General features: G+C 33.6%; 1 protein-coding gene, 1 long non-coding RNA gene and 2 pseudogenes across 3 annotated transcripts; all 4 read right to left on the bottom strand.

Annotated features, from left to right (window-relative positions):
- Positions 1 to 24,790: 24,790 nt before the first annotated feature.
- On the bottom strand, positions 24,791 to 25,774 carry LOC149551504 (uncharacterized). The gene is made up of 2 exons (XR_016352758.1): positions 25,531 to 25,774; positions 24,791 to 24,921 (listed from the first exon to the last, which is right to left on the bottom strand). It is a non-coding gene; the product is annotated as an uncharacterized LOC149551504 (long non-coding RNA).
- Positions 25,702 to 55,757, bottom strand: LOC149551502 (serine/arginine-rich splicing factor RSZ21-like). 2 transcript variants are annotated; one of them, XM_089786995.1, is made up of 5 exons: positions 55,414 to 55,757; positions 47,256 to 47,344; positions 44,790 to 45,000; positions 26,355 to 26,459; positions 25,702 to 26,207 (listed from the first exon to the last, which is right to left on the bottom strand). In XM_089786995.1, exons 1-5 carry the CDS (start codon positions 55,500 to 55,502, stop codon positions 26,159 to 26,161), a joined length of 543 nt encoding a protein of 180 aa, XP_089643121.1. In that variant the 5' UTR covers positions 55,503 to 55,757; the 3' UTR covers positions 25,702 to 26,158. The 2 variants fall into 2 exon arrangements, with proteins under 2 accessions (XP_089643121.1, XP_089643119.1); XM_089786993.1 differs by having other exon boundaries at positions 26,355 to 26,468; positions 55,414 to 55,674.
- LOC149551503 (uncharacterized) lies at positions 33,637 to 43,042 on the bottom strand (annotated as a pseudogene).
- A 10,333-nt stretch (positions 55,758 to 66,090) lies between the features above and the next one.
- LOC149551501 (uncharacterized) overlaps positions 66,091 to 72,089 on the bottom strand; it is a 14,467-nt pseudogene continuing 8,468 nt past the window's right edge.

The raw sequence follows: 72,089 nt of genomic DNA, 5'->3' as shown, positions 1-72,089 counted from the left end.
GTAAAATATTTCAAACCAAATGATGCATCGACAAAACATGACATTAAATTTGACAATCATATGACCATCGTAGCAAAAAACCAATCTGTCATGTCTAGACCTGTACCATGTTAGATTGGAAGCACTTCAGTTTATGACCTTTTAGTTCATGTTTAGTGTGTTTGCATTGTACACTTGCACTTGGATCACACACTCTTTCTCTCCTTTTCTCTTTCCTAGGTGAACTTTTGGTAGGACCTAAAACATCCTCCTTAACTTCCCTTTTTCTCTCATGCAAAAATTGAGGTGGGATACAATTTCTACACATCCTCCTCTTCTGAGGTCATATTTCCCAATTCTAATCTTGATTTATCAGTCTCTAAAGCAATTATACCTAACCTTTTTTCAATTTTAGGATCCTATGGAATCATCCTATGATTCAAGCATCTTGGGGTATAGGTCAACCAAGTTGACTTGTACTTCTAGGTTTTAAGTTATGGAACCAAGTTCTATTTCAAAATTTAAAGGTTTCCCACTCACTATAGTCAGCTTCTATGGAGGTAATCTCATTAATCCACTACAAAAAGACATAATTGGCCTCATCTGACATGAATAGAAGCAAGGTACAAGTATGTGTGGGCATCTAAATCAAAAATAGAGAAACTGTAAGGTGGAAGCAAAGGGATTGATCTCATTCATTTATTGTCAAAGGTTTTCTTTCATATTCTTCATTTCAAGCATTCAACAAGTGATTCAAGAATGTCGTGGAGTGGCACAGTGATCATGAGGATGTATATAGTACTTTAGCCTTCGAAGCTTGATATTATTTCTATACTATTTTCATATCTTGTCTTTGTCTTTTCATATGTTACACACTTACATATTAGGGTTTGACTCATAGAGTTAGACTCTTAGCATCTCTTGGCTCTTTACATTCTAGATCTACACTTAGGATTCATGAGCATAACACATAGACATACAAAAATATTTATAACAACTATCCATGGACATGAAAATCACCAAAATATGGGGTTAACTAAGGCAAACCCCTACATAGTCACCCACTCACACATTTATGTTATAGATTTGCAAGTTATCAAAATCGTAAATTTTGAATAAAAAACATATTATTGGGAGCTATATGCAGGACTAAGGTCAACTCTACATTTTCCTTTTGAGAACATGGTTTTTTGGTAGAACATACACTGATGTACATTGACCAAGTTGATGTGTCCCTAGATATATGTACTTTTTAGTGTTTTGTAGGGTTTATGTCTTGTTCTCAGATATGTAGTCAGTTTCTGTGTAACAATTTCTAGTTATCAATTTTCTAGGCAAATAGGTGTCTTATGGTATTTCAAGTTGAGTCACTTTCTCTCTCTTCCTCTTGGGTCTAAAGTCTAATTTATCATTTATTTGGATTGTACATGTGTTTGAATCTATTAACCCTAGGTAAGTTAATCAATCTACAAACTCAATCAATCAGTTAAATTAAATTTGATCACATTTACAAATCTAAGGTTAATGAACATTTTATGAAAGATGATTGTCTTGTTTACTTCCTTAGCATGATTGGTTTTTGTATTAGCATCCCTCCATCTTACGTGGGGTTTGCTAATCTAACTTGAGTTTTATTAAGAGTTACACTTGGAAGACTCACTTCCTTGTGTATTGAATGGCTTAGGGTGAAGATGTTTAACCAATGGACATATCTCATCTAGTTTATATTAAAATTTTGATTAATGTCATTTTCCCCCTTTCCAAGATAGTTGGTCGGTCATCAATTTTAAGAGAATGAATGATTAACTATACATTGGCATACACTAACATGTCACTTAATGAGTGCAGGCATAGCAATGATGTGTCATTGACATGGTGATTACATGTGCACTAATGTGGCTGAGATGGTGGTCTATGTGGCACATCAAGGTTGTTGTCTACGTGGATGAGGTAGTTGTCAAAGGTGATGAGGGTGATGTTGTGTTCAAATTTATGGGACTTACATTGCATGTATGAATTGCCCAACAATCTTCTTAATGGCCGATTGATACATGTGGGTTGTTTGTGTGGGCTTGGTGAGGAAGTCTAGTGCCTTTTTAAAAAAGTGTTAGCATTTTTTTCTAATGTCATTGGTCGACCCTTTTACAAAGCAGTTGACAACCTTAAATAGAGGGGTTCATTGCTTTTTGAATTGGGTTGTGCACCTATTAAGGAAAACCAAAGCCTTTAGTATAGGTTAGTCAATACTTTTATTAGTGAACAAAGGCCTTTATAAAAGGGTCACAATTTTATAAAACAAACATGCTACCATTTTATAAATTGTGTGACACTTTTTTAAATAATTTTTTTGATATATTTTTCCCACAAAAATGGTTGCGTTGGTTTGAGTAGTCTTGGAAAAAAATTACCACAAAGGTTGCTAACAATAAAATGGGGAAAATTTTATATCAAACTTCATGGCTTTGGCTATCTGGACATGACGACAAGGTCATTTTGGCTTGAAAATGCTTTGTTTGCATGTTGTGCTCTAGATATGAGCTATAAGCATAAGCTTGTAATTGGAGCAAATGAATTCTAGGTCAAATAAAATGAGAGACAATCTTGACTTTCTTGACCCTCACAAACACAATGGAATCATCAAAATTTCTCTACCAATTGCCACAGTGTTGTAATCACCATATCAAGAAAAATAATATCTATGCAAAAAAAGAGACTAGTGGATCTTCATAAATCTTTGTTGCTCTCCAAATTGTACAAAATGCAAGAGAAAGACAACGAGATTTTTCAAGACCTTTATTAATCTAAACTTTTGAATTGCTTTGTAACCATTTTAGAATCTATTGATAAACATAAATAACTCTGAATCTAATTGTAAGCATTAGATCAAAACTAGAAATAAAATAAACATAATAACAATATTAGACTATCTTGATGTAAATGCTCAAATTCATAACAACATCAAGCCAAATCTCTAATATGCTATGTCATAGCATTTCAATATCTCTGATATGATAAATACATGAGAGGTAGCATGTTTATGTAGGCAAGAGCTAGTAAGAGGCTTAGACAAGGTTGAGACAAGTCTCTCAATCTAGCACAAGCAGAGTCTTGATGGAATCATCCATATATAAGGAGTAGTTGGAGTCAAATTAGTACTCAATGATATGCTCCTAATAATAATATCCAAGATAAATAATTCCTCCTAATAAATAAGTTCGCCCAAGTAAATTTATAGAAGAGTGAAATGGAAAGGAACTATTTACTCTGACATATGGATTTAGTCAAGCACTATCCTTTCAGAACCACAATCATAACATTAGAGAAAATAAAAATTTGAAGACAATAAAGTTAAAATCAAACAATGAAACTAGAATGAAATTATCAAGCATACCTCCAACATATAGTATTTTATCTATTGCTCACTTATGATAATCATAGCCCAATGTTTGACTTGCTTCATCTTCCATGGTGTAAAACTTAGTGATATAACATGTCACTACAAATGATAACAGATAAAAGCTCACATGAATCAAAATATTTCATACAAATTATCAAATATTTAACATAGATAACTTGCTTCTTTATGCATTTAATAGAAATTATGATTGATTTTATTTGTTATAGTTATTCACATTGGGTGATAACAATATACAAAACTAACTAAATGATCACTTGTTCGTAAATTTTAATCTTTAGTAATTGTATAATAAGTATAAAAAATATTATAACATGTGTATTGCATAATCATACATTATGATAATCAATTTTTAAATTTTCAATGTTAAACATATTGGGAAAAAAATTAGAACTATTCATAATTTAGTTTATTATTTTATTTTAAAACAGTAAAAATTTAATATAATTGAGGCCATATTTTGACAAATCAATTTAAATATAGGTCAACATGTTCTATTATATTTCAAGTAGTTTTTAAAATTATGTAAGCCTCTTTAATTAAATGTGTTTTTTAATGATGAGTCATATTATATTAACTTTGATTTAGAATTACTTATTAAGAAAGAAATAATTTTATTGAATGATATAAGTGAAAGATTTACTTTTAGTCATATGTGTCTTAAAATATTAACATAGTCCATATCTATTTTTAACCTCAATCACAAACATAAAAGAGTTACTCTTGTTGTCAACCTTAGGTTTACCCATAAATTTATTATTGTTTGTTACATTTAAGGTCAAAACTATACTTTTTATTTTTATCTGAGGAGAATTCTAATTTACGATTTAATTAGGAATAGGATTCAATTAAATAAGAGTCAAGATTAGAATTAGTGATAGTGTTAAATAAGAGTTATAATGTAAAGAGAAAGGGTTCGATTAGGGTTAATCTTATATTTTAATAAAATTAGAATATAATTAGGGTTTCATTTTATTTAGCATTAGGATTCATTTATAAAAAATATTTGATATCAGGATTTGGCAAACTTGTCACAAATAGAGACGTTTAAAAAAAGTTTTTTTAACCTAAATAAAAATTAAGTGCATTAATATGAGAATAACATTTATTGTATTAACTATTTGGAAGATATATATAAAATACTTTATAGTTATTTTAACATTTATTCTACAGTGCAAATATATATATATATATATATATATATATATATATATATATATATATAAAATATATGAGATCTTAATTTGTAATTATATTAGTTAAATACTAATGAATAGACATGTCTCGTGAAGAGACATGTCTATCCATACTTCATCCTATATTAGAGAGATGACCACTATTTGGAAAGCATATACCATATCAAGCTATGCAAATACATTTGCAGGGATCACTGAAATAACATGGTATCAAAGTCAGGTTACAAATGTAAGAAATTGGAGATGTATGCATACTGGAAGAGGATAATAAGATAATAATATAAGCGTAGAGAATGTCATTTAAATTGCAAAAGGTGAAAATTTAAATTTAGAACAATAATATCACATGTAAAAAAATTGCTGAAATATTAGATTATAATATTATGGTGGCAAACTACACTGACAATGTTGACGGTTCTTGAAGATTAAATGGTTGGCACAGACAACAATGATAAAGCAATACAAATCACAGATTGTGCCCAAGAACAAAAACTTAAGGATATACAAATAACTCCAACTAAGTTAGAAGAATCTCCAAAACCTTCGCCAAACAGTAATGACTATCCTTTAACTATAATTATAAATTAGAAAGTAAACATTTGCAATCTACATTGTGTGCATCAAAGAAAAAGAGTGGATGTATATATGAAGATGAAGCATAAAGAGAAAGTGGGTACCAAAATAAGTATAATGAATATAGCATTTTTTGTCCACCATGTAAAGCCAAACTTGGAAAATCTATCTTGAAAATGACTATCTTGGGCTTAATGAAATCCTAATATTCTCTAATAGGACCGAGCATTTAATTGGATGGACAATGATGTCTTCCTTCCTATTTCCAAATATAAGAGGATATAAGATCTAAAATGTAAGGTTTCTGGTTTCTAATTTGAGGATTAAACCAATCTCATTTGAGAAGAAGTCATGGCATCGTGCGGGAATAAGGAAAACCTCATATTAGCACAACCTAAAAAGAGGATAAGAAATCGGTCAAAAGAGAAGTAGGTCCTATCGACCATAAGAAGCATTGGGTCCCACACATACATATTAAAGGTGGAATGAAGGGATACAACTATAATGAGGTAAAGGATCAAATATTTCAAACTAACCCTTTGTGCTATGAGTATCATGTAGGTTCCATAAGGAAGGAAGGAGGACCCACTGAGAACAAAAGTCTGATATAGTATATGTTTAAAGGGATTTCCCACACCAGCAATGAGGTGGGATTCATAGTAAGTAGAAATGTGTAAAAACAAGTGAGCCTCCAATATTGTTATCAAATAATATTGAATAGATTTGATAAAATTAGTAATCAATAAGAATGTCATCATTATGAATAATTGATTATTCCTAATATTATTTCTATCTTTGGGCTAGACTCTTTAGTATTTATGTACTATAAGAGCTATGTGCCTTGATCTTTTCCTCTAGAGATGTCTTGCAGGAAGAGGGAGATTAATATTAAGAAGGAGACTTGACTCTTCATTAAGGCAACCTTGAAAGAGAGGGAGGAAATAGAGGATATGGTTTAGTTAACCTTTGATGATCTTGGTCGTATTGATTCAGAGGGAGTACACCATGCTGAGATGGATTTGATTCTCTAGTGATCAATCAGTTGTAAAAAGTTAAGAGGAATGTGATTTATTAATATTGTTCATAACTATATGGGCCTATCCCCTATGTACATCATGAGGAAGTGACAACTTCCAAATGATTATTACTTGTATTTGTAGAAGTTATTGTAAGGTGACAATCTTACAATAACTTCATTCAAATGTCAAATGGGTTGACATTCAAGAAACTAGGAAGTCAAATGAGTTGAATTTCAAGGTTCAAATGAGTTGATGTTTTCCAAATGAGTTGACATTCAATTAACTAGGATTGAAATGAGTTGACATTCCAGAAACCTTCTTTTAGTTGAGTTAATATGTTATTCATGTGTATGAATCTTGTTTATTCTCCCTATCTAAGAGGAAGTGTTAATGTTTGGTAGCTTTAATTGGATAAACTATAGTGCAAATATGTGTGTGTGTGTGTGTGTGTGTGTGTGTGTGTGTGTGTGTGTGTGTGAGAGAGAGAGAGAGAGAGAGAGAGAGAGAGAGAGAGAGATAATATATATGAATAAATTAAATATATGAGATATTAATTTGTAATTATATTAATTAAATATTAATGAAGAGACATGTCTATCCATATGTCATCCTATATTAGAGAGATGGCTACTATTTGGAAAGCAGATACCATAATAGGCAATGCAAATACATTTGCAATGAACACTGAAAATAACAATTTTTATTTTTAAAAATGCTTGTTGTTATCTTTGTTATTTTTTTAAAGAAATAGTTAAGAAGTGAAATAATTCTACTTGCTAAATTTTTTTTAAAATGGTATGATGGAATTAAATATTTAAGAATATATGATTTGTGGATAAGATTATATACAAAAATTAACTTCAATTATAAATAATGTGATATTATCAAAAATTTAAACGCTAAGATCAATTTTAACTATAAATTTAAGTATAATTCCAACTCTATCTCTAACCCATATTTTCTCTACTTTTTCCTTAAATATTTATCTACTACTACCCCTACTTTTATTTTTAACACCTAAATCATTTAAACTATATCTCTATCCATAACCCTAGTAACACTTTATCCTCAAAATTAATCATAGCCAACCTTAACCCTATTTATTATTATTTTTTTTTTTAAAAAAAAATTCTACCTAGCCCTAAGAAAAATATAATTCGAAAACTTTCATCTTAATTGTAAATCCTAATCCTAATCATAACCTCCACCATAACCATTATTTTAACCTTATCCCTCATCCTAACCCTAAACTTGACCATAATACTAAACATGATGTACACTTTAATTGTACTATAATCCAAATCCTAAACAAGATCATAACCCAAATCATAAACTACAAACCAAACCAAACGAAAACCTTAGCAATAATTACAACCATGATATAAACCCTAAAATTTACAATAATCTTAGTTCTAAATCATAAAGTTTGATCCTACTACTAAACCCTAATTTTTAGGGTATCACTAGTCATGAAATAATCCTACCTAATCATGATGTCTTGATAATAAAACTAACCCTAATCAAAACATTAACTCTAATACATGACACATACCATAACCCTAAGGATAATCTTTTCCTACAACAAAAAATAATGGTTGCAATTTGATGGAGTAGGAAAGAACCAAATGATGGGTAAGGGTTTTAGAACCCAAAGAAGCGTAATGGATGGTAGCATACAAATTTATTGTTGCATCATAAAGTCAAAGGTTTCAAATGGTGTCCCCCATGTATGATAGAAAATTTAGGCCAATCGTTGGTAGTAGAGAATTTGAATGGTTGGTGAGGAAGTGACATCATGTGTTGCATCAAGACAAGAATAGAGCATCATCTATTTTCAAGATCTCCAAAGGCGCTTGGAATTAGGTGGAGAATAAAATATGGTGGCCAAAAGAGTAAAACCTAGCCATATCAAGGTGCTCTTGTCTTCAACAAAAAATACAGTACTTCAAATGAGGATTAGCGATGATGAATAAAGGTATGAAGTCCAACCCTATAAATACAAGGTTTTTCTCATAAAATGGGGTGGTGAATGGTCAACGTGTTCTAAAATTCAATAATTGTACAATAGAAATTGGACTATAAATTTTTTCCTTTGATCTCTACAAAAAAATTTTATGTGGTGTTTTGTAATTTAATGATGGAGAAGCAATGGATACCAGTCAATGTCCCTTTCATTATAGGGCAAAAATTTTACTTGAAGGAATACCAAAATTCAACTCAACAAAATTAGAGATTCAAGAAGTGTTGATAGGCATTAGAATTTATAATATACCACATGAATACTAGGAAATTGGGATACTTAAAGACCGTAGGAGACAAGCTTGGAAGAGTTATCAAGGTAGACCATAGGAAAGGATGACTACCCCTAAAAGCCAATGTTGATGAAAGGATTCATAAGAAGTTGAACATTAAGTTTGAGTAAGTTCTTAGCCTACAAGGGATACTAGCAAGGGAGGTATGGCCAAAGGTGTTCTTAGTGGTGGGGGAAAACTCTCAAATTAGGTTTTCAAAAACTAGAATTCATATCTAATGAGGACTTGGTAGAGTCTAATCTACCATTGATATCCAAGGAGGAGTACTTGATTGATGCAAACTACTTATCTCTACAAGAACCATTCTACTTGGAGTATGGTGATAATAAAATAGATGTTCTTAAGGACTAAAGTGGCCCTATTAAAGATATAGGAAGAGAGAAAATAGAGTCTTTCTCTACAACCTCCATTTACACATCGAGAAGATATTTTGAGCGAGACAAGGTAGATTCAAAGAGAGACTTCAGTTAAGGAGTAGATGGTGAAGAAAGCATCATGGAGAAACAAACAATATGCTAGAACTAGAAAAGGAGGCTAAAGTGGGGGGAAAAGAAGATGCAACAATATGCTTTTATCCTCTTGGTAGTTACAAGCAATGCAATTGGACAAAGTAAAGTTATAAACAAGAAGGGCTTTACCCCTCTTGAGGTGTCATAAAGTCTATTTCATGTAATGTTAGATCTTGTAATGCCTCTAAAAAGCAATGGTAATCAAGCCTTTCCTTGACGAGGAAAAACTAGATGTGGTTAAACTACAATAAATTGAGTATATTAGAATTTGATATTTCTATTCAGGAATAGAGAAAATGGAAGGATCTTTATGTTGAGGTTGTTGGAAAATTTGGGGCTAGGGCTTCGTGTGTAATCTAGACTTAGGAGATGTTTAACAGAATAGAGCTATCCAAATAGACTACTCATGAAACTTGTTATATTTAAGGATAGGAGGGAAGGTTCCTTCTTCAACATTTATGGTCCTACAAGGATTGGCCACAAAAGGGCTTTATTACACGTTATTGGAGATTGTCTTCCAGAGATTGATCAAGCCCTTATTATTTTAGGGGGTGACTTCAATACCACTCTGTCCTCAGATGAAATTATAGATTAGTACAGTATAGTGGGACTTTTAGGCTCTTGTGGCTAGACACAATTTAGATGATTCTAAAGAATGGTTGGTACACATGATTTAATAGGAGATTTGATTTATCTAATATTGGGGAGAAGCTATATATATTATTCATTGGTGTCAATTAGTCTATTCTCCCTTTTGTCTTTGAGGGACACATTTTATCTTACTCAAGATAGGATCATTTTCTTATATCTCTTGTTTATCAGGAGGACTTAACCCTTATTCTTTCTCCTTTCAAATTTGAGATGATGTGGTTGAAAGAAACACTTTTATTGGGCCCATTGAGGTTTAGTGGAACAACCACTTTCACTATTAAGGAATGGTTTATATTCTTCAAAAAAATATAGTTTTGGAAGGCAATCCTAAAAGATTGGAATAGAACTTGCTTCAAGAATATGTTTAAGGAGAAGGCTATGGTTGAGGGCCAACTTCCACCCCTTAATATGAAGATCATTGAGTGTGGAATGATATATTTAGACTTCATAGAGTAAATAGATTTACTACAACAATTGACACGTATTCAAGCCAAGGAAGAAGTCTTCTATAGGCTGAAATTGTAGGAGAGAACAATGAAGAGGCTTCTCTTACTCATAAGCATGAAATTGATCTTGAAGCAATTTGTTACTTTTATTATATACTAGGAAGCCCTTCTAGGGGTGACATTCTCTATGATTGAGATGATTTTCTATTACTCACGAATAGAAAGAATTCATTTTTTATAAAGTAAGCTTTTTATTACAATAAAAACACATTTTGAAGGGACCTAAAACCCTAAAAAAATGGTCTCGAATGGTGAAACTTCAAAACCCACAATAAAGAACAAGATAAATACCAAAATGATAATTTTACAATAGGCTCCCACAACTTGGAAAAACCACTACGTAAAAACTAGCATGTGACCAAGAATTAAAAAGGGATAGAAAATTCCATCCTAAACATCCACCAACAAAAAAAATTAAGCTGTATTGTTATTCCCACCCTTGTGATAATGAGGGTTCATATCAAGAAAGGGAGAAGTCATTTTGGATTTTTTCTCTTTTGCCATAATCGAACCCTCTTCCACCCTGGTAGTCTCATCCTGTTGAGCCTGTAATGGGCACCCCTGGATGTCCCAAAAAACTAAACCAAATTGCTGAAAGGAATTATGTCAAACAATTTGCATTCAACTTCTTATTTCTCTGTTTAATGTTTTAAACCCCTTATAATTCCGGAAATCAAACATTTATTGTTTGTTGTATTTCGTGCATGGAATTGGTATCATACAACATAAACAAGAAAGCAACTACAATGATATGCAAAGTGGAAATGAACTGCTGCTAATAAAATGTTATTTTCAGAATTCATAAAATCAAATACATAGCAGATTTATCAACTCACTAATTACTTCAGCAATATTGTCATAATACTCCAGCCCATGCTTACGAACTTGCTGCTACAATACTTTGTCCTCCAATCAGTCCACTACCTTCATAATACCATTCCCTCCAAGCGGCATAAGCGTCGGACAAGTAGTGAAGAAGATATGAGCAAAATATCAAATCTGCCTGTAGCCGGAAATGCAACTAAACTGCCTGATACTAAAGCCAATAAGAAAGAATTCCAAAGGCCAAACCCCAAGGGAATGACGTCTAGAATGTTACAAGAGAGGATAGACGTCCTCAAATGCCAAGAACAAAGCTGCAACTCACACACCAATTTCTTCTCATATTCAACCTGTCTAATGAAGCCACAAATGCTTCCTTTTATTCTATTCCCACGGGTCCGCTCAGCTCATATGGGCAATGTGGGATAAAAGATGTGTAATATAAAACATATATTAAAATACCCCTTATGTCTCCCTTGGGTACACATCACCATAAAATGAATATTAAAGTAACACTTTAATATTTTACAATTAAATTAGACGTTATTTTAATAAAACTTCAGGCATTAAAATATATTAGCAATCGAACTTCGAATAATGAGAGTGATAGCTCATCGGAAAGCTCTCACTGAGGAGTATCGAATCCAATCACCAAAATTGACCTGCACTGTGTCCTGCCGGCTTACTAAAAATAGTAAGTATGCCTGAAACTGAGTAAATCAACGTTGTTTTGGCCCAAACTGGAAATGACTTGGCCAAAAAACTCCAAGATCCCATTAAACCCTTCGTTAGCCCTTGGGACCATGTAGAACAAGGCTAACGCACACACACTTGGTCAACTGCTAAAATGGGATCATTACAGAGCCAAAGAATCCTAAACTAGATTACCAATAACTTGAGATGGACAATAATTAATCCCTACTAAAAGACCAAGATAATATTCAACAATAGACCAAGTAACAACCCCATTAGAAAGACGAAAAGGAGAACCAACAAAAGTCTAAGTCAGCTATAGTCGAAGAGATAGCAATAGTACTATCCCTAATAGAAGGTTAACATTGCTAGCATCAACTAGAGAAAGATCCACACAATAGTTTTGAAGAAGTAAAAAAGTTATTTTTGATTTGGGGTGGGGGTACAATTGGGGCCCGAGCCCAGACGTTTTTTTGGTCATCTTCTTTCAAAAAATTTAGGAAATCCTTAAGAATGATGTATGGACAGTCATGGAGGAATATAGAGTTGAGGCTTATATGTGCAAAAACCTTGACAATACAATGACCTTTGACTAATATCTTTTTACAATGTGATCTAAAAGGTTATCTCTAATGTTATTGCTAACAAACTAAAAAAAAACGTTGAACTCCATTGTCTTAGAAGAGAAAAGTGCCTTTGTTCTTGGGAGATTGACCTTTAAAGGTATCATCATTACACATCAGGTTATTCATATTGTAAGGAAAGCAGATGTGGCTAAGATGTTATTGAAATTGGATATTGTTAAGGTCTGTGATCATGTCAATAGAGAATTTCTTCTCCAATTCCTTTCATCTTTTGGTTTTCAGGATAAGTGGATTTTGTGGATTAGAAGTTGAATATACACCCCTTGCTTTTTAGTCATTGTAAGTAATATCTCTCAAGGCTTCTTCAAATTGAGAAAAGCTATTCAATGGGGAGACCATATCTCTCATTTACTCTTTATTATCATGGCTTAATATTTAGGTTGGTTGATTTCCAGTAAATGCAAGGATGGATTATGGAAGGGCATTAAGTTCAGTTTGGGGGTGGAACCGATTTTGCACAAACAATTCACAGATGACACCCTATGTATGGGAGAACCCTTTTTTAGAGAAGCGCGATGGATGAAAGCTACTTTGGATAAAGATTGTCAAGATGGGTAGGCATTCGGAATAGGAGTGTTTCTCATTGCGTGCTTTCGGAATTGCAAGCATATGGGTTCTGCGCACACACCATTCGATCTTAGTGTTCGCGTGTTCTGCTCAACAGTCTCTAGGAAAAAGCTCGATTGACACAAATCTAAAATTATTTTTTCAACACTAAAATGGACAAGTACAAACATATATGAAAATTTTTGAACATTAAGTCTTGGTTATTTATCTATAAGTTTATTAGATATTCATTTATTTGGAGGTGTGAACATATCACATTTGTGGAATAAGCTGGTTGAAAGATGCATTAGTAGAGTGGAAGGTTGGAAAGGTGCGTGGATATACCCACTAGTAGAATTACAATGCTTAACGTTATCATCTTTGTTATACCTATCTAGTCCATGTTTTATCTCAAAATCCTCCATAGAGCTCTTGCATTTTTTTATATCTTGCACTTCATCCTAATGATGGATTTCTAAGTGCAATCCCAAATGTTTTTAATAAGGAAAATAGGTTTTGAAGGGGTCTTGAAACCCTTTGACATTCCCAATACGTCAAAAGATAGACAATAAAACCATTAGATATAATAGGCCTTGCACCAAAGAAGATCCAGCCCATTGACAAGATGACAAAAGAACAGATTTTAGACACGAGACCTACACTCGAAAAACATAAACTGGTAGTAATAAAAAGTGAAACAATCAAGCACGTACCGCCCCTAGATAAGAAACAACATTAACCCTGAGATTTTCCCTTGGATCCCACCTTGTGAGATCTAAGGGACATGTCAAAAGGAAGAGAAGGCTTCCTTGAAAGTTTACTTTTGATAATAAATCGTCCATCTTCAACCTTGGCTTCCTCGGCCTGCCAAGCCAACAAATCTTTAGACCCAAAAGAAGTAGAGAAAGCCCCAACATAAATAACTTTCCCATCACCACTAGAGACAACAATCACTCTATGGGGGCTAGCAACAATTGAGCCCACACAAGAATCCCTAGTAGCAAGAGCAGAGCCAACAAACTGAACTGTAGTGTCTACCAAGAAAATTCCACCCCTCAGCCAGAATCGGGCCATCAAGATCAACAGTAGAAGAGGACACCTTTGGCAAACCCATACCATACTAATAGGGTCATCTAGAAACACAACCAACAACAACAATCTGACCAACATCAACATTCATCAAATGATCATGGGAAGGGTTAGCATCACCTTTGTGACTCTGAACAATAGAAGTAACATTTGGGGGATCTTCCCCTTCTAGTGTAGATTTTTTGACCACCGAAGAGTGTTGCAACAAAGCATGTTGCTGCCATGAAGAAGTTTTCTTGGATTTGGACACCTCACACTTAGCTGCCATATATCCAGTACTCTAACATTTTCTACATTTGAATGGAAGGCCTTCATAATCCAAAGACTAGATCCAAGAACCAAAGGGAGTTTGTAGTTTAATCTTAGCTGGAGGACCATTAGAAGCATCAATATCAACAAGAATCCTTGCATAGGTTGAATGCAAAATATCAGAAGACTCAGAGTCCACCATTAAGAAGTCACCTAACACCTCACTAATAGTCTCAAAAACAAAGTCATGCTAGAAATGAAGAGTAAGGTTGGGGAGACATACCCAAATAGGCATTTTGCAAAAAGATTTAGTAGGGTTGAAGACCTTGTACTCGGGTTTAATCGTCAAAGGGAAACAATTATCCCATGTAGAGAAATGATCGCAAAGAATAGATTTTCTATTATCTGCATTATCATACCTAGCAATAAAAAATCCTTCACCAATGGAAAGATATGGATAGATCTAGTAAGAAATGGTTCCCATTTCTTGACAATCCAAGCATGAAGCTTCTTGAGAAATGGCCAAAAAGCTGCTTTTGCACAATCTCTAAAATTATGTCTTTATCCAAATCAACAGCAATAGATTTCCATGTAGGAAAGGGTTTGGACACTAGTGGCTAAGTACCAAACCCCATACCCCAACCTTTACCAACAACTTGGGCGTAGGAGGGCCCATTAGTACCGCTAGAACCCCCCATAACAACTTCCTTCCAAGCCCCAACTTCACTTAGGATTGCATCATCCACAACGAAAGCCAAAGGAGAAAGACTAGAAGAAGGGATGCCCTTACCAATGCCCTCAGCCGCTGAAAGAGGAAGGACCAGGCGAGAGTCATCAGTCATGGCCCCCTTACAAGCAGACGTAGGCCCACTCAAAACACCATTAGTGATCAAGGAGGCCACAACAATTGAATCCGTTCAGCCAATATCATTCATTAGGTTGCGCAATGAAGTAGTAGAAGCATGCAATGTGCAGGATTTGGCTCGAGCGCACACAAGGGTCTTGGAGATGGTCATGCCTGAGAAGCGACAAGGCAGTGAGATCCAATATGTTGGTCTACCAAACTGACACAATTAAAATCAAAAGTCGATAATTCTATTCTAATAGATTGTGAAAATTTAATTACATTGAATCTTAATCTTATTGAGTGGCATATGTCTAAGTTCTTTTAGAGTAGTAGTAATAAGAAAGAGAAAATTCCCTTATATGTTTAGGAAAAACTATGTTTACCTAAAGAGGCTAGTGGGATCAGGTTGCAGAATTAGAGAATCTTTAATGATGCCCTTAGCGAAAAGTTTCTCTGGCTACTTTATAGAAAATGTGAATAAAAAAAGAGCAAACATTTTGAGTAGCAAAACCTTGGATAATGAGAGGACATGATTCTTAGTATTAGAGATCCCCTGAAGAGCTCTTCTATTTAAATTTTCATAATGGATTGTACTCATGTCATCACTCACCATGTCACTTAAAAATTGGGGCATGGACACAACCAATTTTTGTCATGTCTCCTAGTAGAGTTTACTAGTTGTGTATGCAAACCACTTGGAAAATATCAAGCAAATGACTGTCAGTGCATGGCAATCAAAGGTTGGGGATTTCATCCATATTAAAGGAGATAATTTATCTCCCAGGTGGGAATGAAAGAATTGTGATGAGTTGAATTTGAAAATAGACGAAATTGCTACTTTCGAGCAATTCCTTAAATGAAAATTATTTTGTTGACTAGAGAGTCAAACAAATTCGAAGTGTAGGTCTAAGACAGGAGACTATTTTGTTGAGCTTGAATACAAATTACAAGAGAACGCCCAAAGGGAGGAGGAATGGTCAAATTAGCTAATTTGGAACAAATATTCTCTTCCAAAGGGAAGCTCCTTTGCTCGGTTGGCCTTGAAAAGGAGAATCCTATCTGGTGAGATATTATCGAGACTGGGTCTTAAAGGGCCATCTAATGTGCATTATGCATTGAAGTTAAAGAAATAATTGATCATCCGCTACTCTATTGCAATTTTCCTATTCAATATGGGTACTTTGTTTTGAGTAAATTGGCATTCCATTTCCTTGAGACACATTTATAATTGTTTTGTAGTTGACCAACCAACATGTCTAAAATAATGTTTTTGTCTATATGGGTGATATGCCTTTGTCATGCTCAAAAAAAATAAGGACAAAAACACACAGAATTTTTTTTTTTTGATAATACAAATAGTGTTCTTGAGGTTAACTAAGATTAAGCAAGACAACATGGTCGAAAAGGTTTTTAAAGGGTTAACTAATGGAATTAATCAAGATCAATTGCTACAACCTTAGGGATGATCTATTTAACTAGGACCTTGATACTAAATTGACAACTTAATCATTTGCTCTAGGCTTAACATTAATTAATTAGCTTCTTGCAAATTCATTCTAATTACGTTTTAAATTTTTTATCCAAAACCTAAGCTAACCTAAAATTTTCTCCAACACACTTATAACCATCTAATTAATTTATTTATTTAATACCATTAAAATTGATGACAAGAATAAATTCAACAAATCTATATTTTAATCTTAAACTTTATTTGGACTATTAGAAATTTGAGTCCATATTAAAATCGATCTATAAATTTCGCAATAGTATAAATCTAATTAGTAAAACGGAAAAATCATTCTAATTGAATTGTTTCTAGTTTCACATTTCAAACCTTTAAAATTAAAACTAATTTAATATTTTAACATCTAAATACTTTTTAATAATAATAAGAGAAAAGAACTAATCCTATATTCACAATTATTAACATAACTTTATTAATACTAAATGACCATGAGCACTAACATTAATATTACTACAACACTTAATCACACTATCCTAAAAATTAACATGAATAAAAGAAACTTTGAATATCATATTGCCATTCTTATTTAAAGTTAAGCATAAATCTAATTTCTAACTAACATTACTAATCTGCACATACTAACTAATACATACTAAAACTAATCTAGACTTATTTAAATTAGCTCAACATTAAATTTCTACTAACTCAAATGAAACAAATCTAATTCTAATTTTAATTACCACTTACATTTAAACTATCTTAAATTTTAAATTTTCATACTACTAAGCTAACTGACAATCTATGATCAATACAAACTTACTAATCTTGAACACAAAACTAAAGAAAAATTACAAACTTGCTAACCTAGAAACGTTATCATTAAACTTATATCTATCGCTAACTAATATTAATATGATCTAACTACACAATATAAATTAAGACACTAACCTAACAATCTAATCTACTAACCTGCCCACTAACGTACTAACCATAACATATAACAATTAATATAAATCCAAACTACACTACAACCTAGAACCTAACCCGAACCTACTCCTCCTACCACGCAAGTGGCCCCCTCGTTTTCCTAACCACGCACATGGCCCCCCCGTTCTTCCCCCCCCCCCCCCCCTGCGCACTTCCCTATATCCATGCGCTGCCCGATGTCTACCAGCATGCAGACCTGTCCCCCCCCAAGTCTTGCGTGAGAAGCGTCACGCAAGGGAAAGACCCTGCGATAGGGAAGATCATGGGGACATGGTGTATGACGTCCCATCCCAACTTCAAAACCTTAATTGCCCCCCTCAAGAAGAATCGACCCTCTGTACTTGCAGTACTTACTGACAGGTGGGTGGTAGCTGCATTATACATATATATATATATCCTTTTAAATTTCCTATATGATTCGACTTGCATCATGAGTCCCAAGGAATTAAATGCCAAAAGTTTTATAGTTGGGGTGATGAATTTAAAAGTATTGTATATATATCTTTAGGTGTTATATATATATATATATTCAAATTTACATAAGTCATTTTATTTAATGCATTAACAATGATTTTTTTTGTTTTTTTTTTTTGATTTGCAATTCAAGTGGGGGATATCTCATGGAATATTCTCTGTGACAAGGGAGTGGAATTAAATTTTTGCTCCATACATTTTCCAGAGAGTTCTTTTGAGCCTGGAAATGCAATTTTTTTTTTTGATAACCAAAATGAGTTAAACATTTCTAGTGGCAAAATGGAGTTACATTTCTCTAAAGCAATTTGACACACAAGCATGCAAGGGATTATAATCCCCCTAATCAAAATTAATTCTATTCTTTATGAACCTTAACAAGGGATTATAATTCTATATTCAGAATTCAAAAGGTGATGAAGAATTATTTCAATTTCAATTGCATTACTAATGGAGCATAACAATGAATGTGCTAGCTTGGTGATCACAATGTAGTATTGCTAATTCATCAAATTACTTAACCATATATTGAAACTTCAACATCTCAAATTGCATTGAATAACATAATTGGAAAACTTGGAGATCTATAATTTAGTGTCAATATCCATCAACCTATTTTCTCACAACATATGCAAAATTTGGAACCACATGAGAGCAATGCAAGAAGAATTTCTTATTCTTTTCTTTCTTCTATTATTCATCCTGGTTCAAGGCTCCATCGGGAAAGAACCAGTAAGAAAACCCGATATCTTTACCACTACATCAAATTCTATTACGAATTACATGATATTACAATTCCTTGAGATTTCTTCCAGGATTCCACAAGAGAACTTTTATCAAAAGTCTACATTGCATCAAGGGGAAACATGAAAAATACAAGAAACAACATGGGGATAACATCATAAGGAGACAAGCAAATGAACATACATTCCCACCCGGTTGCACAATAGGTCCAACAATGAACCAATATAGGGGAAAGGTGGATTTTCTTAATAGGAGAAGTCAATCACCATACCTTCACTTAGCCCTTTCGGGGCTTAAAACTCCAAGAATTTCCATTCTTTCTCAAGGCCCTTTTAAGGCTACATCCACAAGGATTTTCATTCTTTACCATATTCAAGAATTCTTAATAACAACAAGGTATGGGATGACAAGTAGGGGCCCATACACCCTACCCTTTCTCCCTCCTCCCTCCATGAGAGGAGACTCTACACTATTAAGGTCCAACTAATGCCCTTTCCCCAAGCATGGCCACTTCTTCCCTACCCAAGGGTGAGTGTTGCCAAATACATCCCCATGAAAATCTCTCAAAAACAATCAACACACCAAGAAGGCATAAGAATAACATCAAAGAAAGCAAGATTAAATCCCTCCCAATACCACCCTCAACACACAAGCAAGGAATGCATATCTACACAATGTCTCCAACATGATTCAACAAGATTTCAAGCATGGACACACACACAAAGAACCATTCATGGAGTAAAGAACTCCTACCTTCATAAAAGAGTTATGGCAATGGTGGTTTGAGAAGAGCTTCCCTTCTTCTTTCTTCAATCTTCAAAGCTTCCTCCAAACTAGAGGATTGGGTGACCAAAAAACTAAAGTTCCCCCAAAAAGGCCTCTAAATATGGTCCTTAACCCCACTAGGGTTCAAGTAACACAAGATGGAGGTTGGTTTTACTAACCCAAGTAAAGGACAACCCATTTTCGAAATCAGCCTATAATAGGGTTTTTAAGAGACCCTAAGAGTCAACCTAGGAGGCTAATGGGTTGGAAAGTACCCCCACCCATACCCTTACCCATAGGGGTACTTAAATTTAATGCTTCTAAGCCTTTAAAGGCTTATTAGGAATAATTAAAAGTTAGTAGAATAGTAAGATCAAATTACAACCTTTAAAGAATTACAATATAAGATTAGCACAAAATTAACAAGAAATTTAACTCCGCTTCTTCCATTGGGTTATCTTGGCTGATTTTCCTGCACACTCATTGCACACATCAGTAGGTCCAAAAATCACGTGCATAATGCGAATAACATGTTAAAGGGAAATATATATAATTTAAAACATCCACTTCTTAATAATAGTTGTTTATCTAATTCTACTCATATTTCTAGCCTTTCGACTTGCATAACCAAATGTGTTAGCTTGCATACATTTTCTTTCATCATTATACATATTTATAAGCATTAAATGGCAAAATCAACTAACTGAAGTAAGCATCACACTTCGCAAAATAGCATAACAATGTTCAGTGTATCCAATAATGTTCTGACATGTCAGCATGAGTATCAAAATAACAATGTATCATAGGTGCTAGGATGGGTCGGGGTGAGGCCTCACAGCCTTATCTCCATCATATAGGAGATGTGAAAGGAACAAAACAAGTGTAAATGTAAGGGGAAGGAGGGTGTGGAAAGGGTTTGTATGAAAATTTAAAATTCTATTTCAGAACTAGTCATAGCACAATCATGAGTCAAAATTTTGTTCATCATCCCTTTTGCTCCACTAACGGTCTAATTCAAAGGATGTGGCATATTTATAAAGTGACACTCATTTATAAGATTTTCAAGTGTTAAACCTAGGAATCCAAAGGGAGGAGGAACACAAATTGGGCAAGTTCTAATACTTCAAATCCATGCACATATTATAAGCAAGCTTGAATTCCTCAAATGCACCTTGAATGCTTGTTTGAATGGATGATGGCTTGAATAGATCTTTCTCTTGATAACATGAATGTGCACAATAATAATGGATTGCTTGCATGTGTAGTTAATTATGGATGCTAATAGATGGCCAAAGGAAGTGAGCCAACCTCATTTTATAATGATTTCAAAATCAAAGGAATTGATTGCATTAACCAAGAAAACAAATCAAGAACCCCAAATTATCCCACAACCCAAGGGAAAACACCTCAGCTAAGGAACGACCTTGGCCCTCACCTCAGGGTTTCTAAGCCTCGAGATGGCCATGGGGAACTTAAGGATAGGAAAATAGTGAAAAATGAGCAAAAACTTGAGGAAAGGCAACAATTTAAGCTTAAATGCATCCAAGGACCTAGGAGATTGCTAAAAGGACTAAAAGGTCTTACAAAGCAAGCATACACTACTTAAGACACGTATATGATCAATGAATTTCAAGGTTTGTTTATATCATGAATATTTCTAGTAAGGTTTGGTTTTACCCAAATTTTGCTATGGAACATATATGATCAATGAATTTGGCAGTGACAATTTAATAATTGACAGATTCTACATTCAACTGACATATTAATAGTTTTGGACCACCTAAATTTTTGGTGAAGTGGTCCACTTCAAGGGATTTTTACACAAGCTTAGTTTAGTTCATTTTCAAACTTTATGTTTTAAACTTTTTGTACTAATTAAATACATACTATAACTAATTCAAAAAACTTGTTTTAATCCCTCAACACTCATACTAAATGTAACACTAATAACTATAATATTAAACCATAGCCCTGACTATAATCCTAAACTTAACCCTAAACCCAACCTTTAAACCCTAACCAAAATCTTGACCTTAATTTTGCTCCTAACCTAAACCTAACTCTAGTAAAAATCACAACTCTAAGCCTGATGTATATCCTAACCTTAGCAATACTCTCATCTAAAACCCTTACAATAATCTTATCCTAAAATATGATCATAAATATAAACCTTAACCCTAATTCTCACCCCAACATTAACAATAATACTAATGACAATCTAGACCCTAAGTATATGCCTAATTGTGCCCTTAACCTTAAAACTAACTCTAGACCTAAACCCCAACCTCACTAATTGTAGTGCAAATTCTAACCTTAACAATAATCCTAGTCCTTCACCCCTAAATTGTAGTACTAATTCTAAACCCAAGCCTAATAATAATCCTAAACATTACCCCTAGTCTAATAGTAATCCTAAACCTTAAACCCTAGCCTTACCAATAATACTAATGACGATGCAGACCCTAATTGTAAACATGATCATATCTATAAACCTAGTCCTAAACCCTAATCCTAACTCTAAACTTGGACCCTAACTTTAACCATAATACTAACTTTAATGTCAACCCTAACCTTAACAATAATCCTAATCCTCCAACCTAAACCCCAATCCCAAAACTAACCATAATATTAACCCTATGTTGATCATAATCCAAACCCTTAATCTTAAAACTATCCTAACGCTTAACTCTAAAAGTAATTAAACCCTAACCATATACTATCTATAACCCAAACTAACCCAAACTAAAATCTTAATTGGAATTCTAGTTGAAAATCTTACCCTAACCATAATTCTAATTCAATATAATTACTCATTAATTTATTTAATATCGTTCATGTTGCACCACAATAACTACTAGCACATATATATAATAACTATAACACAAACTATGATCTTAATTGAAATTCTAGTTGAAAATCTTCCCCTAACCATAATTCTAATTCAATATAATTAGTCACTAACTTATTTAATATCGTTCATGTTGCGCCACGATGACTACTAGATTCGCAAACGCAAAGAGATCTTTATGCAAGCACCAAGGTGTAATTTATATACTTGTTCAAAGCATTACTCAAACTAAATTAAAATAAAAGCATATGCTTGGAATGTTTATATGCAATTCCCATACGTATCTTATTCAAGGTGCCATCCATCTTCCACTAAAAAAAATTAAATAATAAAATGAAAAAAAATGGGGAAAGTTAGTGTATTTTTATTAAAATGACCAACATCTAACAATGATTATACAACAAAGAGTAGGTAAATATTAAAAATATTCTAAAAAACAATTTAGCTCGTAAAATAACGACGTCTAATTCTGCTCATACCATATTCGAAGTCCTTAAAAAATGCCATAATTTCTATGACAACTGGGATTGTATCCATCTCAAATAGAAATTAGGATTTATTTTTCCATGTTTTCTTTATGCAAACTAGTTTAAAAGGCTTAAACGTCTTTGTAGTCCCTTTCTGTTTACATTGGAAGCAAAATGTTGTTTTAAGAAATGCATTACAACTTAAGTTTTTAGTATTACAGCGCATTCATGACCTATCACACTACTAAAGCTTCGAACAAAAGAATATAACCTTTCCCGTGACTGAAAGATTAGAACTAAACGGTTGTTTCTAGATCAGAAGTCAAATCTGTATTTTGTACAAAATCCTATCATGTAGACACAGACTCATGTGTACACCAAAAATCTACAATCGTTCAAGCCAAAAATAGACAGAGAGAGCATCAAACAAAGTATCACGAAAACGAAGTCCACATAAAATTAAGTGACTACCTAATAGGCACATCTGCTCGTTGACTAAAACAATCATTATAGAAGCACTCGCTATGATCACCGCAGAGTAGTTTTGAATAAGCAACTCAATTCAAGCTCTTGGCAATTACCCAAAAAAATATCAATGAGGTACACCACGAATTCTTGAATATTTTAAAATTATTGGAGATGTTTTTCATCAACTGACCATTTTCCACATCAATAATTCGTTCCACCTTCCACATCCCTAATACGAGCCCAATAATATTTTAATAACCTGTTAATTGTATTTCACTGCATGTTTGAAGCTAGTGTTCGTTTCCCATTCAAGAAATTAAACTATCAAAAGCTATTGCAAAAGAATATTTTTTTATTTCAAGTTTGTTTCTTGCACGTGTCAGGAATTGTGATGAAAATTTAATATTCTACCACTGGTAAATACGGAAAATTCTTGGCTGGGTGTGTATTGGCACGTTCAGCTTATGCTTGGTCTACGGTGTATTGTAATGCAGCCTTAAGAGTATATGGCGCACTCAAAAATATATAGGTGTTGTTACTCCGAATGGGTTTCTTGGTCAGCCATTTCGTAATTCAATAATCCTCCAAATACTTTGAACAGGCACGATTCCATAATTTCAGTTCAATAGATTCCTCCTAAAATATTTCTCGAGAAATAAACACATTATATATTATTTCAACAGTTTAAATTATCCATGTTGGGATCTGCCGTCTTATAGATTCTTCTCCAGTCTAATCACAGGTGTCGTTGATAACAATTCTTTCCAATCATGAATTGGCATTCTATCCAGTCCCTGCAATGGGTTTTCCAAAAGGTTGCCATATCGAATTCATCTTTTTTATTACATAGATTTTTATATAAATTCTGATAACTGACACTTGGCCTTTCCTCTAACTGAATGCACCTTTCCTCGACTTCACAGAAAACAGAATAGGATTTGTTTAACATATGTCGTAGATATAGACCAAGCTTATACAAATTAGAAGTGATTTAGTTGTATGGGTTGACAAATTTTGGTGTACAAACCAACAGGAAGCACAGGGTTTTATTCCATCGGGATGATTTAAGGTAACAAACACTATCCAATCTCCATATTTTTAATAAATTTTTATTGGGTATATAAACTAACATGCCTTCGGTTACTTTGTTACTCAGGACCTACAATAATAACTCTTCCTTGACAACAATATATGGCACTTGCTAGATATCTCTGAATCAGAGAAAATCTACATCATAATAACATCAGAGCGTGTTTCTCGGAACATTAAAAATTTTGGTCACAATTACCTCCACAATGATTACAATCTGTGGAAAGTTCAAACGCACTAGCGACACATTACGTATTTTGCCACTTGAAGCTTGTGTTGACCCAATCCACAAAAGTTCCAGCAATCTACTGTTGTGATGCGACCCAAAATTCTATAAAAATTTCAGTGTGCCAAAAGACAGCCTATCCCAGACGAAAGAGTGCCACCATTTATCTGTTGACAATGTTGATGAAAGCATTTCCACTGGTAGATCCACTCAAGAAATGTTCACATAATTGAAATTCTGAAAGCAGGTGACAGGCTGGATGGCCGTGCATAAAATTCCCAACACAACTTTCAAGTGGCAGGTGGGAAAAAGATGAGCATCTGCTTAAAAGCAAGAAATATCTGCGGAGTTCGATAAGTGACAAGGAAGCAGATTAAGCCTGTTGTAGAACCATGTTCCTTTTACTCAAGAAAAAAGAAAGCAAACTTGGTAACATTCTCACTATCTTAACAATCTTGCACACATCTGAAGCCTACTATAAATACTAAAAACTCACTCTAAAATGGCAGCATGATAATTTTTCTAGTCAGGTGTCAGATGCACAGCAGATGCAAATTGGGGTTGAAAGAAGTCCAAGAAGCCCATTACTAGATACATTAATAGAACTACCAGAAGTTTAGTTGAAACGTAGTCCAAGCAGCTCGTTAATATGATGTCCAAACTCACTCTAAAATGGCAGCAGGATGATTTTTCTAGTCAAGTATCGGATGCACAGGAGATGCAAATTGGCATTGCAAGAAGTCCAAGAAGCCCATTACTAGATACATTAATAGAATTACCAGAAGATGTAGTCGAAATGAAGTCCAAGGAGCTCGTTAATAAGAAATCCAAACTCACTCTAAAATGGCAGCAGGATGATTTTTCTAGTCAGGTATCGGATGCACAGGAGATGCAAATTGGGGTGGCAATAAGTCCAAAAAGCCCATTACTAGATACATTAGTAGACTTACCAGAAGATGCAGTTGCAATGAAGTCCAAGCAGCTCAATAATATATGCAGAAGTAGAGTAACAACAGCATGAAGACCAAGAAGCCCATTATTAGAAGTAGTAGAAGAATAACCAGACCATGAAGTTGCAATGAAGACCAAGAAGCCCATTAGTAGAATAACCAGAGCAGCAATGAAGATAATGGAGTTCCACATTTCCCCAGCACTTAATCGAATGAGAACACAGAAAATCTGGGCCTTCGACATTTAACGTCATAAAAATCCAAAATTAAAATGCTTTACGGTCTCAGTTGAGAAGTCCAGTATAAATACTTTGGCATTCAAATTTCTAACTCAACATATCAAAGAACCGAGGACGAAAATTCACGCAGAATCAAGCAGCCTCAGCTTCAGATTAACAGTAAGATCAAGAAGCTAAAATAAACTCGATTCACGATGCACTAAGATGAACATTTCCTCTTGAGTCCACCTTTTAGTAGAATATCATGACCTAATGAGGCTCCCAAAGCCAACGATTGTAAAATGTAAACTCGTTCCTGGTAGTCATCTCTCTAAACCACCAAACTTTACACAGTATGCTGAAAAGTTTCAGAAGACAAATCTATTCACCAGCAAAAGACATCCAGGTTGTCATGGGCTACGACTTCTGTACCGAAGACGATCTCTATAATTCGGACTCCTGCAAAATCAAGAATCAAAGTTAAAATTATCTTGATCATTCCAACTGTCTGACCAAGTAGAAGGTACATCCCTATATTTATTGCTTATTGAATTTTTTATAACCATTCATCCTTAATGTATTCATTCTAACAAGTAGTCCACCAACCCATTTGCAGCTCGAGGTGCTACATAGTCACGAGGAGGCAGTGGAGATCGGACTGGCCCTCGATATGGAGAATAACGGCGTGGCGAGTAGCTCCTGCGCACTGGACTGCAGGCACTAATAAATAGTAGTTTAGACAAAACTTAAACCCAAAAAAACTAATTCTCCAATACCTAACTATACAGAGTATACTCCAAATTCAGTTTGCATGATGGGCACAAGTCTTTATCTCAATTAAGAACAAACATTCATAAATAGAAGTTACAAAAGCTCAGAATTATCTTAGATACATACATAGTCATAAACAAATCTGAAAAAAAAATTAATTGCTAGCAGAATTTCATCAGAAGCCGACGCAGGTCTCAGAGTAAAAATAACCACACCAGATTACCCATTGAATTTTGCTGCATTAAACTTACAGCAAAGAACAGTTTGAGGTTAAATCTTTCTAGCATGAAAATGAAATAAAGCAATTATCACTGGAGAATAGAACATACTATAGTTATGTCAAACCAAACAAATTTTCTTTCATGCTTTTAAATCTACCAAGATTTTGCAGTAACATAATAGTCTTTAACATCGCACATTTTGGTGGTCGTAGTGCAAGTGTTGATGGTAATGGAGGTATTTGTTATAGGTTTCAAACAGAGATTAAAGAAAGCTTAATACTCTTCTTATGCTCATGTGTCATTGGCTATAAATATATAATTGTAAATTGGATGTTTGTTGCAGGATAAATTCCATGTTGCTGTTTCTGAATGCCAACAGAGATATAATATCCCTCCCAAAAGTTCCTGCAAGTTAAGAATGATAAATTAATAAAAAGCTATAATTAAATTTGAAGTTCGAGTTTTAATAAAGGTCAAGGGCATGCAAAATGATGCGTCTATCAAGGAAAGTACAAGGGAGAACAAATGAAAATTCATCTTTTATCATCTGATTATTACTCCTTCAAAGCATGGAACTGCAGTTCAATCCATGCCAACAGTAACATCACTTAAGGTCCGGAATTAGAGGATGGAATCCTTCAGGCTTCCATTACTGAATTAGAGGACAAAAATCCCCAATTGCATGCAAGTTTCATGTGGATAAGAAAAATCAAGGTCAATAACTCATGTAAAGTTTTGGAGATCTTTCAAAGACATTCCAATAAATTATAGTAACTTACTTGCCGCTGCTGAACACAAGTCAGAGAGTTCTTAGACCAGGAAACTACGTGTAATATTTATTATTTAATGAAGAATCACACATATTAACTGAAATTTCTGGGTCAATTTTACCCAGAAGCAATATAAATTAACAGTTTATTTGTAAATTGAGCAAAAACTATTATATAGCAAACTTGGTGCTTCATATGTACAACTTTTTTCCAAATGGGGCATTACAAATGACGTCAGAGTTCGATCTTGCTACCTTGTGAAAGAGAGGACAACCCTACAATGCAAATCGCATAATGAAATTATTGGCCTTAACAACAAAAAATGGCAAGGCTGACTATTTAGCATTTTTGCTCTGGAGATGGCAATCATATTCAACTTGGCACTTTTGGCGTGCAATGCAATTGTAATACAGAGACCAACAGTTCACCAAATTTCTATTATTGAATCAAGTGATAAAGTATGCATTCATATTGCAGAAAAAGATAGCAAGTAAAGTGAAACAATATTCCATTACAATTCAATATCCATACAGATATAAATATTCAAAGCTCATAGGTTAATGTGTTTGGGTTCACTATACATTCTAAATTTAAAAGAAATGAGGACATGCATAATTTAGCTGGCATAAAGGATAATAGTACTTGTGAAGTCATGGTGATCATTTTGAAGAGCAATATCTAGAATCTGAAAATTCAACAAATAAGACTACTAGAACAAACAATGATTAATATGATGGCCACACACAATAGATCCTGAGTTATCCAGTGAAATGAGAAAAGGGTTTGAAGATATTTTTAAAACAATTTAACCAGAATGGTTACGGAATGTAAGAAACTCAAAAGTAGACAAAAATAATACAAAATCATTTCAGAGAAGATCATTGCAGTTAACATCATGTGTGTTGTGCCTTTAATTCTCATCTTAATATATGGAATGCTCATTTTCTTGCTTTGACTGAAGAGATATCCATGAAAGTATTTGAAGGTTGGGCCAACCTAATCAAATCTATGCAAATTAAATTGATGCCAAAAAATTAAACCTCAGCTTGCTGCTTTCTTTAGTGGGTTTAGAACTATGCTATTGCAAGATGTCCTGTTTGTTCTTTCTAAGGTTGAGAGAAATCTTATTATAAATTATGGACCTTGCTGATTTCCAGCTCTTGGTTTTGTTGTAAATGGGAAATCCAAGTATAGAAGCCAGAAGGATATTGGAAAATGAATTGTTCTCATCAAAGCATTGTATCAACCTTATGCCTTTAAAAGATAGCTGAGGCAAGTATAACTGGCACTTGCACCTAAAGGAGGTGCAAGGGATACGCCAATAGGTGTTTCATTTAAAAGCATAAATAAAGATTTACATAACAACAAAAAAATGTCGATCCCCAAACTTGTAGCAGTATATAAGCCATTCTTGTAGATAGTACAATTCATTTTGAAAGAGCTAAAATTATAGTACTGTTATATTGTGCTTTTAGTATGTCCTTAGAAAAAGTAGCATTCAAACGTATGGGAAGGCATAAAAATTTGTTGTATTGGTAACTATAAATCCTCTCTTCTTTCATTTTCTTGATCATTAGGTCTGAACCTAAAGAAAATAAATCGTATAATTGATAAGCAACAAAAAAAATCATGAATTGAAGAAAATGGATAATTTAGTTTGTAGTACTTTGAAAGTGGGTGTAGTAGTAACTTCACATGCATATAATTATTGCAAGATCAAATTGTAAGCAAGCATCTTTTTCCAATCTAATAATGTTGTATGAATTATTTTTCCTTTTGGAGTAGTAATCCAAAGAGAAGACATTCTCTATATGGAGGACTTTTAGGGATTTGACTCTTAAGATTGTTGTAAAGGTGGGGACTTCTCTTTGAGTTTCACCTGTATTAATTGTGATTTTGTCTTTCAGTTTCACCTATATCATTGTGTCTTTATATAGTGTTTGAACTTTTTATTGTGTATAGTTCATTTTTATTACATACATAGTTCACTTTTATGGTTCCTAACTTCACAATGGGGCAATAAACTATTTTATAAATTGGCAGTACCCAAGACTCTTAATTTTTTTCTTAAATTAATTTAATAATTTTAAAAGATGGAAAATTTATATATAAAAAAATCAAACATGCATTTATTTTCATTGAAGACTAAAGAATATAAGAATTCAAAGAGTTTATTACAATGACTAAAGAATATAAGAATTCGAAGAGTTCATTACAATAACTAAAGAATAAGAATTCAATGTCATTTACAACAATGTTTATATTTAGGAGAGATTAAAAAAATCAAAGATTCAAATAATCTAAGTAAACGAAAATAAATCAAGTCAAATATTTTTTTTAATAAAACTAAGAAAATAAAGAGGGCTGATTTGAAGATAAACAATTTTAGTCAAACAGTACTAATGCCTAAAATTAGAATAACAAAAATGCAAAACAACACCATACAATCCATAACTCTATATTTTTTTGGATATTCATGGATATCAATAAATTTTAACATTAGATTATGTTAATTCTTAATTAGAATATAAATATTACTATGCATGTAGAAAAGACTTTAATAGTTTATATTATGAATGGTTGGAATTTATTTTATCAATATATTGTTAATAACTATTATGTATTATTTTTTACGATAGTTAAAAAGGTAATATGTTTTCTAATGTATAATTATTATTTTTTTTCAATAAAAAAAGATGATCCTGAACTAAAATAAGGAAAAAGATGGAATAAATAAAAACAAGTAGCAAATATAGAATTTTCTCTAAAATAAAATATTAGTGCATTTTATAAAAGAAAGGTGGCACAATATGTAAATATCATTACTAGCTAAAACATTTCCCACTAATCATATTCACAAATTAGTAGGAAAAGCAAAAATAAGTAGAAATTTTGAATTGAACTACTATTCAAAACATGTAATAAATTGGGCTATTCCCATGCATTACAGTGACGAACTTGTTAGTATTTTTTCTTTTGCGTTGGAAGTAGATGATCCATGTCACAATTTCAAATTGGGGCTACAACCACAATAATAATAATAATAATACCAATGTAAGCACTCTTTTGCATCTGCAACATCAAACATGTCAAAGCCTTTGAAGATATTTATAATACTCAATATGATCATTATGTAGCTAGAAGAGATCAACTAGAGAAAGGCTTATAATTTTAATATTTAATTATTATCATTACTTTGACACACTTCGATTTGCAAGTGACTTGTAAAGTAAATGCATATCAAAGTAAACAAATAGTGAGCACATAAAATCAGCAAATATCCAACCTTAACATAATAATAATAATAATAAATCATTCTTGAATTCTTGTATTTTCATAAATCCTTTCAAACATAAAAGAAAAAAGTACAACAATTTAATAATTAGTATATAATATTAATTTACAAATAAATGTAAATTATAACTAAGTTTGTTAATCTTGAAAAATATTTCTATTATATAAATTTGTTCATTATTTTGTATAATTTTCATATGTACTTTTTCTTAAGTATCAATATTTTATGTTTTTCTTGTAATTATCATCTAAATAGATTGACTTAAGTATTCATTACAAATCTTTCACTTTTATTTATATTAAATCAAAATAGTAGTATCATCATTAAACTTATATATGAACATAAATTAAAAAAATTAATTACAAAAAATGCTTAAAATCAGAACCACTATAATTTGGACAGCACGACAAACCAGAACCATCACCACGCACTCAATCCCTTTTAGTAATCCAACACGGTCAAGGCAGCTGAGAAGCAGGGCTTTTAGTAAAAAGACCTCAAAATCGCTGAAGGATTCATACTTGCAATTCCGCCTCAGCGCTCAAATCTCACCCGTGGCTCCTGCATACTTGATGCAGGAGCATCTTGCATTGGAAAATTATTGGAAAAAAAAAAAAAAAAAAATTAAAAAGAAAAAAAAGGCAAAAAAAAAAAAAAAAATTCTAGAGGAGAGAGAAAAGTGACGAAAATTAGAGGAGAAATAATAAAAAAGGAAAAAGGAGAAAAAAGAAAAAGAAAGGAGAAATTTCTATTTTCAGAGTGCGTAGGTGGCGTAAATAGAAAAATAAGAAAAATAGTTGTCATTCCATTAATCGAAGTGTGTAGGTGGAAATTCTAGAAAGTTTTGGATAAATCATGTATTTAATATTTGTTGGGTGCTTAGTTGTATTTGGGTGGGAATTTAATATTTATTTAAAAGTAGTTGTATTTACCTTTTATCCCACATTGGTTGTGTTTGTAATGTCTTGGGTTAGAAGTGCCTATTTAAGCAAGGCTTATTATCATTTGTAATCAAGCTCGAGAAGGAGGAGCTTGAGGAGTAGAAGCTCAAGGAGAAGCTCGAGGAGTGGAAGCTCAAGGAGAAGCTTGATATCATCTTGTGGGTGTTGTAAGGATCTTCAAGTATAATAAAATTTCTTGTGAAGCATTTTTTTTATTGGTCTCCATATTGTTGCTTTCTTGATTGTGAGTGGGTAAGGGTGGTGTGGCCCTCTATCAAGTGGTATCAGAGCGTACCTACATTAGTGGTATCAGAGGAGTTCCTGAGTGTACAAGCAGATCGTCGAAGAGTGAGGCAGTTTGTACCAAGACCTTGGTTGGGCAAAGTTTATCAGAGCTTGTGGATTGCAAATCCGTTGTCCAAGACTTGTGATGTGGTTCCTGATTGTTCGTGCGAGGTGGCAGGTTGCGATCTGACTTGCAAACAATTCAAGGTTGTCACAAGGAGCGTGGGAAGGATTTGTTGCAGAGGGTTTACGAAGATCTTGGAAGATGGCTCCAAGAGGATTGGACCCTAAGATGATTGCCAAAATCCATGATATAGTGGAGAGGAATTTTTCTAAGATGATTTCTCGGTTGGATGATAGATTGGCTGATCAAGTTAAGGAGGTTCGTGAGAGAAGATGGCATCACAAGGTTGAGGTGGAAGAGGATGGTTTTGCTGATCAATCTGTGGAGTCTGATGCAAAACCTGAAGAGCAAATAGAGGTTGTTGCTGAGGATATTCCTAACCTTGCTAATGTTGGGATGGAGGTTGGTTTTCATGATCAATTGGTTGAATCTGACATGGAGATTATGGAGCACTTGGAGGTGGATGATCCGGTTGTTGGAGGTGAGTTATGTATTGCAGAGCATCTTGTTGTGAGCAATGAGGTTTCTGGTGTTGAGAGTTTGGCATGTATTGATGGTGATCTACATGTTGGTGCTGATATGGAGTTTGTTGTTGTTGATGCGGGGTTTGTTGCTATGGGTGTGGATTCACTAGTTGTTGATGTGAATGGGAGTTTGCTAATGAAGCATTATGTTCAGTTTGTTCTTGTGCATGAGCTTGTTGATTGGATGATTGAGATTCTAGTGTTTGATAGAGTAATGCAGATGTGGAGGATTTGCATGGTGGTTTTGTTGTTCCTATTGAGGTGGAAACCTTTGGTGAAGATGAAGATGGTTGTAGATTTTCTTTTTGGCGTCCAAGTGTGGGACACACTTTTCTATGTACTGGGGGAGTCTGATGCAGGAGCATCTTGCATTGGAAAATTATTGGAAAAAAAAAAAAAAAAAATTTGAAAAAGAAAAAAAAGACAAAAAAAAAAATTCTAGAGGAGAGAGAAAAGTGACGAAAATTAGAGGAGAAATAATAAAAAAGGAAAAAGGAGAAAAAAGAAAAAGAAAAGGGAAATTTCTATTTTCAAGGTGCGTAGGTGGCGTAAATAGAAAAATAAGAAAAATAGTTGTCATTCCATTAATCGAAGTGTGTAGGTGGAAATTCTAGAAAGTTTTGGATAAATCATGTATTTAATATTTGTTGGGTGCTTAGTTGTATTTGGGTGGGAATTTAATATTTATTTAAAAAGTAGTTGTATTTACCTTTTATCCCACATTGGTTGTGTTTGTAATGTCTTGGGTTAGAAGTGCCTATTTAAGCAAGGCTTATTATCATTTGTAATCAAGCTCGAGAAGGAGGAGCTTGAGGAGTAGAAGCTCAAGGGGGAAGCTTGAGGAGTAGAAGCTCAAGGAGAAGCTCGAGGAGTGGAAGCTCAAGGAGAAGCTTGATATCATCTTGTGGGTGTTGTAAGGATCTTCAAGTATAATAAAATTTCTTGTGAAGCATTTTTTTATTGGTCTCCATATTGTTGCTTTCTTGATTGTGAGTGGGTAAGGGTGGTGTGGCCCTCTATCAATACTACACCTTGCATCGCGCCTTGATCCATCGTCTCGACCTTCGAGCTTGAAGAAACTTCATGTCACCTCGAATGGTGCATGCGAACAAAACTGTAGCTCCGATACAAGTTGGGAGTTAATCCGCAAGGCATGGTGTGATGTACTATTCCATCGGCTTCTTTAGATCTTTGTGCACGCAAACCAAAGAATGCCCCCTCGAATGTGATCACTGCACCTTTTCATTTCCTCTTAGATCCTCAGCCACCGAGCTCTTGTCCACCTCTATAACCCTAACGACTTGAGTAGATTCATAATCAACTGCAACCAAAGATTCATAATTTTTACGATCTACAACAATGGCAACTTCTAGCTTGGGAAAAGATTCAACATTTCCAAATGTAACTCATCCTTCAACGGGGATAAGATCGACTCTACAAACAAGACAAGTAATGTGAGAACACACCCACATGTCGATGCACTCAGGATAAAAAGCATGACTACCTTTCGGAAGCAGCCAGAGCATTTCCTTGTCTTGGAAATCAATTAAACATATGGCGCACTTGAATCCTTTAGCTAGAGCTCTCAATAATGGCTTTATCTAGTCCATGGGTCACTTCTCTGATCAAATCCTCAACATTATTTTGACCTCCACCAAACCCTACTCAGCCCAACCTTCTTGCACCATCCCCGAGAAGCGATGGATGTAGATCAAGAAGTTTTTTGACAACTATTTTCCCGACGTGAGTCAATTTCCAATTGGAGGCAACTCCAAAGGGAAAGCCTATCGGCTAATAACAACTACTCGTCAGGGACATCACTGAAGTAGAGAATTGGACACAACCAAGGCAAGTAGAGAAGCGTATCTTGGTATAGAGATTCCAATATGAATTGTCGATACAGCATATAGGATGCACAAAATATTTCAAAGACACAAATACATACAGCTGATAATATTGATATTTCTCTATGATAGCAAATCATCGAGAAAATAGGTGTCAGAATTGTACCTGAATCAAATCATCTGAAATCAAGTTGCATGTAACCATGGTGATTCTCATTGGGTATGGTGACTTACATGAAGATTCCAGCAGCAACAAAATTTTATCTACATTTTTGTTAACCTTTTTCCTTTCTTGAGCCCTAAATGACCATCCAAAAATATCTTTTAATGCCAACTGCCACTTAAAACAAAAATCCTGCCATGTGCAACAAAGAATATTGAAAATGCAATTTGATTTGTTATAAATGGCGTCATTTCTTATTTGTTCATTTTTTCCTAAATGAGCTCAAAATTCAAATAAACAAACACTACAGTATTTTATTTTATCTTCTCATCATTTGTCTTGTTTTAAATGGGCCACTTTTGAAGTTGCAAAAATTTCCTTGCCAGAAATATTCTTCGCATCATTTGTGGATTATAGTTTCCAAAGAACAGGAGATTACTTTTCCCAAAAATAAGGATGTAAGGTTGCAAAAATTCCCACATGAGAAATTTGCACATCTAGCTCTATGCAATGCACCCCAGCTCTTTGGATTTAAGTATTACGAAGTAATTGGTAAAATACTTGCTTAATATTAACAAAGACCGAGAGCTCAATATATACAAAAGAATGAAATAATGTTTCCTTTGGAAACAATCATAAAGAATAGAAACTTTCTATTCTAGCTGAAAGAAAACAAACAGTTATCTACAGCCTGACTAAATATTACAAACATTCTAATATTTACAATAAATTACAAATAGATAACCATTAACTTATAAAAGACATTGTCTATTATCATAATACCCTCACTTAATAGTTAATCTATCCACAACACCAAGATGTCCTCTGAATTTGAAAAATTTATTAGGACCAAGAGGCTTGGTGAAAATGTCTGCAATCTAATCCATTGTAGGAACATATTGCAAATCTATTGTCTCGTCTTCAACCAATTGTCGTATGTAGTGATAATGAACATCCACATGCTTGGTCGTTCATGGAAGACCGGATTCCGTGCTAATTTGATAACGTCTTCATTGTCAACAAACAAAGTGGTCAGTCCTGTTGGTGACATCTACATGTCCCCAAATAGTTATCTATAGCCTAACTAAATATTACAAATATTCTAATATTTACAATAAATTACAAATAGGTAGCCATGAACTAAAACTAGTCCCTTTCTATTATCGAAATACCTTCCCTTAATGGTTAATCTATCCGCAACACCAAGTTATCCTCTGAATTTGACAAGTTTATCAAGACCAAGAGGCTTGGTGAGAATGTCTGTAGTCCGATCCATTGTAAGAAAATACTGCAAAGCTATTGTCTCATCTTCAACCAGCTATCGTATGTATTGATTGTGAACATCCATATGCTTGGTCCGTTCATGGAAGACTGGATTCCGTGCTAATTTTATAATGCCTTCATTATCAACAAACAAAGTGGTCAGTCCTACTGGTGACATTTGCATATCCCCAAGCATCTCACAAAGCCAAACAACTTCACATCTTGCCTTAACAATCCCTTTGTATTCAGCCTCTATGGAGGAGAGAGAAATTGGCTGTTGCTTCTTACTAGTCCATGTGACGGCACCAGATCCCAAACTGAACACGTATCCAGAAGTCGACATTTTATTGTCAACGAAGCCTGTCCAATCTGAATCCGTGAATCCACTGAGTCTAGGATTAGAACTCTGAGAGTAAAGAAGTCCATAATTTGAAGTGCCCTTCACATAACGAAGCACATGGTTTGCTTCCATCCAATGATTAGCCTTGGGAGTTGTCATAAAGCGTGAGAGGTAATTGACTATGAAGCTAATATCAAGCCTCGTAGCAAAGAGGTAGATGAGGCTGCCTACTAGTTGCCTGTATGTAGTATCATCAACGAAAGGAGAATCAAACTTGGTTGATAGTTTGAGATCTTTCTCCATGGGTGTAGATGCAAGCTTGCATATGGAATTTGTTTAATAGAACCCAAGCATATTGAACTGAGAGATGAATATACTAGAAGATTGTTGCCAAACCTCAACAGCTAGGCAATAGTGCATGAGCCCAAGGTCAGACATATCAAAGACTGGCATAAATTTTGTTTGATTCCCTGAATCAAAGATAGTAAACTGCCAATGATGATCAAATCATCCACATAAATAATCAGAAGAATAATGTCACTGTCAGTTATCTTGATGTACAAATTTGAGTCTGAAGAACTCCTCTGGAAGCCTTAATCACTGAGGTATTTGTCAATTTTCATGCACCATGACCTAGGGGCCTACTTCAATCCATTAAGAGCTTTCACCAATCTGAGACCCTGATGTTCTTTACCAACAACCTTAAAACCAGGAGGTTGCGTCATGTAGACCTCTTCTTGTAGGTCACCATTCAGGAAAGCACTCTTAACGTCCATCTAATGGACCTTCCAACCAAACTGTGTTGCCATAGCTAGGACTAATATGATTGTGCTCATCTTTGCAGTAAGAGCAAAGGTCTCCTCATAATCAATGCCCTAACGCTGAGAAAAGCCCTTCGCAACTAAACGAGCTTTGTACTTGTTCAAAGTACCATCAAATTTGCAGCCAATGGGTTTCTTCCCTGGTGGAAGATCAAAAAGGACCCGGGTGTTATTCTTCAGCAAGCTCTTGTGTTCAAATGTCATGGCATGTTCCCACTCTAGACAACCTCAAAATATGTTTGAGGATCAAATACACTATGAATGTTGGCCGTAAGAGCAAAATTAATTGACTCTATAGGTTTGCCCTTTTTCCAAGTTGTTCTCCCATCAATGATCTCATCATCACGAAGATCAGCAAGCGTCTTAGCCCACCACTTAGGTTGAACAGGAGAAAGACCAACATTAGTATCAAGAGATGGTCTATGATCAAGTTCCTCATCAGAAGAATTTGAATCAAACTCACGTGAAGCATCTACAAACCTAGGATCACCGGAATAACTGGATTTGCATGAGCTACTAGAGCCCTTCCATTAGGTGGACCTAATGGAAGTCGAACTCACAAATCATGAGCCTTCATAGGCTGATCTGTTGGATCGGGAATAGGAGAAACAAGTGTGAAAGGGCCTCGTTGCTCATCAAAGACTACATCACGACTATATAAGAGACGAGATGTCTCAGTATCTATCAAGCAGTAGCCTTTGTGGAGACTACTGTATCCAACAAGCGTAAATTTCTACCTCTTGGCATCCCACTTGGTGCATGACGCATCAAGGATCTAAACAAAAGCAAGAGAGCCAAAATCCTTAAGGTGATTGATTCTAGGCTTCCGACCTAACCAAGCCTCTTTCGAAGTCTCACCTTTGACCGCCACTGTGGATGACCGATTCAAAGATAAACTGCAGTGTTAACTGCTTCTGCCCATAATTTCTTCGGAACATGTTTGTGTTTGAGCATGGATCGAATCATCTCAGGTTTTTTTCCCAACATTCAACTACATTGTACTATTGTGGTGTGTGGGGTGTGATTAACAGGTGTTTGATGCCATGAGTATCCAAGAAGCTAAAGTCCTTAGAACAAAATTCCCCTCTCCCCATTATCTAGTCTAAGAGTAATAATAGATTTCCTTACTCTTTTTCAACTAAAGGTTTAAACTTCTAAAATACAAGAAATGCATATGATTTCTTTTAAAGAAAATATACCCACATTTTTCTATTCAAATCAACAAACAACAGAAAATACTTGGACCCAAGCACAAAAGGAGTGGCCATAGGGTTGCAGATATCAGAATGAACAAGCTAAAGTACCTGAGAAGCTTGCCATGAATGGCCACTGGTGAAAGGTGTGCGATGTTGCTTCCTAGCCTAGCATGCATCACAAACTCCAAGTTATTGAGTTTGAATCTCTAGCAAACCAACGACAAGCTCTTCCCGAGCAAGTTGAGAGAGATATGCACATTTAAGTGCCCATATCGTTGATGCCAAAGCGTGCTAACAAAAAACTGCTTAGCAATCATAGCTAACTCCTAGGAATCACCAAAATCAGTGACCATGATCCTCAAGACCCCACTACAACAATAGATCGAGTCACCTTATTACTGATGGTACACTGATGTGAACTAGAGGTGACATCCAACTGTTGAGAGTGTCGTAGCAACTAACTGGTTGAGAGTAGATTTAGGTCCAATCTGAATGTTGCCTTTGTCGACAACGGTGTATTCTTCTCCACCACCAAAAATAACAAAATCTAAATAAGACTGGTAGTTAGTGAATCAGTCTCTACGATGGCTAAAATGACGAGAGGCATATGAATCAATACACCAGACAAACGACTTCACATGATCTATGGGTCTTTAAGTCATGAAGGCGTAATAGGCAAATTTCGTTTGCTCAGTGTGCTCTGCACCATTAACTTTGGGCTTGAAACTTGACTGCTTGTTGGGTAGCTAAGCGTTTCCGACATTCAACCTTCATGTGACCAAACTTGTGCCAATAGTTGCATTGAATGTTCTCCTGTCGGGAGCCTTTTGAAGCTGAAACAGAGGACTTCTACTAAGAAGATTGATGAGACTTGTCTTTATCCTTCTAAAAGGATTTAGCAGCAAAGGCTTGCTCTGTGGAGGTGGAGTCAGAATTGCTAACGAACTGTACTTTCCACCTATCTTGCTGAAGCGGGAGTGTGCAGAGATTTGTGAATTTGATGAACACCAAAGAAGTGATGTTGAGAGTCTCAATAAAATGCTCATAGAACTTGGGTAAACTCCTGAGAGTGACGACCACAATGTCCTCTTCCTCCATCTTGCAACTAATGGCAAGCCACTGATCACGGATTTTCTGAATCCTATTCAGGTGAGCCTAGAGTGATGTTCACTCATCCATGATAATATAAAACACAGTGTTCTTTACAAAGAAAGCTCTGCTTTTGTCACTAGTCTCGTGAAGATTGTTGAGATGCACCCATATCTCGGTGTCTTGCCAAGTGAAATATGAGAAAGCTGATCAACTACGAATAATTTGAGAAGCATCACCGACTCGATTTTTCAAATCCCATGTATCATGTTCAGTACCAAGGGCAATCGGTCGTTGTGTAACACTGAGAACAATCTGATCAATATTCCGATATTCAAAAATTGTTATTATTCATTGCTTCCAAGTGCCATAATTTTGACTGTTGAATTTTGAAATGCTCTCGAGCAAAATATTTGTCAAAGATGTCATAGCACATTTTTCAATGAAGGGGTACCCAGAAGAGAGCTCAAAAAACCTAGAAAGAATATGTTGTCAATTTTCAATTCCACTGGCTCAATAATTGAGGCACCCAAAAAAAATTGAAAAAAACCCAATTGAGCTCTCAAAAAACCCACCACGAAACTGTGATCAGCAAAAATATTCGAGCCCAAAAATTAGGGTTTTTTAACAAAACCTTAGTCAATGGCCATGGAGGAAAAAGTTGCAGGGAAAAAAAGCAAATGCAGGCAAAAAGACGTCCGATTTTTCCAAGAATAGGGGCATTTTGGGCTAAGACAGCACAAATGATGAAGAGTAGAAACCAAAAATGGAGACTTTTCACCCTAATAATTGTGATTTTAGCAGGTGCACGACCAACAAAATACGTCTAAAAAGACAGGTTGTGGTTCCACTTAAGAGGAAAAAGTTGCATGAAAAAAAACCGAATGCAGGCAGAAAGACGTCTGATTTTTCCAAGAATAGGGGCATTCTTGCTAAGACGACACAGATGATGAAGAGTAGACACCAAAAATGGAAACTTTTCCCCCTAAAAATTGTGCTTTAAGTAGGCGCACGACCAGCAAAAAACGTTGAAAAAGACAGCACCAAAAAACATCAATGGCGACCTTAAACCAGGTCATGGTTCCACTTAAAAACCAAGAGAAGACCATTCTTCAACCCCAAGACATTGCAAACAGGGGGATCTTCCTGAAAATTGCAAATTTAGCCAGATTTTTCACAGAAAATGTGTATTTCCTATATGTAGATTTGCACAAAAAACGTGATTTATAGCATTCGAATTTTTAAGGTAAAAAACCTAAGTGGGTTGTAGAGAAAGAGACTGAAATAACTTCAAAAAATTTGAACAGATAATTTCAAAATAAATTATCAAAAACAATTTAAGCATTTGGTTCTGATACCATATTATGAAGTAATTGGTGAAATACTTACTTAATATTAACAGAGACTAAGAGGTCAATGTATAAAAAAGAATGAAATACTTCCTTGGAAAATGAACGTAAAGAATAGAAACTTTCTATTCTAGCTCAAAAAAAACAAATAGTTATCTACAACCTAACTAAATATTAGAAACATTCTAATATTTACAATAAATTACAAAGAGATAACCATTAACTAATAATAGACGTTATCTATTATCATAATATTAAGTTGCACCATTCACATTTGGAAATTTGCAAAACTTCAAATGTTCTAAGCAGTGCATATAAATCATCATATACAAAAAAATTTAAAATCTAGAGTTACAATAATTTTTTTAGAAAAAGATCTCTCTTAGCTTTCTATAAAAATTTATGTTGGAAAATTTTGGCCAGCCAAACTATAAGATTTTTATTCTAATGAAAATTTAAATGAGTAAGGAATGAATTTTCAAAATACGTAGAAAAACACAGAAAAGAAATAGAGTTGAAATAAAGACATGCAGAGCAAATAAAAATGAGAGCAGGAGTGTCTAGGTGTTGAAACCTAAGCTGCCAATTTGGATTCCGGTATGGATTCAGGTTCAAAATTCGCCAAATTTTTTGGGGGGTTGGAATCATATTTGTTTTAGGTTCATCCATACAAGTTTTTTTCTAAAATGTACATATGTATGTATATATATGTGTGTGTGTGTACATATGTATATGTGTGTGTGTGCAGCAGCAAATAAGTTCATACATAAATTAAGGCAAGAAGTTTTTCCTTTCATTCACAAATGCACAAATGTCATATAAAACAAACAAACCTTTTGGTCTTTTTAGTGGTCACTTTAGGGTTGGAGGGTCACATGTTACAAGATTCAAGAATTCGCAAATTAACGAATTTTCAAATGATTGATTGATTAACAGAGGAACAAATGTGTTCCTTATATAGAATTACAAAGACGTTGTTTCTTTAAAAGAAACAACGTAGACTGAAGAGAAATTAGAAACAAAACTGAAGACAGGATAGGAAACATTCCTATCTGGACTGAAGACAAAAGAGACAGGATAGGAAACATTCCTATCTAGTCTGAAAGACGGACTACAGACAAGTAGTTGATCATTATAGAAAGTATAAGATATTATCTTAATACCCTCCCTTAATGGTCAACGTACGAATGTCGGAACAGTTTGGGATAACTGAGACCCTCCCTGGATCTACAGAATGTTGAAACCAAGAAGTTTTGCCAGAAGAGTGCTATGATTCAAAACAAATTGCAATTACAAAACTTCATTTTTGTGGAAAAAATGGTAAAACCCAGAATCTCATGCAACCTTTCGTATTACAGACAACATGAAATGATTTTTGAGGAGATAATCAACAAACCCAGAAAAAAAATAGAAACAAATTCAGAAAGCGAAAAATGCAGCTTCACCTTGATCAAGAAGCTCAACAACTTGTGTTGTTCGTTGGGAAGCATTTTGCCTTGCTTGAATAGCCAAACGTTTCCGGCACTCGAACTTCATATGGCCAAATTTGTGACAGTAATTACACTGTACATTTTGCTTCGTAGAGCCATCCAAGGATTGAGCAGAAGGTTGATGCTGGGAAGGCTAAGAAGATTGATGGTTGCCGATGTTCTATTGAAAAGATTTTGTAGCAAATGCCTGCTCTGAGGAGGTTGTAGAAGCACTACTACCAAACTGTTGCTTCCAACGATCTTGCTATAGAAGTTTGGTGCATATTTCTGGAAACTTCAAATCAACATTAGTTGATGTAATGTTGAGTGTTTATATGAAGTGCTCATAGGACGATGGTAGACTTTTCAAAGTGATGACTACCATATCCTCTCCCTCCATTTTCCAACCAATAGCTTTGAGCTGATCGCAGATGTCCTTAATCTTTGTCAGATGCTCTTGCAAGGACATACGTTCATCCATCATAATTGAGAACAGTTGATTATTCAAAACGAATGCCGTACTTTTGTCAGATGTTTCATGCAGCTCCTTCAGATATTTCCATATTTCTGCAGCCGACTTGCCAGAAGGAATCTGCAGTAGCTGATCATCAATAATAGAGAGCTTGAGAAGCATAACAGCCTCTCGATTGCGATCATCAAACTTCTCCTGTTCTGCTTGGTCAGAAGTTGAACGAGTCTTTGTGCCTAGAACAAGCTCATCCAAACGACGATACTCGAAGATGGTTAACATGTGCTGCTTCCAGTGGTTATAATTGTGGCCATTGAATCGTAGACTGCCCTCCAACATCAGATTAGTCAAAGATGCCATTTGCATGAAGTTTGAGGCAATGTTGAGGCTGACCTAGGAAAAAATGACAAGTACCCAAAAGAGTAGACGAAAAACCCAGAAGGAATCTAAAGTTGGATTTCAAATCCGTCAGCTCGAAAATCAAGGCACGAAAAATGAGGTACCCAAAAAATTCTGACGAAGACCCAGATGAGGTCTCGAAAAACCCACCAAAAATTTGAAAACAAAAAAAAAAATTCGAGCCCAAAAAATAGGATTTCAAAAAAAAGGCCCTGGCTGAAAAAAAAACTCATAATTCTTGATAATAATGGCAAGTTTTCTTCAAGGATCGATGTGCATGGACGAATGGGGCTAGAGTGTGCTAAACAAACACCAAAAAATGGCGTGAGTTTGCAAAGCTGAACGCAGAAAACTATCTGCAAAAAACTATACGTTTTTTTATTACTGCTCCCATTTTTCACTAGCGGAGGGTCTCGGTTTTGCATCTGCCCTTAAAAAACTGCAAACTTGAACAGGCGAACTGTCTGTAATTGAGCTGAAATCAAAAAACCCCTACAACTACAACATGAGCCTCCAAATTGTGCAGATGTAAGCTAAAGACGCGAAAATGGAATGTACAAAAAAAAAACGATAGGTAAAATGTCTGAAAAAAACGTGAGCAAAAAAATGACCAGAGCAAAAGAAATCACGATTTGCAAAGAATTTCGGGTAAAAGAAATTGCGATTTGCAGATAGCATACGAGAATGGCAAAAAACGAACACAATTTTCACTCAATTTGCAGATCCGAGTTCGGGAAAATCTCCAGGCAAAAAAACCCTAGGTGGGTTTTACAAAAATTTGACTTGAAATAATTTTGGAAAAATTTAAACAAATAATTTCAAGAAGAAATTATAAATTTTAAAATTTATGTCTTAGCTCTGATACCATGTTACAAGATTCAAGAATTGGTAGATTAATGGATTTCCGGATGATTGATTGATTAACAAAGGAACAAATGTGTTCCTTATAAAGAATTACAAGGAACGTAGACTGAAGACGAAATTAGAAACAAAACTGAAGACAGGATAGGAAACATTCCTATCTGGACTGAAGACAAAAGAGACAGGATAGGAAACATTCCTATCTAGACTGAAAGACGGACTTCAGACAAGTAGTTGATCATTATAGAAAGTATAAGATATTATCTTAATATCACATAGACCTAATTTAGCAAAAATCTTTCTGAAAAAGTCAATAAAAATGATATTTTCAGTCAAATTCGTTTTAGGTTATTCTGTCCAAATCAAGTCTTCCAAATTCATCCAAAATTCTTACAAGGTTCTTCTGAGAATTTTGGGTGAATTTACCTGACTGTGGCAGAATTTTTGAGCGAATTTGAACCGAATCTGACTTTGCAGCAAACCAATGTTCAAATTTCATCTTCCAGGAGCAATCTGGTAACTTGGGTTGAAACCCCAAGGGACAGCACTAACTACAATATTTTCAATAATATAATTTACAAATAATTTAAATTGACGTTCTCAATTCTTTATACAATTATATACTTCAAACTTAAACACAAAAATAAACTTCAGGAGGTATTATCCACATTGTTGTCCCTTAAAGAAGATTTAATTTTATATTTACAATGAATATGAACTTCAACAAAATGTTCAAAGCTTTCATAAACTAATAATATGATAAGATGTGAACAGTTTTCATTCAAGCTGGTACTAATTTTTCACCAAATGAACTTCGACAAAATGTTTGAAATTCCATAAATCATACCTCTTCCCATAACTTGGGCTCCGACGATACCTTGGACTACGACTTCTAGGACGGCCACCATAGTCTGCCCTGCTTGATCGTAGATAACACTCACGTGCAAAGTGGCCAGATTCTCCACATTTATAGCAGCTAAGATCATCTCCTCTTCCACGACCCCCACGTGCACCTCCACCAGAACTGCGGGAAAGCTCAACCCTCCAATCATTCTTACCTGCAATGAGACAATTTAACATAGAACATTTTAAAACTTATCAGCAAACAATAACATTGCAATAATCTAAAAAGACTTCATATACTGGTAAGTTTCATATGTAACAAATAGAACCTGCTTGACAATATACATTGGCGTCCTTGGTAATCACCATAAACAATCTAGATCCCTTTCAAGGCGACTAACATGCCTAACTTAAGACTGAGTGGATTCACATCAATTTATTTCTAAAGCAGAAAATATTCCAGGAATGGCATGTAACATACTGGTATTCATTTTGGTATTGGAATTGTTATTATTCACCAGAAAAATCCACCTGCTATATGTTAGAAATAGCTTAAGACTTCATATACCTCAAGCAAATATACCCAGTATGTTTTACTATCTGCAATGAAATAACAGTTTGTTTCATTGAAGGAAATTGACATCTGCAAGTGCTAGAATATTGTAAAAACATTTGAATCTATGTGATTTGTTTCATTAAAGGTCAAATTGACTTCTGCAAATGCTAGAAAATTGTAGAAACTTCTGAATCTATGTGCCATAGAACCAAAGGAGCACAATGTATATGAGAAAAGCACCAAGGAATTTATCAAAAAGCAATAAATAAGCTTACTTTTAACTAAATGACTTGATGCCAGTATCAAAAAGCAATAAATAAGCTTACTCTTAACTAAATGACTTGATGCCAGTTTAGGTTACTTGGGATGAATTGATGAAGTTTAATTCTTTGATTGTTTCAAATATTGCAAGCAGATTCAAACATAGGTAAACGACCCAAATGATAAATCACAAAATGCTATAGCCAATAGAACAATAAGAACATGATATTTCATGGTAAAATACCAACTGCAACCTGCATTTCTTTAATATTATTCATCCATCAGATTGAAGAGGAACCATTTCTCTCGTAAAACAAGAACCCAATTATCTGATAAAAAGAAAATGTAAACAGCACTCAGATCCAATGATAAGTAGTTCCCTACTTGCACCTAATGAATCACAATGAAATGAAAACTAACAACAAACTTAATGTTGCAAAATGATAACATAACACTGTTTTGAGAGAATGGATTTACTACAGGATTAGTCTATAGTATCAAAACAATTTTAGGCAAAGAAACATAAACAGGTGTAGTAAGCATCAACCTGAAAATACACCAGATATTATGATTCTGGAATCTACATTGGTAAATAATCTCAAATGATACAAAATACATATACTAGGAAAATACAAAATATATATACTGAGAGGGGCCCCATGAATCCCAACAATTTAAAATGTTAGATGTTTGATACAAAAAACAACATACATTTTAGTCTCGAATCCTGACTTCTGCACCTATATTAATGTCAAGCATTATAGAGTGCTTTTGCATCGCAATAAATTCTTAGTTTTGTGAATAAATCACAGTTGTGATCACAAGTCGAAAAGCCTAATACCTTTTTATAACAGAATATGTACAAATCAATTCCTTTATTACATCGTAAATATAATCATTACAAATGTTCAAATGTGGCATCTACTTATTGAGAATTGGACAAACAAGTCACAAAGTTAACAATCGGAGACTTTCAGATGACCACTTATGAATTCAGTTCCTGAGACAATAACAAACTCAATACTTTGAAATTGGAATCTTGACAACAATAATTTGTTAAAAATGGTGGAGATTAACATGAAAATGCATATCATGACTTTCTGTCTTTGCAAAAGACCCTTGAATATTATACAATTCATTCACCCAAGAATATTTTATTCACATAATTAATGATAGTAAAAACTAAACACATGCTCAACCACTCCATGTAGTATGTCCCAAACAAGAAGTGACAAAAATAATTACAGCTACAACAAGGAAACATGTGTAGCATAATAATCCCAAACAAGAAGTAACAAAACAATTATTCATATAATTAATGAAAATAAAACTAATCATATGCTCAACCACTCCATGTGGCATAATAAGCCCAAACAGGAGTAACAAAAATAATCATAGCTATAACAAAAAAAAAAGTTAAAACAATAAACCAAAGATATATTTACAGACGAAATCAGCATAACTTTACAAGAATAGACCAATATCAAATACTTCATATTCTGAAAAAGAAAAAAAATAAAAAGAACTTTGTGGTAATCAACCTACAAATAGAAAATACTTTATAATTTACTTTATCCAAGTATAAAAGAGAACATAACAATTTTCATATTGTAACATTTAAAACTGCATCATAATAAAATAACAAAATCATACCATTCAAACCCCGTACAGCATCATTTGCATCCCTCCGATCCTCAAATTCAATGAAAGCAAAGCCAGGTGGTTTCCGAGCTACCCACACACTGCAAATTGTAAGATGGATTACACAGAAAAAGCAGTTATAATAGGCAACATCCCATTCATTCAAGTGTAAAATCAACGTACACTTTCCCTTCATGAAATTATATCTACAAAACAAATGTCAACTGAAAATTTCAAATAACATTAAGATAGAGACAAATTTTGTATTTCTAGTTCAATGTGATTACAAAAATCTAAAACATTGTTAATTCAACAAGAAAAGTTTACACATTAGAGACCGGCCATCAAATCCAAATTTGGAACTTGATATTTTGGATTTCCTGCTTCCATTACGTCAATCAGAAACAAACACTTTAATCTGAGATTGACTAAGCTCAAAGCTGAGGAGATCTAAAACACTATTTCTAAATTTGAGTTCTCCTCTGATCTAAGCATCTAGGACAAAGAAATAGAAATCAATCACTGCAAAAACTCAGATCCTTGTAGATATCTGAATTCTAGCTTTTCATCTTGAATCACCCTACAATTGAGAAAATATAAAAACTATCCTCGAAAATTTATCACAAGTAATGTCTGAAAGTCCCACACTAATTCCAAGGCAGATTCCATTAAAAAAGAACAGATATTTCCACACAGTTGAAGATGAGTTTCAAAAATAAGATAAAGAAGACTAACATGTAGCCATGCATAAATAAGAGTCACACAGAACTGATACCAGATCTCTTGTATTAAAGAAAGCTCACTCCTATGCATGGAAAAAGTGGCTAGCAGAAGCGTATCGTTTCCTTGTATATTTCTCAGTACAAACAAAAAGATTAGATGTTTGAATTTCTCAAAAATATAATCGTCAAACGATTGGGAACACAAAATATGCAGAAAAATGAGAGGGGGAGAGAGAGAGAGAGTGAGAGAGAGATCTAATAAGTAATGTTTTGTATTTAAAGTCGTCCTAATTGCATGAGGACTAAGAAAACAAAAGTCGAGGACCGTATGCCATGAATTCTGAAATATGAATTTTTCTGCTTAATTTTCAAATCTCTAATTACAATATAAACGGCATAATGTGTTACTGTATATTTGAATATTTAACTATTTTGTAACTTTTACATTGTAGCTTTCCATTCATTTTGGCACTAGCAACAATTAGGCATCATTCAGCCCACATTTACCAACCTTTGTACCAATTAAATGTGTGAAAACTGGAGAAACAATCTTAGAAACTCGCCTCCTTTATAATTCAGACAGTGAAACAGTTAAATCACTCAGTTCACTAGCATCTCCTTCATGCTCAGATCCAGAAAACATCACCCCCCAATGCTTGTGCCATTTTCAAATTTTAGGTTTTGGCTCTATAAAATCATTGTAACCCTATAACATACACTGTCATCCAATATTATCTAGCACAATCTCATTTATAAAGCTAAACTTCGCTCATTTGATAAGGTTCATTGGATTCACTTGATTTTCACTCAATTGCTCACTCTATTCTTGCTCAAGTTATCTGAAATCGTTTATGTTGGCTTGGCTCCAAACATGTTCTAGAGGTAGTAAATAAACATAGAGGATGTTATGGTAAAGACTGGAAGCCCAAATTGTGCAACAAAGCCATTTAACACCTTGAATCCTTCTCCTCTCTTCAGTCCCCTCCCATGAATCCTCCTATTTCCCTCCAACCACAAGCTTCATCCATTTCTCCCTATTCCTTTCATGACATTGCTCAAACCATTAGCATTTTCTTACTATGCAGATTTAAAAGCCTTTCCTTATTTCTTTTTTCTCTATTTTCTAAATTGTGTTATTTTGTCCAAAGGGTTTAGCTTGGTTGAAGCAATGAATTATCATTGTGGAAACTGAGTCAAATCCCAAGAGGAACATCTTTGTGGAATTCTAAGTTGTGACTCTTGGTCTTCCAAATTCAGTTTCTAGTGTGGTTGCTCATAAGGAGCTAGATTTTGTCTTAGTTTGATGATTGAGTAATAAATAGACTTGTAATGGTTTCATGTTGTTGCTCAAATGAGCACAAGGTTTGTATTCGACCTATAATATAAAAATTGTGTGATCTCCCCTACCCTCTTTCCTTCATTGCCTAGGGTTTGTATTCTAAACACTTACTCTTCTGCACACACCACAATAGACACCTACACTATGGTTCATACACTCTAAGCATTCCTATCTGCTATGGATAAGGCTGTAAAAAGCCAAATAGAGGACTGAGTGAGGCAGTTATCCATAATGCACACTCAAAATTTCTTCTCCCCAACTTTCGCTCAGTATTGCTGTTCTGGATCATGATGCTCAAATTTTGCATGGATAATGACAACAGAGAAAATTAGCAAGCATTTCCAAAAATATTGAATGCCATTGGACTCGTGGACAGCAGAATCAAGAAAGACAACAACTCCCAAGTGCAAACAGCGACACCCATTTCTAATTCTCATTCCCAACTCTCATATCTACAGTTTTAACAGACATGCCTGACCTTTTTATCAGTTATTCTCCAGTAGCATAGTTCCCATTCCTAACTCTCATGTCTACAGTTTTAAATTTAATAAGTGTAGCATTTACTTTTGATTTGAACAACATAAAAATCTGGTTTAATTCATTGCTAAATACACAGAAAGAGGATTTGTTATTTCCATGAAAAACTTTGAGAAGCTAAAATTTACTCCTTCACTTGATTCAACTTCAAAGTTCAAACTCTAAAAGTCAATTATAAAATTCAAATGCCACTAGAAAAAATCCAAAATAGTGTACATAAACATAAATATAAAATAAAACAAAAACCAAATATATAAAAATAAATTACTGAAATATGAGAAGGTTAATAAAATAAGAAAAAGAAAAAACCAGATTAGAAGAAAGAACGAAATAAATTAACAATATTTAGGCTAATATTGAAGGAAAATGACTCTTTATCTTATGCGGCACAATAGTTAACACTTTGTTTTGCTGGGAAATGAGAAAAATAAGAAAGATATACAATGGAAGAGAATATCAGGATATTAATATTAATTAGTGTTACATAAGGAGATATAGTGTAGTCGAAGAATGAAAGTGCACTAATTATAACTGTAGGAAATCAACTTGTGAAATTTGCTGCAATGCAAATCATAAACATAAAAAAAATGTGAGGAAAGCACAAAATCATGAGAAACATTTGAAGAACACAAAGAGGTGCTACACCCACAAAAATTACAATGATATGCAGACAACAAATGAAGAAGACAAGAATGTGGGATCCTGTCAAAAGACCCAAAAGATTCTCTGTTTATTCTTATTTTGCTTTAGCCTTTTTCAGAAGAAACAACTTGAAGTAAGAAAATAACAAGCAAATACATGGAAAAGCTTGTGCTAAGTTACCAAATCGGCACATGTACAAACCAATTCTGGGTACAAAATGTCACAGAATAAGATTCTCAGTGGAATTGTCCATAGATGAGACTAGGGGATACTTTAGGTTTACTTTTTATTTTTTAACTTGTGCTATATAAGTGGTTTAACTAATTTTATGTTTACTTTTTAGTTTTTTATTTGATGGAATTTTGGAATTTTATTAAATTTAACATTATCTCTTAATAATTAATAATCTTGAAATTATTTTAATAAGGCAAACTGTTATCAAATGTCAATTAAACTAGTATTAAATAGAATCTTATATTTTTTATTGTATGATTTGTTAATATATATAATTTTATTAATTGGAATTTTTATAATTATTTATATTAATCAGGAGCGCCCTATCCAATAGCAGCTGAACCACCTGTGCCAGAAGCAGCTGAACCACCTATTCCAGGAACAGAAGTCGCATTCCTCAAATGGGCTGAAGGTGATCTAGGTTGGACAGCTTGGTTTCTAATCAGTAGTCAACCATAAGCAGGATGAAGAATCTTCTATATGATGATTTGATAGATCGACATTTTGTGTCTAACCTTGAAACACTTTGTATCTTGCTGTAATTATTTTAGCAAGACATAGTTTAGATACTCTCGGTGGTGTAGTAAAGTCACATTGTAGCAACATGTAATGCAAATATAGGAGATGTACGATGCCTATCTTATATTTAATTAAAAATAAATATGAGGTAAAAATATTTTTAGGTTTACCTTTTAGCTTTTAATTTATTGGAACTTTATTAAATTTAACATTATTTGTTACTAATTAATAATCTTGCAATTATTTTAATAAAGCCTACTCTTGTTAAATGTCAATTAAATTACCATTGAACTAGTATTAAATAGAATTATATTTTTTTACTTGTATGGTTCTTAATATATATTATTTATTGGGGATCACCTTGAGGTATAGTAGTGTTGTGGTTGAACTGATAATGGTGCAACCAAGGTTTAAATCTCCGCTTGGCCCAAAAAATAGTGTTAATGCTGGTTGGATCCACCAAGGTTGTCCTGCTTGTGGAGATAAGGACAATGTTAATGCTGATGGATTGGTAAGTGTGAAAGGAGATGGAGATTATCGTGTTCATGCCGAACGGCGTTGGAGCCGATGGCGATGGAGATGATGGTGTTAATGCATGTCCAGCTCTCTGACTGTCACTGGACTAGGAGTGCTCACAGACCCTGTACCGGACCCATGCTGGGAGTGTGTTGGGTGCATCCCTTGGGCTCGAAGACCCTGCTGGGATTCAGTGCTTGCAGGTCTTGGGTTGGATTCAGGGGATGAGGTCCCCAGATTTGTGCCCTCACTGGTTCGTAGCTCCACTCAAAAGCAAAATATTTCCGATCAAATATATATATATATATATATATATATATATATATAATTTTATTAATTGGTATTAATATAAATAAGGAGCACCCCGTCCAATAGCAGCCGACCTATCCATGGCAGGAACAGAAGTTGTAGTCCTCAGATGGACTAAAGGTGATCTAGGTTGAACAGCTTGATTTGTGAAGGTAATCATTAATCAATTATAAGCAGGATGAAAAATCTGCTATATGATGACTTGACAGATGGACATTTTGAATCTAAATTTGAAACATTTTGTACCTTGCTGTAATTATTTTGTGAAAATCTCTTGGACATGATATAGTTTAGAGACTCGCCGTGGTATAGTAAAGTCAGAATGTACCAATCCAAATTTTGGAGATGTATGGTACCTCTTTTATATTTAAAACAAAATAAAAATTATAATTTTAAAGTATTAATTAATTATATTAAATATATCATAGAGATAGTATATAACCATATATCATTATTATGAATTTGATATGTTTTTATACAAACATATTCAAAACATACCCAAGTCTTCAAAAAAAAATTGTCATACCCATGTAGCGTATCCACATATCCATGTGCATATCAGTACCCAATTCTGCAGCTTAGGGCCACTTGTGCAATGAAAAAAAAGAAAGATAGAAACTCTCACTATTTTCCAGATTCCTAGTATATTAAAAAAATTCAGGAAACTTGGGACACCAACCAAAACATATCATGATATATTGTGATATTTTCCTGATATCTGCTTTCCTGAATCGAACATTACAAGTCCACTCAGAACAAGTTCACAATAATTCAGACAAATTGTCATGTCTAAATAAGCACAAAGTCAATGAAATAAAAAGGAACTCATTGCAAAAACATGCACAGTGATAAAACAAAAATCTTAATATTGATTATACAAACATGAGACAAGTATCAAGCCAGTATCAACATTTTACTTCATTTATAAAATTTCACTGAAAACAAGACAATTTGCCAGATAATCATGAAATCGTTTGATACAAAACATTTGTTCTACATTGAAAAGATTGAAGAGGGAAGAGGGCCAGGTCCTTTCCTGACAACTGCAACCACTCTTCCTTACACAAAAAAGCACTCTACATCCTGGCTTGTAGATCTTTGCCCCCATCTTGACAATGATCTATTCAATCCTTTAAACAGTTTCCAGTTCCACATTCTTTTCCTCCTACCCAGATGAAGGGTAACAAAATCTAAACTTCAAATAACTAATCTAATTTTAGGTCTAATCATGTCATGGATTGAATATGTCATTAAAAGCAAGCCTTCAGCATCTTATAGCATGCCCTCTGGATTTGTTACCACCACATGTTCTTTGTTTTTTATGGAAAGAATTCCTTTTCTAAGTGTGTTTCAGGCTTCTTTATTTATTTTTATTTAAAGATTATACCAAAATTTGGTAAAATCAATAAGCATGCCTACCTAATTTTAAAAAAGAATCCAATTCCCTATTTCAACTGTGCTTCTTTTCCATTGTGGTCCACTTCAATATGGCGTTAGCAGCCTAATGATTCACTCCAATTCTCCATATTCAATTGACAACTAACAAGTAGGTCAGCCTGTACATGTAATGAAGTTCAGCCACAGAATAGTAATCACTTTTGCCGAAGGTTGCATGGAACTAAACTTGTCCCAAGGACCAAACTTCGAAAGTTATTTTACAGGGATTGGTTGTTTATAGACTCAACTCTTTGATGATTCAAAAGTCCAACTTAAATTCAATAAAAACCATATTCACAGCTTCAAGAAAAATGTTCCAATATGTCAAACATTAAGGCACACATGAAGACATCTTGATACCCAGAAAAACAAAGCCATCAAGGAATCTCCGCATATTCTTTCAATGGACCAGTCAAATCAATAGCTTTCAAGCTTCTTTCTCAAGAATGTAAACAGCACCATGTTAGAGGAAACATATGGTAAGCAGAGGAAAAATATCACTAAGTTATTTCAATAAACCAGTCATATAAGTAAATCTCAAGCTTCATTCTCAAGAATTGCCATTCCGGTTATGAATGTATTGCTCAACAGATTATTTCAGAAATGCACGGCATGAATCCAAGACTTAAGCAAACAGCAATAAGAATCAAATATTTGATAACTGTCGCTTGCATAAAAACAAATGGAAGGAAGCTTGAATACATGATAAAGGTAGGATAGCTTCTCTAGCACTGCCAAATGGTAGCTAAATTGGTAGTTAATGGAGGGAGCAAGCTTTTAAGATAGAAGCCCAGATAATACAATTCTCAAATTTCTCCATCTCGAAGACTGCAGCCATAATGCTTGTCTGATTTTGCAGATTCGCTGATTGGGATGTTGCTACCCCATCCAGGGCATATGGAAAGTGTGCCAATTTACAGCAAGGTGTTTGTTTGCACCTGGTATCATATACAAATACATAGATTCCACTGGAACAAACCTTCAACCTTCAGTTTTCCATCCATGCCCTGTGGCATTATCCTAATTCCTATCTACATGACACTCGTAGGATTTTGGAAGTACCAAAATTCACTCTTGTGCATTCCTGTGATCCTCTCGCCCCTTAAAAGTAGACTTTGCGAAACATGGCTGAAAACTATTTTACCGCTTTAGTCAAAAGGAAAGGTTACTCTATGACGGAATATACAATGATAGCAATTAAAATAAAGGTTTTGAAACATCGTGTTACAATCTACAATACTGAAGAGAAAGGGGATTTTGACAAGGAGTTTACAACATAAGAACGCTCGAACCTTTTTCTTTGCATGAATTTAAAGAATTATATTTTTATTATGTTCTCATTTTTTAACAAGAAAGCCTTGGCATAATTCTCAGGCGTTATCTATTTTGTGTAGTGTTCCGATATCCAAGTGATCTATGATTAGCAAAAGAAGGTAAGGTAAATGCAGTTTTAGAGGTCGCTGCGAAGACAAACAATCAATCGCGTATGATGGCCTCTTATGCAAGGATTCGTGAAGGGAATTGTTTTATTCATTTACCTTCAATTGTTTCGTGGTTTAAAGCACTATCTCCCTAACTGTTCAAGTGTCTCACATTCATTGAGGATTACGCATGTATTTACCATCTAGCCAGTTACTCTACGAACCTGCCCACATCAACTGCTGAAATAACATAGCCCTAAGGTCAAAGGTGAATGCAATGAATAGCAGGGACGAAATATCGATCGACATGAGATTTTCGTTCATGCTACATTGCATTGCATCTCAGTACACAGTCTAAGGCCTCAGATTCGAAGATATAAAAAAAGAGGGAATATTAGTAGTCAAACACAATACATAAAACCCTAGGAACCCTATATAAGTGGTTAAACCTTCGTACAATCCCTATCTTGTGGAAAGGAGCGAGAAAACCCCACCTGCGTAGTACGCCAAAGACTCTGAACTCATCTTCCAGGTCCCGCTCGGTAACACGGGGATCCAAGTTCCCCACGTATATGCGAGCCATTCCTTCTCGGCTTGACTAACTTTCAACAACCTCTTCCAAGACAAATAACGGTAAGATTTTAGGCAAACCCTCCTGTGGATCGCTTGGCCGATTTCTGTATCAGATTTGATAGAAAATGCTCATGTGAAGAAATAAATATAGGACCAGAGAAATGAGCTTCACTCCGAATGTACAGTGGAATTTCAGAAACAGGAGAAAATGGGTTGACAATAAATTGTTCCACAAGATTTTTGAAGTCCAATTAACGACAACCATGTGGCATCGTGAGGCTTCATGAAAAGCTTATAGCATTATTTTGGAACGCCAGATCATATGTGAAAAAAGGTGATTTTTTCTTTATTTTTTAACTTATTTGTATATAGGTACGTTTAATTTATTTGGATGAATATTTCTTAATAGGTATATATATGATTTATCTAATTTGATTATTTAACTATATCTTAAATAAATCTCTCTAAAGAAATGCCGGTAGATATCTACTACAAAATAATTATAATTTAATTTACTACATCTAAAATAATTTATATTTTCTTTATCTCAATTTATTTAGTTTTATTTAGTTTTTTACTAATTTAAGTTTTTTATTTTAATTTCTTTAAAAATGGATGATTTATATCTTCAAATATTATAATTTAAACGGATATTTAATGTGGTATTTATTAAATTATTTTAAAAAGTATATTCTATTTATAATAAGATTTAAACTTTTGACATGTAGATAGTTGTCAAATTTAACCTAGAAGAATAAAAGTTAACATTAACATGCTCACACCATCCCACTCCCCCATTCTACCATTGTAGAATGACTATCGGCATTAATTATCTTGACATGCTTCGACAATTTGAAATTAGTCTATTTCTTAATATGTATGAATTATCTGTGAGTTTACTCTCATTTTATCTAATTTGATTATTTAATTATTTTGACATGCTTCTACAATCTTAAATTAGTCTTTTTATGTAAAAAATAAATTTCAATTAGTTTAATTCACCATTTCATTTTGAGTTGACCAAATGTACAATTGATATAATTTAGAGTTATGTCTAGCATTTAAAAGCATTCAATAAATCTATTATAGTCATCAAGTGGATTTAAGCAACCATTCATCCTAGAACATTAAGGACTTGATTGATAATGAGGCATTATGATCCGTACATTAAAAGTGTAGCACGTATTATTCTAGGGTTCTTACTCATTGTTCTTGTAAGAATTTGCCTAAGGAAAAAAATTAAAATGACAAAGATCTAGAAGCTCAATTGATAGCACAAATGTGTGTGTGTGTGTGTGTGTGTGTGTGTGTGTGTGTGTGTGAGAGAGAGAGTGAGTGAGAGAGAGAGAGAGAGAGAGAGAGAGAGAGAGAATGATATGATCAAATGATTGATTCAATATTGATCAAATAATTATGGATGCCCAAATCATGAAATAAAATGTAGATGTGTCTAAACATAAAATCACAAGGTTAGACAAAGATGAGTGATTAAATAAATGATCAAACAATTGGTCACCAATAATTAGTCACCCAAGCAAGCTACTAAATGAATAATCAATTATTATTTTAATCATGTTAATGTATTATTTAACTTTTTAATAAATTTTATAACTCATTGATGGAGTTTTTTTCCTATCAATATAACATTATTAGTTAACTTCCTTGAATATCTACTCAATCGACATTGAACTAGAAATGAACTCAAAATAACCTCAATTTGCACCTAAACTCCTCAAAATCTATTCATGAATTCCTAAAATCTTATTTATACATTAAAAAAATAGGTGAGAGTCATTTAGTTATAATAGAACATTTCAACTTACTAGGAAAAAATGGTTCATTTCTATCATTAAATAATTTATATCGATATCAATTTAAAATGTAATAGGCAACACAAGTGTATTTGATACAAGACTTGATTATCTTCCCCATAAGATTTTTCTTTATAGGATTATATAATATGTATAATTTATGTAAACAATGTTTCCAACTTTCTCCTTGATTATTCCAAAATAAGATCTTTATAACAAGGTATAGAGAAAAAATCAATAGCTTTCCCAAGGCTTATATTTGTAAAGACAAAAGCTAGGTTAGTTATTGCATTTTCATAATTCATACCATAGAGGAAATGCAATTAAATATTAACACACTTAAAAGACACTAATTAAACTATATTTCTCGAGAATTTGTTTGATTTATATTTAGAAAATGAACACATAAAACATATTTTATATTACAATAAAATACAATGAAAGAGAAGGGAAATTATCAAACATTGGTTAAGCTATAACTTTTAGCAACTAAAGTTGTTGAGTGGGTGTTCCTTTGTTTCTCTAAAATTTCATACTTCTTTCAAATACACATCTTGCAACTTTGAGTTATCATTTTCTAGATTGACCTACTTGTGGGGATCTTGTAAAGTTTTTGAGGGCATGTGTGTCTCATTTGTTATGAATAAACCTTATAGGATTTAAATGTAAATTATTTTTGTACTATGTGAAAAAACATTCAAAGGGAAAGAGTAGCCATATAATGTAGACCTAAAAATAGATATATATTGAACTATCTAACAAATACTAGTATATATCTTATTGTTATGAATAAACTTTATAAAATTAAAATGATAAATTGTTTTTATACTTTTTGAAAATGATATTAAGAAAAGAATATGGTGTTATTTTAAGCGAAAATTTTGAGTTTTGTAACATGAAAGAATTGATTGAAGTCTAATATAAGGAAAATAAAAAGTGTAAAAGTTTAAAACAAACCTTGAACTTTGATGTGTCTTTCTCACTATATAACTGTATAAGAAATTTCCAATATTTTATTATATTTAAAAATATTTGTTATCACGTTTACTTTTTCTATGATGGCATAGATCCAAATTGGTACCCCTAAATCCCAATGGTAGTCTTTGATAACCTTGGCACCGTCATGTTTGTTTGTGAGGGAGACAAAAGAAGAGGAGGTGGTGGGCGAGAAGAGTAAGAAGGACATTGGAGGTTGGATGGCAGTTGTGGGGTACAAGGTTTGAGCTAGGGTGGATGACCATCTAGAGATTAAAATGTTTGATGATCAATTCAAAATGGACTTTGTCTTGAAGGGTTTGGGCTATCAATTTTTTTAACAAGAAAACTACACAAACTTTATCATGGATTTACAAAATTAAAATTTTGAGAATAGATAGCTTATGGCCACCAGAAAGGCTAACAAGGTTAAAGTCTTTGGTAAGGATTTAATGGGCTGGGTAAATCCTAAATAGGTTGATGGTTCTATTTGGGATGATGAAAAGGATGATTTTAAAATGCCTAGTAGTTAAGGTATAAATGATTTGGAGGAGCATTCAAGGTTTGTATATCATCGTTGGGAGTTATAGCTTTTTGGTTGAAGAATCGAGGGTTGAGGTTATGAAGATTATGTGTAATGGTATCTAGGGCAAGGGCCTAATTGTTGAGTTTAAATTGGGAGAGTCAAGGTTTGGGGGCTCTTGAAGTGCATCTTTCTAGACACTCAAGAAGGTATTTCTCACAAGAGCTATGACCGATATGTTTCTTACAAGCCTTGCAACAAAGGGGAGGCTTCATTCTACTAGGGTTCATCAACTATACATGAAGAGTAGAAGGGTTGTGATAGACTGGATATTTTACAGGGATGGAACTCTTGTTACAATGAAACATGTGGCCAATAATAACAAGGGCACATAATTGGATGTTTTGGAATTAATCTTCTTAGGGTTGGATGACAACAAGTTGTACAAGTGGGACATGAGGGTCAAGAATGGCAATGTGCACTATATTGATAGCCCCATGTTGAATTGCACAAAGGGCCATCAATTTTCAAGAGGCACCAATTTTTAGTGATTATGGGTTTGATAGCAGTAAAAATAGTATGAGCATTGTAAATAAACTTGAACGAAGGTACTAAGAGGTATGCATTTAAACCACAACATTCAAATGTATTGTAATTGTGGCTAAATTTATATTTTATAAGATACAAAGTCATAATATTAGACTTAGACTTTGAGTGTTAATTTATGTTTGTCCTTGTGGTGGTAAATAACAATACATATTTTTTATGTCTGCAACATTTTTAATGAGGATTGTGATTTACAGTTTTGGTGAGTTTGTTAACTCAGTTTAAGGTGTGGTTTGTGCTATCTAGATGGTTGAGAATATGTTTCATGTAATTCTTCAAGGAAATGATTGCGTGTGATATGGTTCATTTAGGATAAATAAAGTTGATTAACTTAGTTTGAGGTATGGCTTGTGCCATCTATATGATTGAATATATTTCATGTAATGCTTTACATAAATGATTATGTGTGATATGGTTCATTTGGGATAAATAAATCTAATTATTCCACTCATGCTTGTGAGATTAATAAGAAAAAAGTTTATAGTTTGTCCAAGTCTCTAAAGGTTGGGGATGGATTGGTCTTTTTTGCATTAGTGTCTATAAATATTTTATTATAAAAATAAAAACTCAACATTGAAGTATCTTATAGCTATATAACTGAATGGACACGACATCCACCACATCAACATTGATGATTAGTGATTGTTGGATAAGGATGATGACTAATAAATACTAAATTAAATATGAAATATTAGAATGGAAATCCAATATTGAAATATGAAATGCAATTGATCCCTTGACACCAAGATACAAGCCCTCTGAGAAAAGCTTTTATTATTAAATAATATTGATAAACAGATACCATAAGATAAGAAAATAATGGAAATAATGTATAGTTGTTAGCATTAGTTGATTAACTTAATTTATTAACTCTTTTTAGTTAGAGCTAGGGTTAAAGGATCGTAGACAACTAGTTGTAGAGCTTATTGTTGAGCATTAATAGTGAATCCAAGCTATTACCATCATATTTAGCTTGAGAATGACATGGAAATTTGATCCCTATAATGACTCAACCACCTGCATCAATTTCACTATAGTTGTGGTATTCGCTTTCTTTTGTTTCATTCAATTAGGAAAACAAAGTTTGAATGAATGTGGGAGGTGCAGGATAAATAATAGACAAATTCTTAACTTCCTTTGGTTTTTGTGATTGATGAGTTTAAAAATCTTGCCAAATCCATTGATGATCCTTCTTGGGTGGCTGAGTGATGTTTTTTTTATTTATCAACACATTTGATCTCACCTAAGCCTATTAAATGACCCAAACCTAAAACTGCACTTTTTACACCATAAAATGTAAATTTCTAAATGTTGAGAATATTCACTTCTTCTATTTGATGTATAGTTCAATTGTAGAATTAGTAGTTTCATGTAATTAATGAAGATACAACAATGAAAGTTTGTAGTCATAGATATTATTCTTGTAGTATTATAGAATCAGGTCATAGCCATTTTAGAGGAATATCATTATAATCAATAATTTTAGAGTACCTCACGCCTTGAATTATATATAGGCTTCAGGTAACATCAGTATTGAATAGGTGCTTATTATGCTAGCCAAACAATATTATTATTTTAGTGTTGAAAGAAACTTTAGTAGTATAGGTGATTGTCTCCTTATTTGTAGCAGCTTGATTAGAACTAGACTTTTTAGACACCTTGAAGTCATGTTGTGAACATAAATGCCTACAAAGCTCAACTTAGCATCCACTAATGTCATCATGCAAGGAAAAGATGATGCAATGCAGAAAGTGAATTGTTTATACAAAAGTAATCCTTCCTTAAGGTCCAACACAAGGTCATAGATGAGTCACAATGCCAAACAAATTAGTAATAGAAGAAATATAGAATTCATAGTAGTGTCAAAATACACCACATGCAAGGTTCTGTTCCCCAATTAGGCTCAGCCTGCATGGAAGAAAAGAGGAAGCCTCTTAACTATAATCATCAAGAGATGATTTACTTAGTCACAACTTTGTTGAAATATACAAATAAAACATTTGGCTGCTACATGTTTTCCACGACAATAAACTATACAAGCACTTAGGATCTCTCATTACTTATAAGTGTTTCTATCAACAACCTTTATATTTTCTAACAACTTATATAGAGTCCTTAATTTATTGAATTGACTACCATATTCTACAAGGGAAAATATTTCAATATAGTTTGAGAAATGTTAAATCATTTAACATTGTGCTATGGGTAGGCTAACGAAAGATAGGTGATTTGATTTGATGCCCTCCTCTTATTTATCCATTTATTTGATCACTTATTTAGTCACTCGTCTTTTTCTAACCTTGTGATTTTACCTCGTGATCAAATTAGTCATTTATTTAGTCACTTCTACTTATAAATTGTAAAACTTTACTAGAATTTGATTACTTTCAATCATGTGACTAAAGTTTTTAGTTGTGTGACTAAAATTTTTAGTCACATAGTCATTTATTTTCCAAAATTCTACTAGTGATGGTCAATGTCCAAATTCATGTAAGTATAATGGGGAGTACATTGGTGAAAAATGTCATTGCTTTCTAGGATTTATTAGCAATGATTGTGGAACAAGAACTTGCCCTACATTGGGCATTGAACATGCAAATCAAATGGAGTCAGTGACTGTGAATTGGGTTTAATAGGAGCAGACTATTCAACTATCGGTTGTGATGAATAATGAAACCTACATGGAGGTGTTTGTGATTTTAGGTGCTTTGGTTATATAGGATATACTTGTCAAAGTAGAAGTGTTCTATTTTCAAATCTCTCAATCCATGGGGATGTCATGGTATGGGATGTAGGAGGTCAACATTGTGCTCCAAGAAAACCAAGTAGTCTACAATAGTTAGAAGAAGATGTTGTTATACCAAACTATAACATGATGATACCAGGTAGCCGCATGTTGTTTGGCATAACTAGATGTATATTGATTGAGAGCTTGCTTTTAGACACTCCTAGCATTCCATAATATTCTAAGGTTTCTATATGTTGCCTCTACATTAGATGCATATGATAAAGTATATGTTGCAATAGATAACAAATTAGATCTAGCAACATCTCAAAAGAGGCCACGAGGTATGAACATGAAAGGACTTCTCAATCAAGGGATCCTTCATTATCTAACCTAGGTCACCAAATTCATACACAATGCAGATAGTAGCGAGTTTTTGCAAAATATTGTGCCTATGGAATTCAATCATATTCCTATGTAGGCTTGAAAACTAAATAATATGTTTAGAGACCTATACATTAGGAAATTTTTATAAGCCTCCAAGTAGGAGTTAAAGGTAGTGAGATAAGAATATTTGTAGCGTGTTAAAATAAAACAATATATAGAGGAACATGAACTCCTCAATATATCAAGCAATTTGGGAAGCAAATGAGGTCCAAAATGTGTTCCTAATTCAATGCCCATTCTTATTGATGACCATCACAATGATAACACAACCTTTCATACTATAAATATTAATTATAGAGTTGGAAAGAATGCATTTTTTAACAACATGATTTTAACATCAGAAAAGATGAGGTGCATAGTTTAACTATTTTTACTTAACAATTATCAAGAAAATCATATGTATTTTTGAGAAATTGATGAACTTAAAAACATCAACACAAATATGATTTGAATCATGAATAATAAACCCATCTTTGATTGTAAAAAAAATTAAAGAAAAGTCACAAATTGGTGTTGTTCCTAATTTTATCATTGAAAAAAGTGCAATTTTGGAAAACATTGTTGACTGTGACAATCGACCCTATTCTCTCACTTCTTTTTAGTCTATTTGCATTAAAATTATAGGTTTGGCAAATTTCAATTCTTCCTTGTTGGTGGGATTTGTATGAGATTGACTCATGCATGCTATACATTTTGCTTTTTATTTTTGTATGATGATGGTCAAGGGCTTCTTTCCCTCACCATGACAGGTTGCCTATGCATTAAAACTATGGTTATGGGAATGAGAGTTTCTATTAATCAAGCTAAATCACTTATAAGCATGGAAATAGTTTGGTTTAACTTTTAAGGGATTGTGGGACTATGGTGTAATGCTGATGTGATTCCATGTGGCCACAATGAGAAGTGTAAAAAAGGCACAAAACTTTGTAGAAGGAAGGAGACAATCACAAGGTTTCAAATATCTATAGATTATAAGTGGCTTCTCTGCCTTTGTGCATCAACCCAAAAGCTTTACCAAGAGAACCATGGAAGATTGTCCAAAAGATGAAGCTTTACTAGGAGAAGCAGACATATTGTGGTTGCGAAATGCATAGATTTTATGGTCCTTCTCTCCGCTACTGACAACTCTTTTGTTATTTTAATAATGTTATCTTCTTTGATAATTGAGGACAACATGATCTGAGATCAACAGCCCTGCCCACTTGCCTGCACTCTCACTCAATCTATGTGGGCTTTCAGAAGAAGAAATCTGATGATTATTTTGGGTCACCCTTGCAATCTTATATCTCCATAAGGAAAAGGTTTGTGAGAATATCTAACTAGAACTCCTTGCAAAGTATGTAGTGAATCAACTCATCTTGTTATTAATTAGTTTGGAATAAGTTATGAGGTCTCAACTTTTTAGTTTTGTAGAAAATCACATCCATCAACGACCCAAGCCTTTTTTCTCTAACAATATTTAGTATGTTAGAGGAAAAGTGTGTTAAAAATATTATAAAGACACGTCTGGAAAATTTACCAAAGTGTCATCTCTAATTCCCCCAACCACCCAAAAATCTCAACCACTTGTTTTTAGCAACCACACGGTGAGAATGAGAGCCCAAAAGCTACATAAATATATTAATCAAATATATGGTAGAAGCTAGCCATACCCTCTCCATTTAAGTGCTTAATGTTGGCATTTTACATGCCTAGAGGTACAATATTATCCTTCCTCTCACGTAATCACCCCGTGCTTATCCAAGAATAGTGTAACCCTAATCGCATTTGAGCAACACAATTTGTGGCACCGATCTTTTCAGGATGGCTTCCTGTTAGCACTAATTTGTAGCACGAGTGCAAACTCCTGGCACATCTGTACAACATGCCCATTCCATGGCATTCACATATTCATTTAGTGTATCCTCAATCCTAAGCCAAGTGCCATATAAACATGTACATGCACAATGTATGTATACCAAAAAAACATGTATTTACATGCCCTTACCTATAACCCTTTGCCCATTCTCCACTCTCTTCAATTGTTGTTGTTGTTTGTCCTCTGCCCATTCTCTTTACTCCCTTTAATTGTAGTTGTTGTTTGTGATCTATTCTCTCACTATTTTGTACAAAATTTTGTCAAACAAGTAGAATATAAATCAATTTTATGGACAACTAGGGGATTTGGTCTCATAGATAATTACACCATTGAATGAGTCATCAATATCCAATATTATAAATTCTCCCAAGATGTGGAAGCATAGATAGAAAACTTGCATAGGTGAGAAATACCACACATTGTATTCACAAACTAATATGTGGCCACATGGCCTCACATTAGCATTACACCATAGTCCCACAATCCCTTAAAAGTTAAATCAAACTATTTCCATGTTATTTCCATGCTTATAAGTGATTTAGCTTGATTAATAGAAACTCTCATTCCCATAACCATAGTTTTAATGCATAGGCAACCTGTCACGGTGAGGGAAAGAAGCCCTTGACCATCATCATACAAAAATAAAAAGCAAAATGTATAGCATGCATGAGTCAATCCCATACAAATCCCACCAACAAGGAAGAATTGAAATTTTCCAAACCTATAATTTTAATGCAAATAGACTAAAAAGAAGTGAGAGAATAGGGTCAGTTGTCACAGTCAACAATGTTTTGCGAAATTGCACTTTTTTCAATGATAAAATTAGGAACAACACCAATTTGTGACTTTTCTTTAATTTTTCTACAATCAAAGATGGGTTTATTATTCATGATTCGAATCATATTTGTGTTTATGTTTTTAAGTTCATCAATTTCTCAAAAATACATATGATTTTCTTGATAATTGTTAAGTAAAAATAGTTAAACTATGCACCTCATCTCTTCTGATGTTAACATCATGTTGTTAAAAAATGCATTCTTTCCAACTCTGTAATTAATATTTATAGTATGAAAGGTTGTGTTATCATAGTGATGGTCATCAATAAGAATGGGCATTGAATTAGGAACACATTTTGGTCTTCATTTGCTTCCCAAATTGCTTGATATATTGAGGAGTTCATGTTCCTCTATATATTGTTTTATTTCAACACGCTACAAATATTCTTATCTCACTACCTTTAACTCCTACTTGTTACTCAATTACCAATTAAAGCTATAGAATAGGAAGGTAGGTTTTGTTAGTACTTGGTTAATACAAATTTCAGCATAAATGTGAATATAGTAGCACTTGGAGGCTTATAAGATTTTCCTAATGTATAGGTCTCTAAACATATTATTTAGTTTTCAAGCCTACATAGGAATATGATTGAATTCCATAGGCACAATATTTTGCAAAAACTCACTACTATCTGCATTGTGTGTGAATTTAGTGACCTTGGTTAGATAATGAAGGATTCCTTGATTGAGAAGTCCTTTCATGTTCATTCCTTGTGGCCTCTTTTGAGATGTTGCTAAATCTAATTTGTTATCTATTGCAATATATACTTTATCATATGCATTTGATGTAGAGGCAACATATAGAAACCTTAGAATATTATGGAATGCTAGGAGTGTCTGAAAGCAAGCTCTCAATCAATATACATCTAGTTATGCCAAACAACATGTGGCTACCTGGTATCATCATGTTATAGTTTGGCATAACAACATCTTCTTCTAACTATTGTAGACTACTTGGTTTTCTTGGAGCACAATGTTGACCTCCTACATCCCATACCATGACATCCCCATGGGTTGAGAGATTTGAAAATAGAACACTTCTACTTTGACAAGTATATCATGCATAACCAAAGCACCTAAAATCACAAACATCATTATCACAAACACCTCCATGTAGGTTTCATTATTCATCACAACCAATAGTTGAATAGTCTACTCCTATTAAACCCAATTCACAGTCACTGACTCCATTTGATATGCATGTTCAATGCCCAATGTAGGGCAAGTTCTTGTTCCACAATCATTGCTAATAAATCCTAGAAAGTAGTGACATTTTCCACCAATGTACTCCCCATTATACTTACATGAATTTGGGCATTGACCATCACTAGTAGAATTTTGGAAAATAAATGACTATGTGACTAAAAAATTTAGTCACACAACTAAAAACTTTAGTCACGTGATTGAAAGTAATCAAATTCTAGTAAAGTTTTACAATTTATAAGTAGAAGTGACTAAATAAATGACTAATTTGATCACGAGGTAAAATCACAAGGTTAGAAAAAGACGAGTGACTAAATAAGTGATCAAATAAATGGATAAATAATTGGTCACTAATAATTAGTCACCCCAAAAAATGACTAAATGAATGATCGATGATTTTTTTATCTTATTAATACATTCTAATGAATGATACTTAATTTTTGTAATTGACAAGTATAAATGGCTATTATTCATATAATATCTCTTCTTTTAAATTTAATCATAATGCATCTAGAGCTTAATTTCCTTCATAGGAACCCTACCTAAGAAGGCCATTTGGCCACCTGGGTTGTTTGGTGTACAAAAAGCACCTATTGCACTCAATAATGAACTCACAAGGACAACAAGAAATAATAAACTCAGACAGATGTTGAATGAGGATAAACTCAAAAAGACACTAATTGATAATGAACTAAAAAAGACACCAACTAATGACAAATTGTCTCAAAATTGATTTGTGAGTACCCAAGCAACTATTACAAAAGAACGAAAACCCTCTCCTTTAATTAAGTACATTAAAAAAAACAACTCCCTTTTTTGATGAATCTCCTCAAAAGGGTCTCAAAAAATAAAATCACATTTCAATTCTCTTTCAAAGCAAAAAAATGCATTTCCCATTGTGTATTTAAAAAGTTAATATTTACCTATTTTTTATAGTACATGAATTGACAAATGGTAATTACACCATCATAATGAAAAATATAAATTTACCATGTTTTAAGAATATTAAGTAATATAAAAATATATTTAATAATTGTAAATCTTAGTTTCCATTTACAAAGTAATTAAGCCGAGAGGCTTTCTATAGTGGTAGCAATCTTCAATATAAACATTTTCCATTTTGAAAAAAAATTGACATGCATTTACATGTCAAAAAAACAAAATAGAAATAGACTAAATATAATTAAAATTGTGAAAATTACAAAGAAGAAATGGAAGTAAAAATGAGGCAGATCAAGAGTCTCAAATCATTTCGTCACACCTCTTAGACTCACATAAATATGTGATGAAAAATATGGGATTATGAAAATAGGCGCCTCGAGAAGGATATCTCTCAACTTATTATATATATATATATATATATATATATATATATATATATATATATATATATATATATATATATATATATATATATATATATATATATATATATATATATATATATATATATATATATATATATATATATATATATATATATATATATAAGTAAATGGAGTACATAAACTATGAAGTATAGAAAAAGGGATTTGGATAATAGATATTTTGTCAAGTGACAATCAATTATTACCTTTTAGCTTGCATTTAAACATCATTAACTAGATGCTTGTCATTAAGAATTTTCAACAAAACTTGATGCAAATTTGAAAATATGCCTTTCTTAACTATGCATGCACACCTTTACATGTTTCAATATTTATTTTGAATTATAAATAAATGGAATAATAATTACATTTAATCAATATTTATTAGTTTTAATTTTTTTTTTAAAATTATATATATATAAAACAAAATCATATAAACACATTACCTTAATAAATTTATATTTAAACTAAAAATATAGAAAGGTAACATATAATGAGAAAACATTCTCTTAAACACAAAATTTCCCTATTCCTTAGTTTGTAATTTTAGTGATTTTGGAAACCAAGTCAAAAGTTTTCATCATTCTGTGAAGTTTCTTAGATGTTTTTTTAATGCACATCATACCTCCATTGTTAATTTCTCCAAGCTATACATCTTTCTTCCTCAATTTCTAGACTCTCGCATCACAACCATGGCGAGAACTCCCATAATTCTTATCAGAGAAGCACTCAAAAATCCCTAGATTAGTCTCGACAGGTAGCAGAGAAGCACTGGAAAAAGCCCTAGATCGGGCTTGACAAGTACACTAGCAAGCTATTTCAACATACATAAATTCTTCTAGGAATCCATCCTAATGTCATGATGTCATCCCCTTCAGCTACATACCCACCATATCAATACCCTCTATATTCTGCCGCCTCATTTTCCTTTCCATCCCAATAGTAGCAATAGTAGTATCTCTACCATTATAACCCTAGCCTTAGCTCACTGAATCCTCACCCTTATACTAGCTTGCCAAACCAATCTGGTTAACACAACTCTCTATACCACTTTTTCCCTCCCCCATTACAAATCCTCCTTTGGATCTTGCACACTTAATGACCCTTCTTAGTACCCTCAATTTAGACATTAACAACATAAACAACAGTAATGTGCCTTTATTATTTTCATTTTCGTTTCCTTTGCAATGAAATATTGAGTTTTCATTGGACGCCCTGAGCACTACCCACAGTCTCATGGTCACTAACTTTGTTTCTCCCTCAATATTTGTGTCCACCATTCCTACGACTCTACCATAGCCCCCACCTAGCAGGCTTCCCAATAGTAAGCTTTCTCATGTTTGGAATTTTGTGGGAAAGCATGTAGTACATAATATTGATTATCACTTGCATGGGGTGGTGAAGCCTCAATTTGAGGTTTGGTCTATTAAGAAGCATAGTTTTAATCCATTTCTTTTAGTCAGATGACAAATTGCAGTCAACCAAACCTACATTTTCTATGGATTATGAGTAGGGACCATTAGGATTCTTAATTCTAGTTCTGCATTGCAAGTGCTACTTTGCAGCCACAACAAGGTACTCTTGATTTTTTATGATTTCTTAATTTTATTTGTAAGTTAATTATATCACTCTACATGCTATTTGCTATGAAATTTCAAACACGTTAGTAGATCTTTGGTTTGCAACAACACTCAAGTAAAGTTGCACAAAAAATCCTTCCTATATAGTTTGTTTTATCACCTAGTCACTATAACTTCAAGCATAAAATAATGTAGACTTTTGCAGCAATTTGTATGTCCAAATCCGTGAAAATTGCAGCATATGGTTAAATATTAAGTGATCCACAATAGTAAAATTTAGGACTTACTCAATCTTGATGACTTCAACTGGTAAATATTTGAATCTTTTATAACATATTCTAGGTATAAATCCTTGAAATAAAATTTAAATATGAGCAGCCTATGATATCCTATTTTAGGAATTACTCAAGTATATAGTGATTAAGAGCTGATTAAATGGATAAGGAAAATATTTACATATAGAAATCATAATCCCTAATACAAATTTAGAAAGTATAGGGATCTTGAAAGTACTTACTAGGTAATCAGTTCATGTTTCTTCTTCATGGTTATCATGAGCAATACTCACACACCCATTTGAGGGAATGTTTTTTGACATGGCGCAATGCTAAAGGCAACAATTATTAATTTCATGTATTCTCAGCATACAACAATAATTGTGAAGCAATGAAGAAACTTGAGTTGCAATGGTGGCAACTAAAGTTTTCTGAGTTGTAGATTCTGGTTTGGGGATGGATTCGAGTTCAGGGTTTGGACAATTTTTTTTCCCATTTGTGTTCATGGGTGGGTTTGTGAGTATATCTATATGCATTACAATGCAAATGAAGGACCCTATTCGGACCCGCAGTGAACCTAGGCGCAAACTCGAGCCCGTGCAAACCAAGACTCGAATCTATACATTAGGGTTCGAACCCGATAACTAAGAAAGTTTTCTATGATAGAAAATGTATTGCCGCATTGAGGCAAGTGGTGAAGCATATGGGTCCTTTGTTTGGGAAAATTCACTGATCTTTGTGATTCTTGTGGATTTGCCTTTGAGAAAATGATATTTTGTGAAATATTTCTCTTAGATGATGATGGTTGGAGGACTTGCAAGATGTGTTAAAAGCTTGCTCAACGTGGGTGCATTTCTTCTTTCAATTTATTCATGCATTTTGATGATGAAAGGATTGAATGTAGCCTCTGTGCTAGAAAGAGTGGTAGCCATATCTTGGATGGTCAACCTTCAAAATTTGGGAATGAGGCATCTCCCAATAGATTTTCAAACTGTGGAGTAAATGAAAACATGTCTACAAACACTATTGTATATGTAAGCCTATATCATCATGGGAAGCAAAAAAAATATTCAATGAAGGAGGAGCTTATCTCTCAGTTCAGTCATTTAGATGCAGATTATACATAGTATAAAATTGATGGTACTTGATGCAAATCAAAATAAAGAAAACTTTTCCAATCATTATTTCCTGGGTATAAAATGAAGATCCATAACCTTGGTATAAAAAGGAAAAGGTTATGGACAGATAGAGAAGATGAATTAGATTTGAAAGTAACATGGGACAAAGCTTAAGACTTATTTAACCCTCCTTTAGTAGTAACCCCAAGTGTTGTTGTCATTGAAGTGCTTTAGTTTGAAGAGTACAAGGAACCTCCAATATTTGGAAAGAGAACAAGTTTTCATAAGAAGCAACATAGGTTTCCCTTGTATGGACCTTCTAAAATGAGATTTGGAGATCTAGAACTTTTCCTGCAAGACAAAAAGAGGAAAATGGTTTCTCAAAGTCACGTAGACATTGGGATCTTTTCTGGTTTGGGTGTATTAGACACTGCCACTCTTGTGGACAATATGGCATCATCTTTCTTGACTAGTCCCACAAAAAGCACCCTTGACATAGACTAGGATGCATGTGTATTGTTTGTACTCAACCTCCTAGTGGAACAGGGCCCAAACATGAATCGTGTTGCACCTAGATTGTTTTTATTATTGTCAAACACAGATTCAAGACACTTGTGACACAACATCACAAAGAAATAGACAATGCAGTCAAGAAGCACAATTTTTTGAATTGGCCAAAAGATGTCCACAATTTTAAGACAAAGGAATCTGATATGCAATCTAACTTTATGAATGAACTCATTTGGGAAACTCTAGCTTCAATATGCAAGAATGGGCTTACAAATTCTCATGTTTATTGACAAAATTAAGTTATTTTTCCTTCAAATCTAAACTTACATGCTTCATGTAAGTACAGTGGAATTGTGGAAGAAGAATATTCACTTAGTAAAGTGTGAATAGATTCAAATAATCGACCAAGCAATGAGAAAAAATCACTTGAAATTGGTCTAGAAAGAATATATTTGCTTCTCAATAATTACTATTTGACTCTTGATATGTGCATCAAGAAACATGAACTTCTAAGTTTAATATACCCTCCATAGATAAGTAATACATTGGGATTTCAACAAAGTTCAAGTGAAGGAAGACTTGAGCAAGCTTCCAATTTTTAGATTGAAGATGGTATCAAGAGAGAAGAGTTCATTTCCAATAGGACTGAAAATTATTACATATAGATCTCTATTTAGATAAATTTACAAGATCCACCTCCATTTGTGGAATGCATTTCTAGTCTATGCAACTTAGCAAGGAGGCTCTACATTTGGGTTTTACA

Source organism: Cupressus sempervirens, chromosome 6 (assembly GCF_028749045.1).
Source record: "Cupressus sempervirens isolate cs-2001-9-10 chromosome 6, ASM2874904v1, whole genome shotgun sequence".
NCBI classification, from domain to species: Eukaryota; Viridiplantae; Streptophyta; class Pinopsida; order Cupressales; family Cupressaceae; genus Cupressus; species Cupressus sempervirens.
Note: the sequence above shows the minus strand (reverse complement) of the source record. Positions and strands in the feature narration are given on the sequence as shown.

What these genes read in the sequence shown, in the direction of transcription:
- LOC149551502 (XM_089786993.1), bottom strand. Translation starts at nt 55,502, where the DNA reads ATGGCTCGCATATACGTGGGGAACTTGGATCCCCGTGTTACCGAGCGG. An exon ending in GTCTTTGGCGTACTACGCAG is followed by an intron (nt 47,345 to 55,413) that starts GTGGGGTTTTCT and finishes TACAATTTGCAG; the next exon opens with TGTGTGGGTAGCTCGGAAAC. An exon ending in TGCTGTACGGGGTTTGAATG is followed by an intron (nt 45,001 to 47,255) that starts GTATGATTTTGT and finishes GTCTCATTGCAG; the next exon opens with GTAAGAATGATTGGAGGGTT.